The sequence below is a fragment of the Lycium barbarum genome, chromosome 11 (genome assembly GCF_019175385.1).
Source record: "Lycium barbarum isolate Lr01 chromosome 11, ASM1917538v2, whole genome shotgun sequence".
Taxonomy (NCBI): domain Eukaryota; kingdom Viridiplantae; phylum Streptophyta; class Magnoliopsida; order Solanales; family Solanaceae; genus Lycium; species Lycium barbarum.
The window spans coordinates 81,123,705-81,195,793 of record NC_083347.1 but is presented as its reverse complement, the minus strand read 5'-3'; positions in this window follow the sequence as shown (position 1 = coordinate 81,195,793).

Sequence of the window (72,089 nt, the reverse complement as noted above, 5' to 3'; positions counted from 1 at the left end):
ACAAATTCCGAACCAAAAGGAATCTTTGTCCATGTTGGTTAACAAATGGTATACCAAAACCAAAGGAGTAGTAGAATCTACTATTCCTCCATTGGATGAAATTTGTATACCAGTAAGTAAAGAAGTTATTACTTCTACTCCTTTCAGAAAGAACCAATCTTGATAGTGATCCTAAAGCAGAGGACATTAATAATTACACTAATCAACTGTTGCATGTAGTATCCAACCAGTTATCAAAAGATACTAACAAACAAGCATTTCCTTCAAAAAATATGACAAGCTGTAAAATAGAGAAACATCCGATATTTAAACTACCTGAATTTTCAAAATAAAAATTCCTAGAAATACCAGATAATTTCAACCTCGAAGATGGTTTTACAAAGCTAAAAATGTCTGAACCAAAACCCTCAAACAAGGCAAAAACTAGTGTTATTAAGACACCAAGTTTTGAGGAAAGAGTTGAATTAGAATTAGCTAAATTAAATAGCTTGGAAAAACTAAAAGTAAAATAGTCTGGAATGGTTAAAGCTATATCAAAGGATTCTGAAAAGGAAATTCAAAAGTTAACTATTAACCCAAGGTATTCTACAAAAAAGAATTATTATAGAAGGCCTTCCTTCCCAGATGTTCAATTTGAGGAAGATCAGTTCCGCTCTACTGCATCCCGTAGTGGAAAATATATAGTTGAATGGAATATAGCTGGGCTAGCAGAAAGCCAAATCTATAAAATATTACATGAAATGGGTATTTCCATCACAGCTTATAAAATTAAAAATGCTGAAGATAGATACGCAGCAACTTTAATTATTTCTGGATTCACAGGAATATCAAACAAATTGGTGGGACAATTATCTCTCTGAAGATGATAGAACCCAGATACTAAGTGCTATGTCAATAAATACCGTATAAATAATGGAGGGAAATAATCAAGTTGCGGAAGAACAAGCAGTAGAAGATGCTTCAGCATTTACTTCTCACTGACTGTCCTGGGCCCATATACAATGAGGGATACATAGCATGAATAATAACATAAAGGAAATATAGAGCATATCGTAAGATAAAAGAGTAACCTGTACATATGAGTGCTCCTTAGGGCGGATGCCATGCATGCTTAATTTTCTTTGAAAACATTTCTTGTTCATGTATACATAAAATAGCTCATATCATGTTGCCGAGGCGTAGGCTCCGATCCATTTAGCCACATATGTCCCGCGTTGGGGCATCCCGCATCCGGGATGATATCATATCATATAGTACCAACTGATGAGGTGGTTACGCGTCTATAACACTCTGGCCCTCTTTTCCATATACATATACATGTATCATGTTCATGTATCACGTACATATATCATGTTCATGTATCATATATCATATAAGCAGCATGTAGGAGAGCCCAAGGAAAGTTATGCCTCTATCAGAGTGATGTAAGGTCAGTAACCTCCAATTATTTTATGTAATAATCATCATTGCTTTGTCTCACCTTGAAGGAGAAATTATTATAAGGTGAGACTATCAATGAAGAATAGCATTAAGAGAACACAGAATAAGATCATAAATCTCATGAGGCGTCAATTCATATACTACTTTGAAGTCTTTTGAAAGCAGAGTCATTATCAAAGAATAAGGCTGAGGATCAGGAAATAGCTCAATATTCTCATATCGTCATTGAAATCATAAATTGGAATCCTTTAGACGTGAAATCGTTCTCATCATAGTCATCATAGAAATATTCTCCTCTTTGGCATCATTGTCATCATGGGAAAACATGCTCATCGTTGTTATCATAAGAGTTCACATAATCATAAACCTTTTGTTTGGAAAATACGGGCATTTAGAAAACATGTTTGGATTATTAGAAAAAGGAGCCATGCCTTTGAGTCAAGGACTTCCAACTTTGACACTAGGGATATTATGGAAACATTTATGGTATCACAATATAGGAGTCATGCCTTTGAAAGAAAGGGGGCGAGTCTTAAAATACCTGTTCCACCTCTTATTAGCTACGCTTATTCGTCCGAGCTCGCAAATCTACATTTAAGAGGATTTACACTAACGTTAGCCTCTTTATCGCACACTTATTCCAAGTTTCAAATCAAACTATTCTATATTTTGCCGAAAATCGGGCAGCATCTCCCTTGTTTCTATGCCTAACCCGAATTCTCAATTCAACAACCAACAACAACAATAATAATACCAACATCAATAGCATCATTTCCAACTCCAATGTATTCCATAGAACAACCCACACGCTGTTTTCCAACATCCATAACTAATCAACTCAGTATACAATTATTTAACCACGCTTTCTTCCTAAATAAACCTGTATTAACACAAATAGAAAGATATTCATACCTTTCTCTCGATAATAATGCTATATCTTCACTCCTCAACCTTGAACTTAAGCAACAACGCCTCAATACCCAATTTTGTAGTCGCAACTGTACGTTGTCTGGACCAGAATTCAGGAATTATACCTGATTTGGGCTCAAAATTTGGTCTTGGGAATTGGGGGGAATTCTCCAGAAATTTGGAGAAGGTTTTAGGATGTTAGATGAGGAAATAAGGGGATAAGCCCCACTTAGCTTGCAGCAACGAGGGCTTTTCATCAAGTGCCATATGAACCAATTCACCCCATATGGTCTCCAAATGTCATATATATGTTATTATTACATTCTTATAATGTAACCTTCATTCCGAACCGGGGCCTCAAAATTGCTCAGCGCGTTCGTGCCGTGTTGGCCCTTGGCCTTTTGCGCGTTCGCGCCACTCCCTGGCGCGTTCGCGCACACCGTTTTCCTGGTCTGCCAGCCCGACTTGTGACGTCCATATATCCTTACCCCAATATCCTATTGAGGAGCGGTTTGTTGCGTTGGAAACAAGACTTCCCGAACTTAACTTTACACTTGTGTTTTACTTCAAAACTCTTAATATACAAAAACATATTCTTTCTTCCAGTTAGACCAAAATTTTCGTACCAAAACTTGCCCAATTTTCCTTCAAGCCTCGGAAGCTTAATCTCCTTAGTTCACTGGTTTCCGAATCCTCCTATAACCTGTTACGCGAACTCGGACTCTTATAATCGTGACACGAGCACCTATGATCTTGCATCTTCTCGACAATAACTCTGAGGTCTGCAATTGATTAGCTAATGCCTAACGAATCTCAACGTACAGAAACTACGGGGTGTAACATCCTTCCCCCCTTAGAAGCAGTCGTCCTCGAATGTTGTAGTATTGCCAACCCACAACACCATCTTTGATTCTTTAGAACCGTTATTCTTCCCTTAGGGTCCGATTACTGTTTGCTTAGACTATAACTTGGTTCAGTCTCTTCTCATCTTCCCTTAACTCTTTCATTGCCTTCAGTCAGCTTCTTTCACTTCTTTGTCTTCATGTACATGGTTGGAACTTAACTAGCATCTCGCTCTCATTTTGTCTCCATTATTGTAGTCTTGACTTATCGTGCCATAACTATTCATCGGCCCGTAAGTATTTCTCTTTTTCTCATTCCCTGTTTCCTTGTTAGTGACCCACTAACTTTCTCATATACGATGCCCTTTCTGCGTTTATCCCTTTGGTACCATCTCGGGCTACTCTTTTTGATATCTGTTGGTCTTGGATATACACTATACTGACTTCTTGTAGTTCATTGGTCAGCTTCATTAGTCTGTACATCCTTGTCACCGTCTCTCTTACCCTTACATTCCGAGTTTTTATCCAACATGACCTTGTCGCTAGTGGGAATAATGGTTGTGTTTCTTAAACTATTCCTCCCAGTTCCTTTCCAAGACCACTTCCATCGATCCAAAGTACGTATATACATAATGGTTCTTCACCCTTTACTATCCTTCGCAGTACCATTATACTTATGGCAAACTTATAATCCGAGTTCAAGCTAAATCCCTGGGGCTCCTGCCACAACTTTTTCGTTAGTTTCCTGCTCCCAAATCTCGCGATACAAACCCAGAAGCATAGGATTACGACAATTCTCACTCCATTACAACTCTCTTACAACACACACACACACACACACACACACACACACACACACACACACACACACACATATATATATATATATATATATATATATATAAATATATATATATATATATATCTAGCTTCGATTTCTTTGTACCGGCGATCACTTCATCTGTCGTTATTCCTTATTGGCTTTCTGATATATGACCTTTTTGCAATGATAGTTGGGCATAGCTTCACGTTGGCGGTTCATATAATTCCATAGCATATACTTTCATGTTCAGTATAATTAGCGATCCATGAATTGTTTTCTAATATCCGGTGAACTCTTTTATTTCCATCCACAAGATCAGCGTTCTTACTTTCCTCAGAAAATTACCAAACTACCAATCTTTGTTGCTTTTGTTACAATTGTTATCCCTTCCGGTGTAAAATCCCCTTTTGTTGTCATCCTTGGATCCGTCATCCTCTCTGTCATCCTTGTGAATTTGACTTGGAACCCATTCTTGCTCTTTTTACTACCCTTTTAGGCATATCACTACATACTTAGGTACCGCACAATTTTACCTGATGCGAGGGATTCAAATCATGGTCTAGAAATATCGTAGTTCATATTGGCGTGAAGCATTCTCTTACGGTGTCTTCCATACTTTCTTCCTATGTCTGCCTCATGGTACACTTATTGTCAATTCGTTTCTGCTTCTTTGTGATACCTTCCTGATATGCCGATATGTTTCGAACTCTGGTCCCGAGCTAATAAATTTCTCCTTCTGGAGTTTAAGAATGTCATAGTTCCTTTCAAGTCCAAGATGTTCTTCCCCCCTTATTAAGGAGTTCCTAATACACCAATAGCTTTCGAATATCCATCGTCTTCGCCAATTATCTGCCGCCCTTACGACCTTCTCAAGACCGAGGTTCTGTCATCGCATGGTCTGCCTTATTTATCCTTTTTGCTAGTTACACTCTTGTGTTCAATTGGAATACTCATAAGGGTATCCAATTCCGATGCCTTCTTTTTCGTCTTTTCATACCTCTGTCTTTTATGACTAACAGTGTCCTGGACCCACAAGTTAATGGGGACATCGAGATTCACCACGTCCTTTTATGAAGTCTTCAATTATACCTTACTCCTCGTCTTTCTTCCTGACTTTGCTCATAATATATCTAAAACTTCTTACCCTGAGTTCTTCTTCCATTTATGTCTATATCGTCATTCTTGTCAATATTTCCCTACCCTTCCATCCACTACTATTCCTTTCGCCCATTTAGCTCACTTACTCATAATTCTTCTTAACTACGCATTTGTGTTGCAGCTGCGCATCCAAGTTTTCCGAGTGTCCTGCTACTTCTTGCTCTTAGCACAGAATTCTTACAATGTACACTCTCTCCATCCTCGTTCATCGAGCCTTCATCCGTCTTTCTGATGTCACGGCTAGGTCGTCTTCTCTTCCATGCACGTTCCTTACATTTCATTTTATTTCCTTTATAATCGAGCCCCTCGGTCATTACGGAAGTTCTTGCCTCATATCATTAATTTTCTAATCACATGGGTCACCCCATCATCCTCGTTCTTATCTCGGTGATTGATCGGTTTCCTACAACCAAATCATTAAAGTATCCTTCTTACTCTCATCGTTAAAGATTTCCAGTTACTTTGCTGCTAATTGCTCTCCCTTTTTTTTTTCGATCAACCCATTAGTATACCTTCCCTATTTTCATCCTTAACCTTCCTTAGGTTCCTTCCTTCCCGAGCGCCCTTCTCCTCTTGTTATTTACAGTATCGACCTTGAAGTTCGTGAGACATTCCTTTAAATGTTCAAATCCGTTCTATTCTTAAGTCATCTTTTTAGGAAAGCTTCTCCATGTCTGAGGCAACCATATCAATATGGCTACACATTTATCCCTTTATATACCTTTCAAGGGCTGAAAACCTCTTAACATCGTCGGAAGGCCTAACCTTTCTTTCTCTTACTTCATATTCCTCGTCGTTGTCACTATCCTTTTAGCTCCACTTATCGAAATCTGTTCTCTAACCCCCACACATTCCTCTTTTGTTCCATACTACCACACTTTATCCTTGTCACATACCTACCTTCGAATATTTTTACCCAAATAGTCTCGTGCTTCACCCGTCGTCTCTCTTGGAGGCCTCACCCACTCATGTTTCTTACTTCTTACTTTTTCAACATTTTGATCTCCTTACCTTCCATATACTCACTTTCTTTCCTTTCCAGATGTCATTACATTAGAACTCTCCAAACCTAACCCGTAGTGAAAGTAACATCAGCTTACCTTGTAACATTCTTCTGTCACTTGAACTTTATTACCCTGTTCGATCAATGCCTTCAATATACCACAACGTCGATTGCTGGGATACACCTACCCATTGATACAGCCGCATACGGGATATCATATGCATTCATATATATATATATATATATATATATATATATATATATATATATATATATATATATATATATATATATTCTAATGCCTTGCTTACAAGGTATTCCCAAACGCTACTTAACCTCATCCTAGTTCTAGAGCTGTGATGCACCTTCTTTCTCTTCACCGGTCTAGTCTGCCTCGTCCTACGCGACCTCTTAAGGTTTCTGCCCACTCCGCATACTCTAATTTCCCTTAGGCTACTCTAGCTTCTCATTTGTTTCTTATGTCTGACTTTATAGGACTTTTTAGTACACTTCCCAGGGGGTCACCCATCCTAATATTTCTCACTCTAGCACGCTTAACCTCAAAACTCTGATGAAATCATGTGCGTTAATACTGGTATAATCGCATCCACCTCACCGCATGACCCTCATCATATAATCTAGAGCAAGTTGAAGTCTTAACAGATTTCAAAACATTCTAGCAACGTGTCTCCCTCCGAATAAGAAAGGGTCTCTAACTCTTCCGATTACACAATTACTATTTTGGCTTTTTCAATCCTCAATATTTACCTCTCATCTATGTGTACCACTACCTTTCATCCTAGATTTCCAAATTCACAATGGTGGAGAAAACACCTTAGTCGCCGTTACATGTAAATACTGAGTTATCGGCCCCTTTTGGATTTCCGCTTGCCGCTGTTAAGTGCTAGTCTACAGCAATTACACATACATAGAAAATTCCAATAAAGGCTCATATACTTGTAGTCGATCGGTCTCTAGTCTGATCTGGTGGACTATAAGGTAAAGTGTGCTCCTTGTCATCGTCTACCCACCATCTGCTCGTCTGGCCTTCATCATCTCTCTCATCTGAGTCCTAAGGATATAGATAACCGAGCAATTCCTGGTTTACCGACGGCCAGGATAGAGGGCTAGAGTAATCCGTAACACTCACCGGGGAAGCTGGTCTAACATAGTGCTCTATCATAGGAGCAGCTGGTAAAGCCTCGGGAATCTCCTCCTTCGGTGTCCCAGACGAATACTCAGATGGATCCGTGTCATAACTGTCCTTTGGGGGTCCTTCTCTTTAGGAGTTAAAAACTCTGGAGGAATCGTCGCTGGGTCCTCCGATGGATCAATCTCAATGGAATAACTGAGGCTCATTCTGATGGGTCCTGGAGCCTGGGGTCCTAGATCTGATCTGGGGGCCTTATTAACACCCCCACTACTCGAAGTTGATCTCTTTATCTTTTCGTCAATCTGCGCCTACCTACAAGAAAAGAGGTCAGAAGCAATGTTCCCTAGACTCTGGCTCTATCGCACGATCTATGATAGAAGGAAAGGTCAATGATTCCTAAATGCCCCGCAGCCTCACATTTTTAAGTGTGGCCGACTTCACAACCATAAACAGGACTCTACCGGACACGATCTGTAGACAATCCCTAGGATGAACTGCTCTGATACCACTTTTGTTACGACCCAATCCGATGGGCCGTAACAAGTACCCGACCACTACTGGCCAAGCACTCCTGTGCTTGCATTTACTTCTCACTGACTGTCCTAGGCCCATATACAATATATAAGTGTGCTATACTGTCTCCCGAACAACCAACATAAAATTCACCGTACCGGGAACTCACGGCCAACGCATACATATTAACATAAGTACTGAGAGTAACAGCGCAAACCGATTTGGCCGCTACATATATACTGTACAACAAAAATGAGCGCCGACGAGGATGCATAACATCATGGCTACATATCACTATCTACAGACATCTATAAAATACAAACTGTAGAAAGGACAGGACAAGGCCCTGCCGTACCCATATATGTACGTAACAAGATGGCATACCAAACAGACTGAAGCTCCGGATCAATGGAGCGTACCGACTGCCGCTCAGGGGAGGTCCTACTGCTGTGAATCGTCCAATTGGCTACCTGATCCTGCGGGCATGATCATAGCGTCCACAAGAAGGGACGTCAGTACGAGTAAAGTACCGAGTATGTAAGGAATGAATAATAGCATATGAGGGATACATAGCATGAATTAAAACATAAAGGAAATATAGAGCATATCGTAAGATAAAAGAGTAACCTGTACATATGAGTGCCCCTTAGGGCGGATGCCATGCATGCTTAATTTTCTTTGAAAAACATTTCTTGTTCATGTATACATAAAATAGAACATATCATGTTGCCTAGGCGTCGTCTCCGATCCATTTAGCCACATATGTCTCGCGTCCGGGCATCCCGCGCCCGGGATAATATCATGTCATATAGTACCAACTGATCAGGTGGTTACGCGTCTATAGCGCTCTGGCCCACTTTCCCATATACATATACATGTATCATGTTCATGTATCACCTACATATATCATGTTCATGTATCATATGCATATATCATATAAGCAGCATGCAGAAGAGCCCAAGGAAAGTTATGTCTCTATCGGAGTGATGTAAGGTCGGTAACCTCCGATTATTTTATGGAATAATCATAATCGCTTTGTCTCACCTTGAAGGAACAATTATTGTAAGGTGAGACTATCCATGAAGAATAGCATTAAGAGAACATAGAATAGGATCAGAAATCTCATGAGGCGTCAATTCATATACTACTTTGAAGTCTTTTGAAAGCAGAGTCATTATCAAAGAATAAGGTTGAGGATCAGGAAATAGATCAATATTCTCATATCGTCATTAAAATCATAAATTCTAATCCTTTTGACATGAAATCGTTCTCATCATAGTCATCGAAGAAATATTCTCCTCTTTGGCATCATTGTCATCATGGGAAAACATGTTCATCGTTGTTATCATAAGAGTTCACATAATCATAAACCTTTGGTTTGGAAAATACGGGCATTTAGAAAACATGTATGGATTATTAGAAAAAGGATCCATGCCTTTGAGTCAAGGACTTCCAACTTTGACACTAGGGATATTATGGAAACATTTATGGTATCACAATATATGAGTCATGCCTTTGAAAGAAGGGGGGTGAGCCTTAACATAAGAAATGGGGCGAGCCTTAACATACCTGTTCCACCTCTTATTAGCTACGCTTATTCGTCTGAGCTCGCAATCTATATTTAAGAAGATTCAAACTAACGTTAGCCTCTTTATCGCACACTTATTCCAAGTTTCAAATCAAACTATTCTATATTTTGCCGAAAATCGAGCAGCATCTCCCTTGTTTATTTGCCAAACCCGAATTCTCAATTCAACAACCAACAACAATAATAACAATACCAACATCAATAGCATCATTTCCAACTCCAAAGTATTCCATAGGATAGCCCACACGCTGTTTTCCAACTTCCATGACTAATCAACTCAGTATACAATTATTTAACCACGCTTTCTTCTTAAATAAACCGGTATTAACACAAATAGAAAGAGATTCATACCTTTCCCTCGATAATAATGCTATATCTTCACTCCTCCACCTTGAACTTAAGCCACAACGCGTCAATCCACAATTTTGTAGGCGCAACTATACGCTGTCTGGACCGGAATTCGGGAATTATACCTGATTTGGGCACAAAATTTGGTTTTGGGAATTGGGGGGAATTTTCCAGAATTTTGGAGAAGGTTTTAGGATGTTAGATAAGGAAATAAGGGGATAAGCCCCTTTTTATAAGGTGCTGGGGTCTGCCCAGACCGACATAATAATTGCCCAGCGCGTTCGCGTGGGTCTTGGGCGCGTTCGCGCAGGCTTATTTCGCTGCCTGCCCGTTCCTTCAGTAAAAAGATCATAACTCTTTATCCCGACATCATATTAGGGCCCACGACCTATGGTTGGAAAGCTCTTTCAATTATCTATAACTTTCATTCTTTGTGTTGTTCCAAATTCGAAATTTATAATATCGTTTTGGCCTCTCCAAGTTAGATCATCCGAAAATGTTTCTTTAAATCGGCCATTTGGAGGGCTTATGCCCATATTTGGCTTAAGGGTCCTTCTTAGGACTTGCTCAACTTTCCATGTACTACTCACATATTTCTTCATATGTCCTTTATAAAACTTCGATGTGTGGGCCCCACTTAGCTTGCAGCAATGAGGGCTTTTCATCAAGTGCCATATGAACCAATTCACCCCATATGGTATCCAAATATCATATATAGGTTATTATTACATTCTTATAATATAACCTTCATCCCGAACTCGGGCCTAAAAATTGCTCAGCACGTTCGCGCCTCTTAGTGGTGCGTTCGCGCTGTGTTGGCCCTTGGCCTTCTGCGCGTTCGCGCCACTCCTTGGCGCGTTCGCGCAGACCATTTTCCTGGTCTGCTAGCCCAACTTGTAATGTCCATATCTCCTTACCCCGATGTCCTATTGAGGAGCGGTTTGTTGCGTTGGAAACTACATTTCCCGAACTTCACATTAGACATTTGTTTCACTTCAAAACTCTTAATATACTAAAAAATATTCTTTCTTCCAATTAGACTAAAATGTCCGTACCAAACCTTGCCCAATTTTCCTTCAAGCCTCAGAAGCTTAATCTCCTTAGTTCACTGATTTTCCAATCCTCCGATAACCTGTTACGCAAACTCGGACTCTTATAATTGTAACACGAGCACCTACGATCTTGCATCTTCTCTACAATAACTTCGATGTCTGCAATTGAATATCTAATACCTAACAAATCTCAACATACAGAAATTACGGGGTGTACCAATTTCTTATTGTTTTCCTTCCTTCTATGAGGTAGTGTTGGGATTAACCGCCTGTGCAAAAGAATCTGGGGTCTTCATTTCATAACAATCACTGGTTTGGATTTTAGCCTTACCTGTTGTGGAGCTTGTAGAGGGTCTTTGTATCCTCTAAAATGGTGATGATGGTTCTGTTTGGGGAATAGAATCGAGAATGGTTAATTTTTGATTTGTTACTGGGAATGTAGGCCTCATGGGCCTGGTTAATTTTGGGAATTCAGTTAGGGCTAAATATCTATTATCATTGGGTTTTTTGTTGGGTTTTTTCTGGAAAGGGGATATTGGGGCTCCTGGCCTCATGGTTTCCCGGTAAAAATTCCCTTGTAAGAAAATCTAGTAAAGAGTTTAAATCGCCTTTTATAAATTAAATTTCAAAATCGAAACTTGATCGTAAAGCTTGCCATCTGGCAAAAATTTGTTTTGAAACAAGATTTTTAACATCTTTTTGTAAAATCTCTTTAGCTGATTTGCAATCAACTCTTAGTAAAAAATTCTTATTTATTAAATCATCTTGAAACTTTGTAATACATAGTGCTATAGATAAAATTTCTTTTTTAACAGTACTATAATTCTTTTGTGCAGGATTCCAAATCCCTGAGGTAAAATGAACTAATTGTTCCGGAGACTCTAGAGAGACTCTTTGTTTGAGAATTCCACCATATCCTTCATTTGAACCATCGCTTTCTATGATAATAAAAGCATCTGGTTTGGGATACCAAGACATGGAAGTTTTTTGACAACAACCTTGATTTTCCTAACCATTTCTGTCTGCTCTAGACTCCATCGAACTGGGTTCTTCTGAAGACGCTTGTAAAGAGGTTCAGAGATTTTCCTAATGTTAGGAATGAAGTTTGCAACATAATTAAGGCTTCCTAAAAACCTTTGTAACTCAGTTTTCTCAGGAATTTCATCTGGAAATTTAGAAGAGAACTCTATGGCTCTACAAATGGGCTTATAAGTACCTTGGTATAAATCCTGTCCTAAAAATCTAATTGTTGTCTGAAACAATTTAATCTTTTTAGCACTGAACACTAACCCATTATGTTTAACAATTTTAAAGAAAGTATTTAAATGTTTAAAATGAGAATCTATGACCTCAGAAAATATTAATACATCATCTATATAGACAATAGACATATTGCTATAAGGATTAAAAATATCATTCATAATATTCTGGAATTCAGACGGGGCATTTTTTTAACCCAAAAGGCACAACATTCCATTCATATTGTCCAAAACGGATATTGAAGGCCGTTTTGTATTTATCTTTTTCAGCAACTTGTATTTTCCAAAATCTTGACTTCATATCAAACTTACTATAGATGTTTGCATTGTAAGTTCTTTTTAATAAATCTCTTTTATTAGGTATCGGGTACCTAATCCATTGTAATACCTTATTTAAAGGTTTATAATTAATAACTAACCTGGGAGATCCTCTTTCGTTTTCTACATTTTTGTTTACATAAAATGTTGAACAACTCCACGGGGATCTAGAAGGTGTTGTTATCCTTTTTTGTAAAAGATCATTGATTTCATTTTTACAAGTTTCCATTTACTCATGGTTCATTTGAATTGGCCTAGCCTTTGTAGGAATAACATGTTCATTAAAACTATCGATGTGTGGTAACTCAGCAATGTGTCGCTTTCTTTCCCAAAAAGTGTTTGGTAATTCTGAACAAACTTCATGTTCAAGTTTTTCTTGAAAACTTGCTATTTTCCCTTCTATCACCGGGGTTTTTAAAGTTTGTTCAATTTTTTTTAAGCTTAATTTCATCTTTTAAGTATGAAACCTGGTTTGATAATAAATTTATACGGAAAATGGTTTTTGATTTAACAAAATCACTTTCATGTTGAGAAATTGTAGATAAATAAGGAAATTTAATTTCCTTTCCTAATATAGTGGTATAGATTGCATCTAATCCAGCATAATAGGGTTTTATTTGAGTTAAAAATGGGGTTCCTAGGATGATATCTTCATTAATATCTCTTGCGATCATGAAATCATTTATAAAACAAAATCCATCTTTGCAAAGTATGCTCTGGGTAATCCCTAGATGGTTTTGCATATTGTCCAAAAGGGACATTGAATGCAATTTTGTATTTATCTTTTTCAGCAACTTGTATTTGCCAAAATCCTGACTTCATATCAAACTTACTATAGATGTTTGCCTTTTAAGTTCTTTCTAATAAATCTCTTTTATTAGGTATCGGGTACCTAATCCACTGTAATACCTTATTTTAAGGTTTATAATTAATAACTAACCTGGGAGATCCTCTTTCTTTTTTTGCATTTTTATTTACATAAAATGCTGAACAGCTCCAAGGGGATCTAGAAGGTCTTATTATCCTTTTTTGTAAAAGATCATTGATTTGATTTTTACAAGTTTCCATTAACTCGTGGGATACTATCCTATGTGGGTACGTCTACTATCTCTGTTATATTTATCCTACTTGTTCTTCTACTGTAATAAATTAGAGCTTACTGTGTATCTTTCTTAGTTCTTATTAACTTGTTTCTCTAGTGTCTTAACGTGTCTACCCTTTCTATCTATGTGATCTTGGGGACGGGAGCACCCAACCTTTTGCTCCTATGGCACTCCTAGCCTTTGAGCGACAACAGTCTATACAGGCTTGCCAACGTCTTAGTTGGAGATTAATCGACGACCACACACTAAGACTCAAAAGGGTTTAACAGTACTGGACTAGAGAATAAAGTTATTAAGCTCTAGGGAAGATGAACAGTAAACCTAAATACTTAACAGTATAAGAACATGACTGGATTATAACAGGATTTCGATTGAACCCTAGGATAGTATGAGAACTTAGCCACTCATACTTGGCTCTTTTCCTGAAAAGAAAATATTTATGAAAACCCATCCTTCTTTTAAAAGAATAAATTTTTATAATAATTGCACATTTCAATTCTATTTTCATAAGCAAGAATTATTAGATCATTTAGAAACATTGGAAACAGAATCACTGTTTCGAATTTCTTTAAAAAATCGAAGAGTTCTTAATAAGTATAATAAAGGAGAAGATAGAAATATTACTTTAAAAGTAGTTTTAATTTCTATAGAAAGAATTGAATGGTTATTAGAATTCAACAGACAAAATCTGACTGCTACAAAAAAACAGTATTAGGTGGTGACCAACTTGATAAAATATCTGCTCAGTATTAATTATGAATTTTGATAAACAAAATATTTTAAACAATGTTAACATGTCAATAGAAGCTACAAAGATAGCTAAAGTTGGAACCATTCCGAGAAATTTATAATACAGGAAAGTTTGATTTTGTAAAAAACTACAATATCAAAACTTGTGAATCAACAGTGGCCATTAATAGTTCAGCAGAAACTATTAAGTTATTTTCTATTCAAGATATAAACAGATACAAGAAAAATTATAATTTTCTTCACATAGGACTTGTCCAAGTTGCTGTCAAACCACTCTACAGATTAGGTTTAGATACGCCTTTATGTCTCTTATTAAGAGATGATGGATTATTAAACTTTGATAATTCTTTATTAAGGGTTTTACAAAGTAACCTAGCTCATGGCCCGATTTACTTTAAATGTTATCCAAATTATTCCGTTCACATCAATGACCAGAATATATTGAATACATTAACTCTCAATATTAAAACAAGAAACATGAATAGAAAAGTTAATGCAAAATAAATAGCTGTAATATATAGAGTATATTACGGACTAATGAAAACGATTTTAGCTGCAAAAGCTAAAATAATGAGTCCAAACGGAGACACTATGCTCATGGAATCAAACCAAGAACATAGTAGCACTTTTGTACCAAGAATGATAAAATGGAATGAAATTTTATCTAAAGATGAATGGCACTTTGATGCCATAACCCAACCAAAAATTGAACCTGAAAGTTCTGCTATTGAACAAGTTATTCAATATCCAGATGGATCTATTGACCAAAAGTTCCTTAGATCTACATCGGTTAATGAATCATCTTTAGGTAGCCGAATGTCGTATACAAGACCTTCGTCAAGCCAAAGAATGTCTTTTTCAAGACCTTCTTCTTCTAAACCCCCAGAGGAAGTAGGTGAAAGCCAAGATAATTTTGTGGATGAAGTTAAAAGAAACCTTAAAGGAGTTGATTGTACAAAAACTATCCCTAAAGTTTATTATCATTCACAACAATCTGAAGTAAATTCAGGAAGCCCAACTGCTAGTGATATGAACCTAGAAAAAGAAGGAGATTCATTAGCAATGCTTAGGACAAATGATTTTAAACCAGATTATTTAGCCTTAGAAAAAGAGCTAAAAAGTTCAGAAAACAAAAAGAAGTTAGATTGGTACATGGATACCTATTGCTGCGAAAGGAGGTTAGATTTTAAAGCTAAATGGTTTAGCGATTTAATAAGGTTTAAAAGTAATATAAAATTATTCAGTTTGTTTGAATTAACAGGACAAATTCCGAACCAAAAGGAATCTTTGTCCATGTTGGTTAACAAATGGTATACCAAAACCAAAGGAGTAGTAGAATCTACTATTCCTCCATTGGAAGAAATTTATATACCAGTAAGTAAAGAAGTTATTACTTCTACTCCTTTCAGAAGGAACCAATCTTGATAGTGACCCTAAAGCAAAGGACACTAACAAGATAATCCAACAAAATAATTACACTAATCAACTGTTGCATGTAGTATCAAACCAGTTATCAAAAGATACTAACAAACAAGCATTTCGTTCAAAAAATATGACAAGCTCTAAAATAGAGAAACATCCGATATTTAAACTACCTGAATTTTCAAAAGAAAAATTCCCAGAACTACCAGATAATTTCAACCTCAAAGATGGTTTTACAAAGCTAAAAATGTCTAAAACAAAACCCTCAAAAAAGGCAAAATGTAGTGTTATTAAGACACCAAGTTTTGAGGAAAGAATTGAATTAGAATTAGCTAAATTAAATAGCATGGAAAAACTAAAAGTAAAATCGTCTGGAATGGTTAAAACTATATCACAGGATTCTGAAAAGGAAATTCAAAAGTTAACTATTAACCCAAGGTATTCTACAAAAAAGAATTATTATAGAAGGCCTTCCTTCCCAGATGTTCAATTTGAGGAAGATCAGTTCCGCTCTACTGCATCCCGTAGTGGAAAATATATAGTTGAATGGAATATAGCTGGGCTAGCAGAAAGCCAAATCTATAAAATATTACATGAAATGGGTATTTCCATCACAGCTTATCAAATTAAAAATGCTGAAGATAGATACGCAGCAACTTTAATTATTTCTGGATTCACAGGAATGTTAAAAAATTGGTGGGACAATTATCTCTCTGAAGATGATAGAACCTAGATACTAGGTGATATATCAATAAATACCTTATTAAAAATGGAGGGAAATAATCAAGTTGCGGAAGAACAAGCGGTAGAAGTTGCTTCAGCAACATTGATATATAGTATTGCTAAACACTTCATCGTAGAACCAAAACTTTTCCAAGATAGAAGTTTAGACTTACTAAACAATCTTAACTGCCCAAAATTAGATGATTTTAGTGTGGTATAAAGATACGTTTTTAGAAAAATTCATGATAAGAGAAGACTGTGGTAATGATTTCTGGAAAGAAAGATTTATTAGTGGTCTACCTTCATTATTTGCCGAAAACGTTAGAACTAAAATCAAAGATAGGTTCAATGGAAGAATTCCATATGAGAACCTTACCGATGGAGATTTGATTAGTTTTATTAATGTGACAGGACTAGATCTATGCACAGATTTAAAACTAAAAAATTTCTTGAAAAAATATCAAAATCAATAAAGGATTTAGGAAATTTTTATCAAAACTTTGGTTTTGAAAAAATCTCTGCCCCATCGAAAAAATCGAGTAAAATGGCCAAGAAAGCCACCACATCAAAATCTAATTATAGGAAAAAGAAAAATCCAGATAAATCTTATAAAAAGAAAAGTTTTAAAAGATCACCAAAAAAGAATTTTGGAGATACATGCTGGACATGTGGCAAATCAGGTCACAGATCAAGTGAATGCCGAGTCACTAATAAAAAGAAAAAGAAGATAAATCTTTTTGAAGTTGATGATAAGATAAAAAGTGAGCTTTATACAATCCTTGAAGAAAATAATAACACCTCATCTTCTTCTGGTGAAATTAATGATATTGAAATCGACACGGAGTATAGTTCTAATAACAGTTCTTCTGAATCTGAAGATTGTAATTGCACAGGGACTATATGTACTTGTCGTCAAAACTCGATAAGAGTTATTACTACCAAATCAAAAGAATTTCTTCTTGACTTAGCCAGTCATATTGATGACGAAGAAGTTAAGAAACAATATTTAGAAGAATTCAAAAATATTATTATTAATCAATCCAAGGACAAACCTCAGATTGAACCTTTTAATGTGAAAAATGTTATGGGTAGATTCTGTTCTAAAGAAAAGAAACCTACAATACAAGATATATAATATGAATTAGTCTCTGTCAAGAACGAGATAAAAGAAGTCAAAACAAGGCTTATCAAAGTTGAAATGAATTATATTACAGATCAATCATTATCTCAAACAAGAAATGAAATTCTTGCGGAAGATAATGAAGAAAATCATTCCAATAATGAAGATTCATTACAACTTCCTGATAATGAAGAAGGCATTGAAACTTCTACCAACACTTATTAAAACCTAGAATTGGCACGTTCCTATTACTTTAAGAGTAGGAAACGTTGTAATCAATAGGTTAGCATTAATCGATTCAGGAGCAGATAGAAACCGCTAAATGGAAGGATTAATACCGACTAAGTATTTAGAAAAAAGTACTACTAAATTATACTCCGCCACAGGAGAGAAAATAAAAATAAATTATAAATTATCCCAAGCCCACATTTTCAATGATGGAATTTGTTTTATAAATGATTTCTTGATCGCAAGAGATATTAATGAAGATATCATCCTAGGAACCCCATTTATAACTCAGATAAAACCCTATAATGCTGGATAAGATGCAATCTATACAATATATTAGGAAAGGAAATTAAATTTCCTTATTTATCTACAATTTCTCAAGATGAAAGTGATTTTGTTAAATCAAAAACCATTTTCCGTATAAATTTATTATCAAATCAGGTTTCACACTTAAACGATGAAATTAAGCTTAAAAAATTTGAAAAAACTTTAAAAACCCCCGTGATAGAAGGGAAAATAGCAAGTTTTCAAGAAAACCTTGAACATGAAGTTTGTTCAGAATTACCAAACGCTTTTTGGGAAAGAAAGAGACACATTGTTGAGTTACCACACATCGATAGTTTTAATGAACATGTTATTCCTACAAAGGCTAGGCCAATTCAAATGAACCATGAGTAAATGGAAACTTGTAAAAATGAAATCAATGATCTTTTACAAAAAAGGATAACAACACCTTCTAGATCCCCATGGAGTTGTTCAACATTTTATGTAAATAAAAATGTAGAAAAAGAAAGAGGATCTCCCAGGTTAGTTATTAATTATAAACCATTAAATAAGGTATTACAATGGATTAGGTACCCGATACCTAATAAAAGAGATTTATTAAAAAGAACTTACAATGCAAACATCTATAGTAAGTTTGATATGAAGTCAAGATTTTGAAAAATACAAGTTGCTGAAAAAGATAAATACAAAACGGCCTTCAATATCCGTTTTGGACAATATGAATGGAATGTTGTGCCTTTTGGGTTAAAACAATGCGCAGTCTGAATTCCAGAATATTATGAATGATATTTTTAATCCTTATAGTAATATGTCTATATAGATGATGTATTAATATTTTCTGAGGTCATAGATTCTCATTTTAAACATTTAAATACTTTCTTTAAAATTGTTAAACATAATGGGTTAGTGTTCAGTGCTAAAAAGATTAAATTGTTTCAGACAACAATTAGATTTTTAGGAAATGATTTATACCAAGGTACTTATAAGCCCATTTGTAGAGCCATAGAGTTCTCTTCTAAATTTCCAGATGAAATTCCTGAGAAAACCGAGTTACAAAGGTTTTTAGGAAGCCTTAATTATGTTGCAAACTTCATTCCTAACATTAGGAAAATCTCTGAACCTCTTTACAAGCATCTTCAGAAGAACCCAGTTCGATGGAGTCTAGAGCAGACAGAAATGGTTAGGAAAATCAAGGTTGTTGTCAAAAAACTTCCATGTCTTGGTATCCCAAACCAGATGCTTTTATTATTGTAGAAAGCGATGGTTCAAATGAAGGATATGGTGGAATTCTCAAACAAAGAGTCTCTCTAGAGTCTCCAGAACAATTAGTTCATTTTACCTCAGGGATTTGGAATCCTGCACAAAAGAATTATAGTACTGTTAAAAAAGAAATTTTATCTATAGCACTATGTATTACAAAGTTTCAAGATGATTTAATAAATAAGACTTTTTTACTAAGAGTTGATTGCAAATCAGCTAAAGAGATTTTACAAAAAGATGTTAAAAATCTTGTTTCAAAACAAATTTTTGCCAGATGGCAAGCTTTACGATCAAGTTTCGATTTTGAAATTTAATTTATAAAAGGCGATTTAAACTCTTTAATAGATTATCTTAAAAGGGAATTTTTTTCCGGGAAACCATGAGGCCAGGAGCCCCAATATCCCCTTTCCGGAAAAACCCAACAAATAACCCAATGATAATAGATATTTAGCCCTAACTGAATTCCCAAAATTAACCAGGCCCATGAGGCCTACATTCCCAGTCACAAATCAAAAATTAACCATTCTCGGTTCTATTCCCCAAACAGAACAATCATAATAATTTCAGAGGATGCAAAGACCCTCTAAAAGCTCCATATCAGGTAAGGCTAAAATCCGAACCAGTGATTGTTATGAAATGAAGACCCCAGAGTCTTTTGCACAGGCGGTTAATCCCAATACTCCCTCAAAGAAGGAAGGAAAATGGCAAGCAATTCCAGAAGAATTTGCCATTGTTAAAAAGGGAATGTTTTCCGTTATAGCACTTGACAAGCATTACTCAGACCGGAAGGTTGAGGACCTACTCAAACCTTGTTATACCAATTTTGACTACATTGAAACCAATGATCCTATCAAGACTAGGATATATTATGAATTCATCCTGACAAATACAGGATCTATAACAATTGAACATACTTTGAGGAATGAATATGACCCAGAAAACATTTCATATTCAAAGTTCACCATAAACAAGATCATCAGCCCTTTTGATTGGAAAGTGGATCACCTACATACTGCAATCGTATTATCAAACCAGCATAGGCCTCAGACCTATAATTACTATGATTATGAATGGTCATGGTACAACTTTTTGTATGTACGACCCATTTCCCATACATGGTTCGTAAAATATAGCGAACAGATGTCCAATTCGGTAATCACTAGATGGTTTTACAACTGGTGGGTCAGGTTTGGAGGCAATGAGCTAACAATGCCTAAAAGTTTCCAAATTCATTACGAAAGATTCCAGATGGAACAAGAGATTTCCACCTTACCAGATCACATTAAATTATGTCAATATTACATAAGAAAAAGAATTTCTTATTTTAGCAGCTGGTCTTTTGACATAGCTGAAATAACAAGGATTAAATATTTAGTCAAAACCATTAAAATCAAAGGATGGACACTAGAATTGAATAATTTTAAAATTAAGAATCCAAAGCCATCCAGCAGCTGAATAGGATCAACCGAATCCAAGGCAGAATTAAAAAATAAGCTCCTAGAAGCTTTAAGTAACATTGATGATACCGACCCAGCAGAAGTCCAAGAACTACTGGATACGGCATCTTCATCAGCAGAAGATAATGGCAACATGGTGGACCCACAAGGAATGACCCAAGAATATCTCCATTATCAAGAAGATTAAAAGTTGTTTCCCTCTTCGAAAAATAAAGAGGTAAAAGACAGATGGCCGATAACTTTCCAAAAGTAGCCATCCAACTTTACAAAAGGAGAAGTGGCCGACAACTTTTACAAAAGCAGCCGTCCAACTTTTCCAAAATCAAAAGCAGAAGGCATCTTTAAAGATAGACGTCCACTTGTAATCACCCAGGAGATATCATCCAGGAGATGATAATTATTTTCGAGGTCTTCATAAGTCTCTCAAGTTGTAACTAGCAAGGCATTCGAAATCACCCCCACTTCGAAATAGCCTTCTCCCTTCCCTCTGTCCCTCTCTGTAAATTTTCCATGTATGCTTTCAATGTTTGAATAAAAAGTCTTCAACTTTTGTAAGTACTTTCCTTTAAATTTTGAAATTATTTTACTTACTGTTTTAGCCCTTAAAAGATCCAATAAATGGTATTAGAGCAAGGTTTGAGTGGCTAAGCTCTCATACTATCCTAGGGTTTAGTCGAAATCCTGTTATAATCCAGTCATGTTCTTATACTGTTAAGTATTTGGGGTTACTGTTCATCTTTCTTAGAGCTTAATAATTTTATTCTCTAGTCCAGTACTATTAAACCCTGATATTGGATCTTTTTACGGCTAAAATAGTAAGTAAAATAATTGTATAATTTAAAGGTAAGTACTTACAAAAGTTGAAGACTTTTTATTCAAACAGTGAAAGCATACATGGAAAATTTACACAGAGAGAGGGGGAAGGGAGAAGGCTATTTCGAAGTGGGGGTGATTTCGAATGCCTTGCTAGTTACAACTTGAGAGTCTTATATAGACCTCAAAAATAATTAACATCTCCTGGATGACTACAAGTGGACGACTATGTTTAAAGATGCCTTCTGCTTTTGCTTTTGGAAAAGTTAGATGGCTGCTTTTCTAAAAGTTGTCGGCCACTTCTCTTTTTGTAAAGTTGGACGGCTACTTTTGGAAAGTTATCGGCCATATATCTTTTACCTCTTTCTTTTTTGAAGGGGTAAATAACTTTTAATCTTCTTGATAATGGAGATATGCTTGGGCCATTCCTTGTGGGTCCACCATGTAGCCAATATCTTCTGCTGATGAAGATGCCGTATCCAGTAGTTCTTGGACTTCTGCTGGGTCAGTAACATCAATGTTACTTAAAGCTTAGAGGAGCTTCTTTTTTAATTCCGCCTTGGATCGGTTGATCTTGTTATGCTGCTGGATGGCTTTGGATTCTTAATTTTAAAATTCTTCGGTTCTGGTGTCCATCCTTTGATTTTAATGGTTTTGACTAAATATTTAATCCTTGTTATTTTAGCTATGTCAAAAGACCAGCTAATGATATAAGAAATTCTTTTTCTTATGTAATATTGACATAATTTAATATGATCTAGTAAGGTGGAAATCTCCTGTTCCTTCTGGAATCTTTCGTAATGAATTTGGAAACTTTTGGGAATTGTTAGCTCATTGCCTCCAAACCTTACCCACCAGTTATAGAACCATCTAGGGATTACTGACTTGGACATCTGTTCGCTATATTTTACGAACCATGTATGTTGAAATTTAATTTATAAAAGGTGATTTAAACTCTTTACCAGATTTTCTTGAAGGGAATTTTTATAGGGTCACCATGAGGCCAGGAGCCCCAATATCCCCTTTCCAGAAAAAACCCGACAAAAAACCCAATGATAATAGATATTCATCCCTAACTGAATTACCAAAATTAACCAGGCCCATGAGGCCTACATTCCCAGTCACAAATCAAAAATTAACCATTCTCGGTTCTATTCCCCAAACAGAACCATCATCACCATTTCAGAGGATGCAAAGATCCTCTACAAGCTCCACAACAGGTAAGGCTAAAATCCAAACCAGTGATTTTTATGAAATGAAGACCCAGAGGCTTTTGCACAGGCGGTTAATCCCAACACTCCCTCAAAGAAGGAAGGAAAACAGCCGGCATTTCCAGAAGAATTTGCCATTGTTAAAAAGGCAATGCTTCCCATTATAGCACTTGACAAGCATTACTCAGACTGGAAGGTTGGGGACCTACTCAAACCTTGTTACACAAATTTTGACTACATAGAAACCAATGATCCTATCAAGACTAGGAGATATTGTGAATTCATCCTGCAAGATACAGGATCTATAACAATTGAACATACTTTTAGTAATGAATATGACCCAGACAACATATCACTAAAAAATGAGAATGAACCAATCTTGATAGTGATCCTAAATCAAAGGACATTAACAAGATAATCAAACAAAATAATTATACTAATCAACTGTTGCATGTAGTATCCAACCAGTTATCAAAAGATACTAACAAACAAGCAGTTCTTTCAAAAAATATAACAAGCTCTAAAATAGAGAAACATCCGGTATTCAAACTACCTGAATTTTCAAAAGAAAAATTCCTAGAACTACCAGATAAATTCAACCTCAAAGATGGTTTTACAAAGCTAAAAATATCTGAACAAAAACCCTCAAACAAGGCAACAACTAGTGTTATTAAGACACTATGTTTTGAGGAAAGAATTGAATTAGAATTTGCTAAATGAAATAGCTTGGGAAAACTAAAAGTAAAATCGTCTGGAATGGTTAAAACTATATCAAAGGATTCGGAAAAGGAAATTTAGAAGTTAACTATTAACCCAAGGTATTCTACAAAAAAGAATTATTATAGAAGGCCTTCCTTCCCAGATGTTCAATTTGAGGAAGATCAATTCCGCTATACTGCATCCTGTAGTGGAAACGATATTGTTGAATGGAATATAGTTGGGCTAGCAGAACGCCAAATCTGTAAAATATTACTTGAAATGGGTATTGCCATCACATCTTATAAAATTAAAAATGTTGGAGACAGATACGGAGCAACTATAGTTATGTCTGGATTCACAAGAATGTTAAAATATTGGTATGACAATTATCTCTCTGAAGATGATAGAACTCAGATACTAGGTGCTATATCAATAAATACCGTATTAAAAATGGAGGGAAATAATCAAGTTGTGGAAGAACAAGCGGTAGAAGATGCTTCAGCAACATTGATATATAGTATTGGTAAACACTTCATTGGAGAACCAAAACTTTTCCAAGATAGAAGTTTAGAATTACTAAACAATCTTAGCTGCCCAAAATTAGATTATTTTTTGTGGTATAAAGATATGTTTTTAGAAAAAGTCATGATAAGAGAAGACTGTGGCAATGATTTCTGGAAAGAAAGATTTATTAGTGGTCTACCTTCATTATTTGCCGAAAAGGTTAGTACTAAAATCAAAGATAGGTTCAATGGAAGAATTCCATATGAAAACCTTACCTATTGCAATTTGATTAGTTTTATTAATTTTATAGGACTAGATCTATGCACAGATTTAAAACTAAAACATTTCTTGAAAAACGATAAAACAAAAAAAATATCAAAATCAATCTCGAAAAAATCTCTGCCCCATCCGAAAAAATCGATTAAAATGGCCAAGAAAGCCAAAACATTAAAATCTTATTATAGGAAAAATAAAAATCCAGATGGTAAAGTTCCTAAACGATAATAAATAGCGCTTCAGGCTAGCAGGTTCCCACTTTTAGGCTAGTGTCTGTCAGCAAGCCTATACTAATCCGTTTTGTGGTAAGTATGGTAAGAGACACCCAGGCGAGTGTCTAGTGGGTAAGGATGTATGTTATGGTTGTGGCCAGAGGGGCCATATTCAGAAAAATTGTTCGTCAGTTAAGCAAGGGCGTAGTCCATAAATTCAGCACCTCCTTGTAATTCTCAAGCCCAACAGGGGCATGAAGCAGCGAAGTCTGGTAATGTCACGACCCAACTAGGGGCCGGGACGAGCACCAGGTGCTAGCCCACCCAGGAACCCCTTGACTTATACTTACACTTACATCTAGGTGAGCCACATCATTAAACATGTAATTCTATTCATCCATCAAGCTAGTCCCATTGCACAACAACATCTTTATATCATCATTTGTGACTATGCCATGTCAATATACATAAGCCTGCACGGCTGACAAAATGATATACAAAATATAGGTCGCCAAGGCCAGACATACCCAACCATATACACATGCCTACGAGCCTCTAAGAAGAGTATAGCATATAACATAAGCGGGACATGACCCCACTATGCCCATAATTATGTACACAAGAGAATAGGTACCCAAAAGTTATCGCTCCGAATGAAAAGGAGCTCTGCTATGTAGTCTCTGAGAAAGCAGCTATGGATCAAATCTATCTTCCTGTGCACCTGCGGGCATGACGCAGCGTCCACAAACAAAAGGACGTCAGTACGAAGAATGTACTGAGTATGTAAAGCATGATCAACATCAGTATAGAAGCAATATAAGCAACATATGAGAGAGCATAGGATGGGAGATAGGAACATCACCGTCATAAGCACTTACTTTCCTTACATAGGAATCTTTCACTTCTAATGAGTATTCGTGTACATACATCCATATCCGTACCCATAATCATATCCATATCCGTTTACGTATCTTCATTCACATTCGTGTCATGTACATATTCTTATTCGTGATCGTACCGTATTCGTATTTATTGTCATATCTATATCATACACATCATTATATCATATACATAACATTTACATAGCAAACCCGACTATACAAGATCGGTGTTTCATACATACTAGGCCAACCAAGGCTCAAGGTTGCACATACCTGGCCCTACCAAGGCCTCAGGGTTACATCTACCTGGCCCTACCAAGGCGTTAGGGTTATCCGTACCATCTGCAGAGGTGTGCGCGCATTACATAATCATATACATAGATACTTACATATCTTACCCGGCCTCATAAGCTCGGGGTTCTATAATAGTCATACATCGATATATATGCATAATAGCTCATAAGCATCTTTACTGTTATCATCTCTATCATCATCGTCATCGTTATCGTTATCGCTATTACCATTATTATCATCATCTATATCATTAATACTATTATCGTCATTCATCACATCTATCTTTATAGACTTACTTGTCATACGAGGAATGTAGTACAATCGTAGCGTATCAAGCACCGTGAGCTTACTAGCTCGGAATATCATATCATCAGAAGGAATCATAGTCTTATAGAAGATTTAGACGTTTGGCCAAAGAACCATGCCTTATGATAAAAGGGTTAGGCTTACATACCTTTCGTTCGACTATTTATCGCTTGTACGTTCCCCTTCAACGATCGCGTTTCTACCTTTATTAAAGTCATACTATCATTAGAATCGATATCTAGCATATATGACTAAAACTAGAGAAAATTGGACAGCATCTCCTTTACTTATACGACATCCCCCCAATAACGTATATCAACTCTCAAACGTCATTAATGTATTCACAATATCGCAACAATAGCCTTTAATCGTCTACATTGTCCATATTCTCAATTCACATAATATCTTTCGTTCATATACAAGGTCTATTCCATGCTCTCAATGTCATTTATAATATGATTATAATCATAATGTATCAAGAATCATACATCAATCCAAACATCTTCTCAAAGGTGACGCTACTTCCTCATTCATGACTCATTTCCTATTTCCTAATATAATCCAAGTGTTTTAGCTTTCAAGTACCTTAAACAACAAGGAAATGTAATAAAACTTACCTCAGTTGGTGTAGGAATGAACCTTGGGTGCAAACACTTCACTTGAGAAAAACCCTAGTTTCACCTTCACTTGGATTTCTTGCTATAGATGAACTTTAATGGGTTCCTTACGCTTGATTCACTTAACTTGATGTAGTTGATCATTAATATCTCTTGAATTCTTGTGTAATAAATGTAGAGAGATGTTTTTAGAGAGAAGGGGTGAAATGTGGAAATGAACTAATGAACTTGGTCCCCTTATTTAATGACTTAAAATCTGATTTGGGATGAACAACAACAGTGGTCGTAAACTCAGTTTACGGTCCGTATTCTAGTTTACGGGCCGTATTTCGTGGATGTATTTAAGCATAACAGAACCAGAAAGTCAGGCTGAGACCTGGTGATTTACGAACACAGTTTATGGGTCGTATTTCAGTTTACAGTCCGTATTTCAAGTCGTCTTTAACCATTCAAGCATTTGGCAGAAAGTTGAAGTTTTGGAAGTTGAAATACGACATGGCAGTTTATGGGCCGTATACCACTTTACGGTTCGTATTTCATTTTACGATCAACTGGCCAAAGTGCAAATCTGCAACTTTCCATATTTTCAGAATCTATAGTTAGTCATTATGGAGCATGACCTATCTCTTATTGCAATTGCCTTTGGAATCTTGCTTAAGGCCATAAAATGTTATTTCTTACTCGTAGAAATATCAGATACTCGTACTCCTCGCTAGTCCATTCACTTGTGCAACGACGGAGGATTTTCCGAGGTGTAACATTCTCCCCCCCCTTAAGAATATTCGTCCTCGAATGTTAAAGTCTTCGGGGATTCTATAAAAATTTCACCAGAGTTTCCCCTATAATATGGAACTACCATCCTGTAACAAAAACCCATAATAATAATGCCTCACAGGGCCGCAACATAATAGCAACAAAATTTGGCCACACACGACCAAAAGCATAAAAGGAAGACATACATACCTAATGATCTTGATATCTCATCTTGGATCTCTTCCAAGGGCTGAAATAACTGCGGGTATCTGGATCACATACTTTCTTCCGCTTCCCATGTCATTTCTTGTGGTTTATTACTTCTCCATAAAACCTTAACAGAGGCCACTTCTTTGTTTCTAAGCCTCCGTACTTGCCTATCTAGTATGGCAATGGGTACCTCTTTCATAACTCAACTTCTCTGTCACTTGCACATCACTTATTGGTACAATCCTAGTAGGACCTCCAATACATTTTCGAAGCATCGAGACGTGGAAAACTGGATGGACTGACTCCGAATCCGGAGGTAAATCTAGCTCATAGGCCACTTTGGCTATCTTTCGTACAATTTAATAAGGCCCAACGTACCGGGGACTAAGCTTCCCCTTTTTTCCAAATCTCATCACACCCTTCATCGGTGACACTTTCAAGAATACCCAATCTTTCAATTGGAATTCTAAGTCTCTTCGACGATTATCCGCATAGGACTTTTGACGACTTTGGGCTGCTAACAACTGATCTTGTATGAGCTTAACCTTCTCTATGGCTTGCCGGACCAAGTATGGCCCTATCAATTTAGCCTCTCCTGTTTCAAACCACCCAATTGGGGATCTACACTTTCGTCCATATAACGCTTGATACGGTGCCATTTGAATGCTAGAATGATAACTATTATTGTAAGCAAACTCAATGAGTGGCAAATGATTATCCCAATTACCTCCAAAATCTATCATACATGCCTGTAACATATCCTCAAGAGTCTGAATGGTACGCTCAGCTTGTCCATCAGTCTGCGGGTGAAATGCCGTGCTAAGGCTCACTTGGGTCCCTAGACCCTCTTGGAAAGACTTCCAAAAATTTACTGTAAATTGTCCCTCTATCAGAGATAATAGATGCTGGAACACCATGGAGTCTCACTATCTCTTTGACATAAAGCCTTGCATAATCTTCTACCACGTAGGTCGTTCTGACCGGTAAGAAATGAGCTGACTTAGTGAGTCTATCCACAATCACCCATATAGAGTCATTCTTACGTCGAGAACCGGGTAAGCCTGAAATGAAATCCATGTTAATCACCTCCCACTTCCAAGTTGGGATTTCTATAGCTTGTAACAATCCACCCGGCTTTTGGTGTTCTATTTTTACTTGTTGACAGTTGGGACATTGAGCTACGAATTCCGCTATATCTTTCTTCATTCCATTCCACCAATATATAGACTAAAGATCATGATACATTTTCGTCGCACCGGGGTGAACAGAATAACGGGAACAATGAGCTTCTCTCAAAATTTGGTGGCGTAGACCTGCCACATCGGGAACACATAATCTGCCTCGGTAGCGGAGAACTCCGTCTCCTGAAATATCAAATGATGACTCCTCTTTCTGAGGGAGTGTATCTCTGTACTGCGTTAGCATGGAATCTTCGTATTGCCGCTCTTTCACTTCCGCTACTAGTGACGAAACTGCTGAATTCTGAATAGTAGTTCCCTGCTACCCGAGTCAACTACTCGAACTCCTAGGCTAGCTAGCTGCTGGAGCTTACGAGCCATTTCCCTCTTCTCTGGTCATACATCACATAGAATTCCTATAGATCTGTGGCTAAGAGCATCAGCTACGACATTTGCCCTTCCGGGGTGATATAAGATATCAACATCATAATCTTTTAGCAACTCTAACCATCGTCGTTGTCGCAAATTTAACTCTTTCTGCTTGAAGATATATTGAAGGCTCTTATGATCTGTATAAATATCCACATGGACACCATATAAATAATGTATCCATATCTTTAATGCATGAACCACTGCGGCCAATTCTAGGTCATGGGTTGGGTAATTCTCCTCATGTTTTCGTAACTGCTTTGAAGCATACGCGATCACCTTACCATGTTGCATCAACACACAACCTAGCCCAATGCCTGAAGCATCACAATAAACAACATATCCCTCCAATACCTCTGGAAGTGTCAAGACTGGGGCAGAAGTCAATCTGCATTTCAACTCTTGGAAGCTACATTCACAAGCATCTGTCCATTGAAACTTTGCTGATTTCTGGGTCAACTTTGTGAGTGGTGCAGAAATGGAAGAAAAACCTTTAACAAATCTCCTGTAATAACCTGCTAAGCCCATAAAGCTACGAACCTCCATAGGAGTTGTGGGCCTTGGCCAAGTCTTCATGGCCTCAATCTTTTGACTATCTACCCGAATACCATCGGCTGCAACAAGATGTCCCAGAAATGTCACTGAATTCAACCAAAACACGCATTTGGAAAACTTTGCAAACAACTCTCGAATTCGAAGAACTCCAAGGACAGTACACAAATGATCCGCATGTTCTGCCTCGGCTCTAGAATATACCAAGATATCGTCGATGAATACAATTACAAATAAATCCAGGAAGGGCCTGAACACGTTGTTCATCAAATCCATAAACACCGCCGGTGCATTAGTTAGCCCAAATGACATTACCCGGAACTCAAAATGACCATATCTCGTTCTGAAGGCTGTCTTAGGGATATCTTTCTCCCTAACTCTCACTTGATGATACCCGGACCTCAGATCGATCTTTGAAAACCACTTGGCACCTTGTAATTGATCAAATAAGTCATCTATCCTCGGAAGAGGATATTTGTTCTTAATCGTTACTGTCACGACCCAGCCCCGTGAGCCGTGACTGGCACCCTATCTGGGTACCCAGACCAAACCGCATATTCATTTCCCAAATCCGAGCATGTTCCAAAAATTCATAACAGTCATATCAAACTGAATCTTTATCAAATATGTCTTAAGCGGTCGCACAAATCAAAATGCCATATCAAATACAAACTGAGCGGCGGAATAGACATCGCCGGTCGAAGGTGCAAACATAAGCATAAGGGCCATTTAGGGCCATCAAAACAAACGGACCGCTTTAAGACCAGAAAACAAAATCAAACAAACATATATAGGACCCTCGCCCCACATATATGACTACAGGCCTCTACGAACTCAAAACAAAGACATATGGCGAGACAGGGCCCCGTCGTACCCAAATCGTCAAATATACAGAGCATATACATAGCAAAAGGAGTCTGTACCAAAAGTGGACTCCGGATCAGAAGGAGTACTCCAAAATAACAGAAAGTGAAGCGTACTGTGGAGGATCACCAATGTCTGTACCTGCGGGCATGAAACGCAGCCCCCGAAGAAAGGGGGTCAGTACGAAATATGTACTGAGTGTGTAAAGCACGGAGTACAGAAATATGGATCAAAACTAAAAGCAAATCAGATAACAAAGTGGAGTACAAATCAGTATGTCAAAATCCGTATCAAAGTCATATACGTATACATAATGCAAATGAAATCATGCAAACGCTTAAGAACGTGGTCGCCACTCCGACGCTGGCGCCACACACAGCATAACACCAGAAAGTTTCAAATCTCCGTATCTCCGAACACAAACACAAACATAGGTGAGCGTATCGCATCACGAGCCATATCACAGCATAACTCCAAACGGAACCCGGCCCTATGGCGAAACCTCGGGAACCGTAACACAGCATACGGCCGAATTATTGTAAGGCGCACGAATCATAACCGGCCCGGGAACCGGTGAACGAAGTCATAATAAGGCACGAGCGGAGTCGTGAGCAAACAAATGCAATTCATATTTCAAAATAGCCTTTCAAAACTTAGTAGTCTCATAAGTCATTTCATAGTACAAAATAATCGAATACTTAGTCGATACAAAGTTTCATTTCACAAAGCGTTTCCAAAATATTACGTATGGCTCAAAACGTAACTTAGCATATCATAATATTCAAAACATAACTCATAGGAGGAAGTTCCAAAACCGAAAGTATCATATCAAACTTTATTCAAAAGGACAGCCCAATAAGACAAATAGGGCGTCTCGGGGTTAGCGGGCCCACCTCGAGTCGAATTGAGGTGGCGAACATAATTTACGAACATTTAGGGGCCAAAAGTTCATACGTAATCATTTCTAAGTTACCCGACCACGTTTCGATAGGTTTCGAACGATTGGTGGCATTCTAGCCAAAATAGAGCCCTTAGGCTTCAATTGAATTGAATGAATAGTAACTTTTCTGTGGATCGGGTTTCGAGGAGCAGAGATGCTCCGGAGGTTCCAATATTCACCTAACATACTAAGACATACCAAACGAAGAAGTGGGAAGCTTTACATACCTTACAGACGTCGTATGCTCTCACAAAAGTCAAGTCCCGCTTCGTCTGAAATCTGCAAATGGTCAAAGTTACCAATTGAGATTCTTAGGCTTAAAAATGCCATTAACTTCATTTTTGCCTACCGAAATTTCGGCAGCATTTCCCCTATAAATCTATCACCCCCGAGACTTAGCTCGGCTCAAAATACATCAACAACCACAACCCACACATCAACAACAACACAAATCATAATCAAACCACTCTAACATCAAAGGTCCACCTTACTACACAAGTTGGAGATCTTTCATTCAAACTTCAAAATCCCAATTCTATATCCATATTATTGTATTCATTCTCTCATTCAAGATTATGCCAACACATTCCAAATACATTCCGTGCCATACACGAAATTGCCCAAAATCCATAATTCTTTCAAAACATCAAAACTTACAACGAACATTCTAACTTGCGTCGTTTAATTCCGAATTCATTAATATCAACAATAAATCATATTTAAAGTCCTTAGTACCACAGATATACAATGATATACGTAAATATACAAAAGGCATACACTTTCCGATGATGTCCGAAATCATTTTTCAACGCCAATTTAATTCATCAATCGATCATTTACGTCTTAAAGGTTATAACGACGCAACTAACGAACTAAATAGGATTCAATTCACCTCCCCTTCTAACTCTCATGGCTCACAGCCACACACCAACACACACACACACACGGTTGCACACACATACACTACTACCACAAAATTCTCATTTCATTTCATTCATCATAACATTTATACCAATTCCATAACACAAAAGTGGAAGAATTCTTACCTTTTCTTGAAAACCCGACTTGTCGCAAACGAGGTTCTTGTGCCAAACTAATTATACCCCGTTGAAGAGGGCCTTGAGTACTTCACAACTATGTGGAAACTAAGATTTTTGGATTGAACAAGGGCTAGCAATTTTTTTTCTTTCTCTCCTCCTCACTCTCGGCCGAGAGCCTTTCTTATGGACTAGCTCACTTTTTTTTTTTTGTTGTGTGGTTATTGTTCTTGATAATTAGCAAGACATCTTGATATATATCCATTAGTAATGGTCATGTGCATAGCACATGACACAAAAATATGGGTTTGGGCCTTGGCCTTTGGCCGGCCACCCTACAATTTTGGGCTTCAATTTTTTTGTTGTCCAATTCTTGGCCCAATTCATTAAAAGTCCCGTTTTGTAATTCCCGAAACTAATTTCCGAAATTCCAAATTTACCCTCGGCCTTTCCCGAGGTCTTGACATTAATGATTCCATAACCAACATGGTCCTATGCACAAAAAATCAAAATATTTCCTTATAACATACAAGTCGTAATTATTTCTCGATTTCCAATTATACGAAAACACGGGACATAACATTCTCCCCCCCTTAAGAACATTCGTCCCCGAATGTTAAATAAATCTTATGAAGACTCACAAACATAACGGGAAAACCATTTTATATAAGAATAGCACACATGGTTCATCCGTTCTTTGGTACAACAAATACAAAAGTCTAGATTACAAGAGGCGTAGGGAATAAATGGGGTATCTCTTCTTCATCTCATCCTCCGCCTCCCAAGTCATCTCTTCCCGGTTATTATTGCGCCACAAGACTTTGACAGAAGGCACCTCCTTAGTGCGCAACCTCCTCACCTGACTATCCAGAATAGATACAGGCTGCTCGTCATAAGACAACTGCTCCGTCTCCTGAAGATCATCTACTGGGAATATCCTGGAAAGATCACCAATACACTTCCGCCACATAGATACATGAAACACCGGGGGTACGGCCTCCAAATCGGATGGCAAGTGTAGCTCGTAGGCGACTGCGCCTATCCTCCGAACAATCTGGTATGGCCCGATGTACCGCGGGCTCAACTTACCCTTCTTGCCAAATCTCATAACGCCCTTCATGGGCGACACCTTCAGGAATACCCAGTCGCCAATCTGGAACTCCAACGGTCGACGTCGTCTATCAGCATAAGCTTTCTGGATCACGTCTGGCGCAATCAACTTAGTCTCGCCGACGCCAAACCAGCCAATAGGAGATCTGCGTCTCCCGCCATAAAGGGCCTCGTACGGGGCCATCTGAATGCTGGAGTGATAACTGTTATTGTAAGCAAAATCTATACGCGGCAAATGATCATCCCAGCTGCCCCTGAAATCAATAACGCAGGTCCGCAACATATCTTCGAGCGTTTGAATAGTGCACTCGGCCTGCCCGTCGGTCTGAGGATGAAAAGCTGCACTGAGGCTCACCTGAGTCCCTAGTCCGTCCTAAAATGACCTCCAGAAATTAGCTGTAAACCGGGCACCTCGGTCAGTAATCCACCGGGCTTCTGATGCTCGATCTTAACTTGCTGGCAGTTCGGGCACTGATTAACAAACTCGGCAATATCTTTCTTCATGCCGTCCCACCAATACAAACACCTGGGATCACGATACATCTGAGTGGAACCAGGGTGAACAGAGTACCGTGCATCAGGTGCCTCGCCCATAATCTGCTGTCGTAAGCCCGCAACGTCCGGTACACAGAATCTGCCGTCATATAATAATACTCCTTCAGGCGAGAGTTCAAACTGAGTCTTTGTTTTATTAAGGGCCACACGCTATATTCTGTAACGGACAAACGCTTTCCAGACGTCATAGCCAATATCATTCCTTATCACACCACTGATTTCCCTACAACATTATCGAAATCCCACTTCATACCGGATACCTCACACCAACGGATTCAAAATCACTTCATACCAGACAGTTCACAGCAACGAATTCAAAATCATACCAAACACTTCACATCAACGGATTCAAAACTAGGACCGGACGCCTAGCAGCATATCGAACGAACTCGTAATCGGAGGCAGACATACTAGACTATGGCAGACGGCTCATAGTCAAAATCAGAGGTACAGAAGTATGTCAGAGAAATTTGAGGTCGGAGTCAGACGTACAAAAGCGTATCAGGCGAATTCGTAATCAGAATCAAACACACGGAAATATTCTGTCACTCCAAACGAACTCACAACCAGATCATCGTACTCAGGCTCATTCAGACTCAACATACGTTGTTTGAGCTGAAAATTAACAACAGACGTCACACAAGCACTTATCGAACACTTTTCCTAAGCGGTCGCCCGTGCAGAACAGTCATATCAAAATCATAAAGGTGGCGGAATATATATCGCCCAAATGCATACACACGTACAACCTCATGGGCCATCTTGGCCATAGTAGCATACGGGCCGCTTAAGAAGGCAAAACAGATCCACATACGAACATACCGGAGATTTAGCAGACAGATTCACAATCGGGGTCAGACGTACGGAATCAGATCGGACAGATTCGAAACCGGAATCAGACGTACAGAACTATATCACACAGAATCGTGACCAAAGTCAGACAGGCAGAAATGTATCGGACAGAGTCGTAATCAGAATCAGACATACCGAGATGTATCAGACAAACGCGTGATCAAAATCAGACGTACAGAGGCATATCAGACAGGTTCGCATCCAGAGTCAGACAAACAGAGATGTGTCAGACGGATTCGCGATCAGAGCTAATCATGCAGAGGTATTACAACCAAAATCAGATTCAGAACCAGATGTACCAAGGTTTATCAAATGGGAAAACAATCGAGGCCGGAAGCATAGAGGCGTAATAGACAGAGCCTTATCATCATCGGGAGTGCAGAAGTATAGCAGATAAAATCCGAATTAGGATCAGATCACTCTTATTAAGGCTCCAATGATTCATGAAAAATTTCCCTTTATTTGTAAACTTGTTCGCCAAGCTGTCACACAAATTGTCTTGCGTCTCGCGTATCAACTCTTTCAAAGATCCCACTTATTCCCACTGATTATCCTTCATCTTTCCTACCCTCCATACTCATTTTCTCTTTCAGACATCGTCCTTCCAAACTAAGTTATAATGTAGTTGGGGATTTTCTATCCCTTGACAATATTCGGATCGTCGCCCCCGCTTCACTTCAAGTATTCGGTTTAGTAAAACCTTTCGTCTATCACAACTTTGGTTGCCGGGACTCGGCTCTTATCCCACATGGGCACCAAACGAAAATCATACACCCACACCCACACACATACACATACACATACACACATACGGATATATTTACTCATCCTTTACTGACGAACGTCTCTGACTGTTATTCAAATTCGCTCAATTTCCCAAGCGGAGTTGTACCCTTTTCTTTTTGCCCATTTAGTCCGCCTCGTTCTGCGCGACTCCTGTAAGGGCACTAATTACTCCACACATTCTCTTTTCCTTTAGATTACCCCAAATTTTTATGTATATCTAGCATACTCACTTATGAAAAACTTTACATTACTTCCCAGGGGTCACCCATCCCAAAATTGCTCTGGCTTGAGCACGCTTAACCCCGAAACTTTCATGTATTTTGACGCGTTAGGGCTAATATAATTCCGTCGATTACCCCACAGGGCCTTTGTCACATAATTTTAGGGCAGATCGGGGTCTTAGCAAATTTTCGGAAAAATTTTGTAGCGGGTCCCACCCCCGGCTAAGTCGTACCATTACCATGTCGCCTTTCTGAATCTTAAACATTCACCTTCATACCCATATGCATGTGATTACGGATAACCCATGGATTTAAGTCTTCGTCCCACGAATTCCGCCTCCAAATAATCAGTGGAATCTGATAAAATATCACCGTAAGGTGTCCTCCGGCCACTGGCAGAAGAAAACTAAAGTCCGACAAGCATTGCGGGACCTCTTTGTACTTAGTCTACATATTTACTTCCATATTTCTGGAAAACTTTGGGCGGAGGTTCCTCTGTTTTTCTTACTGTCCGAAACCTGTACACCAAAAATACCAATTATGCCTCACAGGGCCAACACATATACACACACATACATATCATATCAGGTCGTATCGCAGCCACACGGGGCTGATAACCTCAAGTAAGAATTATAACGTCGTCGACACCTACCACACGTGCCCAACTCAACAGCATCGGAGGCACTTTCCTGTTTACTTTCATCCGGGATTTCTAGACTCACATTGCCGGTGGGGACATCTCAGTCGCCCTTGCCTTTGGTCACTAGGTCTCTAATCCTTTTAAATTTCCGTCGTCTTCATAGAACAGCGTTTTACAGATATCATACACATATCGAAAATTCTAGGAAACTTACGTACTCATAACTGATCAACTCGGGTCTAACCTGGGGAGCTGCCGTGGGAACTGTGTCCCTCATCATCGTCGTCGGTCTGGCCCCCACTGTTACCTGCATCTGAATCGGAGGAGTGTAGGTAGCCTGGCAATTCCTGGTTCACCGACGGCCAGGACAAAGGGCTGGAATAGGGCGTAACACTCTCTGGGGAAGCCTGTCTAACATACTGCTCACTACCGGAGCTGCTGGCACATCCTCGGGGATCTCCTCCTCCGGCGTCCCAGAGGAGTGCTCTAGAGGCTCAGCCTCGGGGCTATCCTCCTCCCTGGGAGTAAGAAACTCTGGAGGTATCGTCGCTGGGTCCTCCGAAGGGTCGGTATCATAACTGTCTTCCCTGGGAGCCTCTGCTCTGGGGATCAAAAACTCTGGAGGAATTGTCTCTAGATCCTCCGAAGGATCTGTCTCAATCGAGTAGCTGGGGATCTGCCTACTCGGTCCTGGTGATGTCCTAGGGGCCTTATTAGCACCCCCATCCCCATCATCCGAAGCGCTCCTCTTCATTATTTATCAACCTACGATCACCTGCAGGAAGAGGGTCAGAAACATTTTCCCCAAATACCGACACTTCGGCTCTTCTGGAGCCTCGCTGTAGATACAACAATTCGTAGGGGAGAATCATCCTAATCATATAGCTTTACCGCACGATCTAAGAATCCAAAGAAGGGTAACATCCTAAATGCCCTGTAGCTTACTGTTTATAGATGTGGTGCACAACACATCGATAAACAAGGCTCTACGAGACACGGCCTGTAGACATTCCAAGGACAACCTGGCTCTGATACCACTTTTGTCACGACCCAGCCCCGTGGGCCGCGACTGGCACCCTATCTAGGTACCCAGACAAAACCGCATATTCATTTCCCAAATCCGAGCATGTTCCAAAAATTCATAAAAGTCATATCAAACTGAATCTTTATCAAATATGTCTTAAGCGGTCGCACAAATCAAAATGCCATATCAAATACAAACTGAGCGGCGGAATAGACATCGCCGGTCGAAGGTGCAAACATAAGCATAAGGGCCATTTAGGGCCATCAAAACAAACGGACCGTTTTAAGACCAGAAAACAAAATCAAACAAACATATATAGGACCCTCGCCCCACATATATGACTATAGGCCTCTACGAACTCAAAACAAAGACATATGGCGAGACAGGGCCCCGCCGTACCCAAATCGTCAAATATACAGAGCATATACATAGCAAAAGGAGTCTGTACCAAAAGTGGACTCCGGATCAGAAGGAGTACTCCAAAATAACAGAAAGTGAAGCCTACAGTGGAGGATCACCAATGTCTGTACCTGCGGGCATGAAACGCAGCCCCCGAAGAAAGGGGGTCAGTACGAAATATGTACTGAGTGTGTAAAGCACGGAGTACAAAAATATGGATCAAAACTGAAAGCAAATCAGATAACAAAGTGGAGTACAAATCAGTATGTCAAAATCCGTATCAAAGTCATATACGTATACATAATGCAAATGAAATCATGCAAACGCTTAAGAACGTGGTCGCCACTCCGACGCTGGCGCCACACACAGCATAACACCAGAAAGTTTCAAATCTCCGTATCTCCGAACACAAACACAAACATAGGTGAGCGTATCGCATCACGAGCCATATCACAGCATAACTCCAAACGGAACCCGACCCTATGGCGAAGCCTCGGGAACCGTAACACAGCATACGGCCAAATTATTGTAAGGCGCACGAATCATAACCGGCCCGGGAACCGGTGAACGAAGTCATAATAAGGCACGAGCGGAGTCGTGAGCAAACAAATGCAATTAATATTTCAAAATAGCCTTTCAAAACTTAGTAGTCTCATAAGTCATTTCATAGTACAAAATAATCGAATACTTAGTCGATACAAAGTTTCATTTCACAAAGCGTTTCCAAAATATTACGTATGGCTCAAAACGTAACTTAGCATATCATAATATTCAAAACATAACTCGTAGGAGGAAGTTCCAAAACCGAAAGTATCATATCAAACTTTATTCAAAAGGACAGCCCAATAAGACAAATAGGGCGTCTCGGGGTTAGCGGGCCCACCTCGAGTCGAATTGAGGTGGCGAACATAATTTACGAACATTTAGGGGCCAAAATTTCATACGTAATCATTTCTAAGTTACCCGACCACGTTTCGATAGGTTTCGAACGATTGGTGGCATTCTAGCCAAAATAGAGCCCTTGGGCTTCAATTGAATTGAATGAATAGTAAGTTTTCTGTGGATCGGGTTTCTAGGAGCAGAGATGCTCCGGAGGTTCCAATATTCACCTAACATACTAAGACATGCCAAACAAAGAAGTGGGAAGCTTTACATACCTTACAGACGTCGTATGCTCTCCCAAAAGTCAAGTCCCGCTTCGTCTGAAATCTGCAAATGGTCAAAGTTACCAATTGAGATTCTTAGGCTTAAAAATGCCATTAACTTCATTTTTGCCTACCAAAATTTCAGCAGCATTTCCCCTATAAATCTAACACCCCCGAGACTTAGCTCGGCTCAAAATACATCAACAACCACAGCCCACACATCAACAACAACACAAATCATAATCAAACCACTCTAACTTCAAAGGTCCACCTTACTACACAAGTTGGAGATCTTCCATTCAAACATCAAAATCCCAATTCTATATCCATATTATTGTATTCATTCTCTCATTCAAGATTATGCCAACACATTCCAAATACATTCCGTGCCATACACGAAATTGCCCAAAATCCATAATTCTTTCAAAACATCAAAACTTACAACGAACATTCTAACTTGCGTCGTTTCATTCCGAATTCATTAATATCAACAATAAATCATATTTAAAGTCCTTAGTACCACATATATACAATGATATATGTAAATATACAAAAGGCATACACTTTCCGATGATGTCCGAAATCATTTTTCAACGCCAATTTAATTCAGCAATCGATCATTTACGTCTTAAAGGTTATAACGACGCAACTAACGAACTAAATAGGATTCAATTCACCTCCCCTTCTAACTCTCATGGCTCACAGCCACACACCAACACACACACACACACGGCTGCACACACATACACTACTACCACAAAATTCTCATTTCATTTCATTCATCATAACATTCATACCAATTCCATAACACAAAAGTGGAAGAATTCTTACCTTTTCTTGAAAACCCGACTTGTCGCAAACGAGGTTCTTGTGCCAAACTAATTATACCCTGTTGAAGAGGGCCTTGAGTACTTCACAACTATGTGGAAACTAAGCTTTTTGGATTGAACAAGGGCTAGCAATTTTTTTTCTTTCTCTCCTCCTCACTCTCGGCCGAGAGCCTTTTTTATGGACTAGCTCCCTTTTTTTTTTTTGTTGTGTGGTTATTTTTCTTGATAATTAGCAAGACATCTTGATATATATCCATTACTAATGGTCATGTGCATAGCACATGACACAAAAAAATGGGTTTGGGCCTTGGCCTTTGGCCGGCCACCCTACAATTTTGGGCTTCAATTTTTTTGTTGTCCAATTCTTGGCCCAATTCATTAAAAGTCCCGTTTTGTAATTCCCGAAACTAATTTCTGAAATTCCAAATTTACCCTCGGCCTTTCCCGAGGTCTTGACATTAATGATTCCATAACCAACATGGTCCTATGCACAAAAAATCAAAATATTTCCTTATAACATACAAGTCGTAATTATTTCTCGATTTCCAATTATACGAAAACACGGGACATAACAGTTACCTTATTCAATTGCTGATAATCAATGCACATTCTCAAGGAGCCATCTTTCTTTCGGACAAATAATACAGGGGCTCCCCACGGGGATGAACTAGGCCTAATAAAGCCTTTATCAAGCAAGTGTTTCAACTGCTCCTTCAACTCTTTCAATTCTGCGGGTGCCATTCTATAGGGAGGAATCGATATGGGCTTAGTGCCTGGCAACACATCAATAGCAAAATAAATCTCCCGCTCGGGAGGAAGGATAGGAAGTTCTTCCGGGAACACATCTGGAAATTCATTTACTACGGGAACTGACTGAAGAGTCGGTGATTCAGCTTCTACATCTCGAACCCAAACTAGATGGTAAATGCAACCTTTCGTGATCATTTTCCTTGCCTTTAGATAGGAAATAAACCTACCTTTTGGTGACGCCGTATTTCCTTCCACTCTAATACTGGTTCTCCCGGGAACTGGAAACGAACCACTTTTGTTCTACAATCAACATTGGCGTAGCAAGAAGCCAGCCAATCCATGCCCATAATAACATCAAAATCCACCATTTCTAACCCATGCAAGTCAATCATGGTACGGCGATCACAAATCACAACTACACAATTTCTATATACTCGGCTAGCTATTACCGATTCACCCACGGGTGTAGACACCTCAAAGGGCTTGATCGACTCCGGTTCGACTCTAAATCGACCCGCAACATACGGAGTAACATATGAAAATGTGGAGCCCGGATCAATCAAAGCATATACATCATGAGAGAATACCGATAATATACTTGTGACCACGTCAGGAGAAGTCTCAAGATCTTGGCGTCCAGCCAAAGCATAAACACGGTGCTGAGGACCCCTAGAACTGGGGACTCTCCCTCTGCCTCTACTATGGCCAACTGGCGCATGTGACCCTGGCCCTATAGGGCGCATAGATGATGAAGATCCGGCTACCGACCCTGAAGGCTGGGTCCTACCTCTACCATGAACTGAGGGGCAATCACGCATAATAAGGCCTGGCCGACCACATGAATAGCAAACGTCTGAACCCAATCGGCATCGGCCCCAATGCGACTTCCCATACTGGGAACATCGTGGTATGGGTGGCCTTGCTGGACCCGAATCGTCTCTAAACTGAGACCCCGAGAAACTCTGACTCGGCCTGGAATGAGTAGATCTATCGAATCTTTGGCCTGAAAATCGTGGAGGTGCACTAGTCATAGAATAGCCCAAGTGCCTAGAAATCTGCTGTCTGTGCCCACCTCTGAACTCACTCATCGGACCTGAAAATCTTGCCCTCTTGCTATGACCCCTATCCTGCTCGCGTTCACTTCTCTGTTGTTGTAGACTTTCTTCCAAATTCTGAGCACGGGCCTGGATGCGTGCAATATCCATACCGTCCTGAAGGGACGCAGTCAAACACCTATCCATAAAATGTGGCCCTAGGCCCTTCACAAAACGGTGCACTCGATCACCCATATCCGCTACCATAGCTGAAGCATACCTAGAAAAAGAATTGAAGCGGAGACTATCCTCTAGAGCACTCATGCTACCTTGCCTCAAATTCAAGAATTTATCAGCTCTAGCTCGCCGAACTTCCGGAGGCATATAGTGTCGGAGGAAAGCATCAACAAACTCTTGCCATACCAAGGGAGGTGCGTTGGCCCCACGTGAAGCCATCCAAACCGTGTACCATTGGATCGAGACATCCCTCAGCCTATATGACGCTAGCTCCACCGATTCGGAGTCCGAAGCATGTATCAATCGAAGCGTCCTCAAAATACCATCAATGAAGTCTCGGGGGGGCCTCCTCCGGCTTTGACCCAAAGAATTCCGGAGGGTTCAAAGTAATGAAGTCACGGGCCCTTGCACTAATAGCCTGGTCACCTTGCCCTGCACTTTGCCGCTGAGCCTGAGCAGCAACCAATTGTGTAAGCAAATGTATGGCCCCTTTTAAATCTTGGCCTGAAGCATCCGATGGAGGAGCCGGAGGTGCTGGAGCTGGGGCTGAGGCTCCCTCACGCTCCTCTAATATAGGTACTGAACGGGAGGACTGAGATTGAGCCGCACTCTGGGACTCACTTTCCTCTACTACCGGTGGCGGTGCTCTTTCAGCCTGCTTTTCTGCCACCGTCTTGCCCTTTTGGGTTGTTATAGCCTTTCTCTTTACAGGCATTTCTGAAATACACAACACACGATTAAGGAACAAGAATTTTTTATATCATAGCTCTATCGCACGATTCTTTTGAAGAAAGAAGGTCATTTATCCCTAAAACGTCCGCAGCTTCTTGTTTATAAGTGTGGCGCACAACACACCCATAACCAAGACTCTACTAGACACGGCTCGTAGACACCCCCTAGGACTGAACTGCTCTGATACCACTTTTGTCACGACCCAACTAGGGGCCGCGACGAGCACCCGGCCCTAGCCCACCTGGGCACCCCTTGACTTATACTTACACTTACATCTAGGTGAGCCATATCATTAAACATGTAATTCTATTCATCCATCAAGCTAGTCCCATTGGACAACAACATCTTTATATCATCATTCGCGACTATGCCATGTCAATATACATAAGCCTGCACGGCTGACAAAATGATATACAAAATATAGGCCGACAAGGCCAGACATACCCAACCATATACACATGCCTACGAGCCTCTAAGAAGAGTATAACATATAACATAAGCGGGACAGGACCGCGCTATGCCCATAATTATGTACACAAAAGAATAGGTACCCAAAAGCTGTGGCTCCGAATGAAAGGGAGCTCTGCTATGTAGTCTCTGAGAAAGCAGCTATGGATCAAGTCTGTCTTCCTGTACACCTGCGGGCATGACACAGCGTCCACAAACAAAAGGACATCAGTACGAAGAATGTACTCAGTATGTAAAGCATGATCAACATTAGTATAGAAGCAATATAAGAACCATATGAGATAGCATAGGATGGGAGATAGGAACATCACTGTCATAAGCACTTACTTGCCTTACATAGGAACCTTTCACTTCTAATGAGTATTCGTGTACATACATCCATATCCGTAACCATAATCATATCTGTATCCATTTACGTATCTTCATTCACATTCGTGTCATGTACATATTCTTATTCGTGATCGTACCGTATTCGTATTTATTCTCATATCTATATCATACACATCATTATATCATATACATAGCATTTACATAGCATACCCGATTTTACAGGATCGGTGTTTCATATATACTTGGCCAACCAAGGCTCAAGGTTGCACATACCTAGCCCTACCAAGGCCTCAGGGTTACATCTACCTGGCCCTACCAAGGCGTCAGGGTTATCCGTACGATCTGCAGAGGTGTGTGCACATTACATAATCATATACATACATACTTACATATCTTACCCGGCCTCATTGCAGCTATGGATCATGTCTGTCTTCCTGTGCACCTGCGGGCATGACACAGCGTCCACAAACAAAAGGACGTTAGTACGAAGAATGTACTGAGTATGTAAAGCATGATCAACATCAGTATAGAAGCAATATAAGCAACATATGAGATAGCATAGGATGGGAGATAGGAACATCACCGTCATAAGAACTTACTTGCCTTACATAGGAACCTTTCACTTCTAATGAGTATTCGTGTACATACATCCATATCCGTACCCATAATCATATTTGTATCCATTTACATATATTCATTCACATTCGTGTCATGTACATATTCTTATTCGTGATCGTACCGTATTCGTATTTATTCTCATATCTATATCATACACATCATTATATCATATACATAGCATTTACATAGCATACCCGACTATACAGGATCGGTGTTTCATACATACTTGGCCAACCAAGGCTCAAGGTTGCACATACCTAGCCCTACCATGGCCTCAGGGTTACATCTGCCTGGCCATACCAAGGCGTCAGGGTTATCCGTACCATCTGCAGAGGTGTGCGCACATTACATAATCATATACATACATACTTACATATCTTACCCGGCCTCATAAGCTCGGAGTTCTATAATAGTCATACATCAATACATATGCATAATAGCTCATAAGAATCTTTACTGTTATCATCTCTATCACCATCGTCATCGTTATCGTTATCGCTATTACCATTATTATTGTCATCTATATCATTAATACTATTATCGTCATTCATCACATCTACCTTTATAGACTTACTTGTCATACGAGGAATTTAGTACAATCGTAGCGTATCAAGCATCGTGAGCTTACTAGCTCGGAAGATCAAATCATCTGAAGGACTCATAATCTTATAGAAGATTTAGATGTTTGGCCAAAGAACCATGCCTTATGAAAGAAGGGTTAGCCTTACATACCTTTCCGTTCGACTATTTATCGCTTGTACGTTCCCCTTCAACGATCGCATTTCTACCTTCATTAAAGTCATACTATCATTAGAATCGATAGCTAGCATATATGACTAAAACTAGAGAAAATCGGACAGTATCTCCTTTACTTATACGACATCCCCCCCCCCCCCCATAACGTATATCAACACTCAAACGTCATTAATGTATTCACAATATCGCAACAATAGCCTTTAATCGTCTACATTGTCCATATTCTAAATTCACATAATTTTGTTCGTTCATATACAAGTTCTATTCCATGCTCTCAATGTCATTTATAACATGATTATAATCATAATGTATAAAGAATCATACATCAATCCAAACATCTTCTCAAAGGTGACGCTACTCTCTCTTTCATGACCCATTTCCTATTTCCTCATATAATCCAAGTGTTTTAGCTTTCAAGTACCTTAAACAACAAGTAAATGTCATAAAACTTACCTTAGTTGGTGTAGGAATGAACCTTGGGTGCAAACACTTTACTTGAGAAAAACCCTAGTTTCACCTTCACTTGGATTTCTTGCTTTAGATGAACTTTAATGGGTTCCTTACGCTTGATTCACTTAACTTGATGTAGTTGATCATTAATATCTCTTGAATTCTTGTGGAATAAATGTAGAGAGATGTTTTTAGAGAGAAGGGGTGAAATGTGGAAATGAACTAATGAACTTGGTCCCCTTATTTAATGACTTAAAATCTGATTTGGGATGAACAACAACAGTGGTCGTAAGCTCAGTTTACGGTCCGTATTCTAGTTTACGGGCCGTATTTCGTGGACGTAGTTAAGCATAACAGAATCAAAAAGTCAGGCTGAGACCTGGTGATTTATGAACACAGTTTACGGGCCGTATTTCAGTTTACGGTCCGTATTTCAAGTCGTCTTTAACCATTCAAGCATTTGGAGAGAAAGTTGAAGTTTTGGAAGTTGAAATACGACATGGCAGTTTACGGGCCGTATACCACTTTACGGTCCGTATTTCATTTTACGATCAACTGGCCAGAGTGCAAATCTGCAACTTTCCACATTTTCAGAATCTATAATTAGTCATTATGGAGCATGACCTATCTCTTATTGCAGTTGCCTTTGGAATATTGCTTAAGGCCATCAAATGTTATTTATTACTCTTTGAAATATCAGATACTCGTACTCCTCGCTAGTCCATTCACTTGTGCAACGACGGAGGATTTTTCGAGGTGTAACAGGTAATATGGGTGATGGACAGAACCGTTTGTATGCACTAACAGGTCGTCAGGATACAAAGACTTGTGGAGATGTTGTCACACGTATGCTAACCGGCTTCACTTATGATATTTATGCTCTCATGGACCCCGGATCCACTCTATCCTATATAACCCCCGTTATTGCTAAGAAGTTTGGGATAGAGCTTGAAAAGCTGCGTGAACCCTTTGAAGTATCCACCCTAGTTAGAGAATCAATCATAGCTAGACGCATCTACAGGGTTGTCCAGGTATGGTCAATCAACGCAGAACCATAGTAGACTTAGCAGAGTTAGAGATGGTAGACTTTGATGTGATCATGGGCATGAATTGGTTGTAGTCATGTTATGCCACGGTATGTTGTAAAACCAAAATAGTGCAATTTGAGTTTCCTAACGAACCAGTTATAGAATGGAATGGTAATTCAGTAGTACCTAGGGGTAGATTTATTTCTTATTTACAAGCCAGAAAAATAATTTCTAAGGGTTATATATATATATCACTTCATGCTAGTTAGGGATTCAAATGCCTAGGCTCTATCCCACCGGTCAGTTCCAGTCGTTAATGAATTCCCAGAGGTCTTCCCAGAAGATTTTCCCTAAGTCCCTCCTGATAGGGAGATTGACATTAGAATTGATCTACTTCCCGACACTCAGCCGATATTTATTCCGCCATACAGAATGGCTCCAGTAGAGTTGAAAGAATTAAAAGCCCAGTTGAAAGACCTTCTTGACAAAGAATTTATTAGACCAAGCATCTCACCTTAGGGGGCGCCGGTCTTGTTTTTCCAAAAGAAAGTGTTACACCCCGTATTTTTGGACTAGGAAATTGGATCGTCCAACATGAGTAAATTTAATCAAGCCCGGAGAATTTGATCATATTCAAGCATGAAACGAATAACTTGGTGTGTACAAGGAATGAAGTCCCACAATTATTTAAGATGAAAAAGTGTGACGATGGTGATTGGGAATGATAATTTATGTGTGGAAAATGAAGTTATGGACTAGTGCTATATTACATGAGAATGTTAGACCCCGTATTGTTATACGTCGAGTTATTTGCGAAAGAATCGACGTGAGATAGAAACCTCGGATTTTAATTTCTAAACTAGAACTAATCGGTTATAAATTTACTTAGTATAAGAATGTTGTTGGAAATTAGGAACTATTTAATTATGGTGTTAAGTAAAAATTAGTGGCAACAATGAGTCAATATGAACATTAACATGCCATGTCCAAAAGATGACTCAAAGTCATCTAAAATAAGGCTATTATGGAAGACATACAAATATGCATTAATTGTTGATTCATCCACTACACTTTCATTATATTGTGGAAAATTAAATTGGAAGAAATATACATGTATATTCGGCCAAGGAGCTGAAATTTGGAGGAGGAAAAGGTTAGTTATGCAATTGAATATTGAAGCATGCATTACTTTATAAAAGTATACATTATTTTAGGAAGACATAACATGGTGGAGGGATCATTTCACATTAAATATGGATCATTCATCTTGGAATGATTACAATGGAAAAAGGGTGGTGTGTTAATCATTCACCACACATGAGATTGTCTTGTAAACAATTGAAAAAAAAGAAGAAAGGAAACAAAGATGAAAAATCAGCCAACACACTTAGCCGAAAGTTGAAGAAAAAAAAATTAGAAACTTTTAAGTGTAAAGTTAATGGAATGAATCATGCCATAAGTGGAGCATGTGACCAACTTGTAGGCATCAAAGTTGAACCAAATAATGACCCAGAAATCATCCATCACAATTCATTTCAACTACACAACACAAAGAAAGAAAACCTAAGCCTAGAGAGAGAGAGCATTCGGCCAAGGGGCTGATTTTTGAGCTCTTTGAGTCTTGATCCAAAAATTACTTTCCAAGGTCTTTCAACCCTTTAGAAGGTCCCTAAAACGTGAAGATAGTCTTTGGAGCAACAAGAACCATTTTCATCTCAAGTCACCAACTCTAGCCAAGTAGAGAAGTCAAGTTGTCAAGGTAAGATCTAACTTTCTTTTCCATGCATTAAGGGTGATGTAGATGAGTAGATATATGTTGTATGTATGAAATAAGGTGTGATGATGTTGGAACATGATAGTAACCATGAGGTTATATGTGTTGATGTTGAAGTATGGTTGTAACTTGAAGAACATGAATCGCATGCATAAAATCATGAATGTTGGTGTTGGAATGTTGTTGTGACCGAGGGGACTGTTTTGGTGGAATTAATGAACTAATTTTCTTTAATAAATATGGATGTTACTATCATAGATCTCATGGTAAAAAGAATGAAAAGAATTGGAAGGTTAAAGGTGAAGTTGTGTTAGTATGAAAATAAAGTGAATCTATGATTTTATGTGAAGTGATGTTGAAGCATGTTGAAACCGTGTGTGGACTGTTTTGTGAGGAAGTTAGTGAACTGTTTTTACTTGATATTTTGATTGTTATTATCATGAAATTTATGATGGAAATGAAGGTTTTTAATGATTGGAGTTGAAACTAAAGTTGTTTGAGAATTGTTGTAAGGATTATAGAAATGACGATATAGCGTAGTTGCGTATGAATTGATGTCATACTTGTCGTGTGGATAGCTGGTCATAACTTACTGAAATTATATGAAAAGAAGACATGAAATGATGTGTAAAAATCGTATGTGGTTGGCTTAGTATGTTCGTAAACGTTAGCAAGAATTCCGAACATTGTTATGTTGTCGGTTAGAGACTGTTTTGGATGTGTTGTTGGTTAGGGACTGTTTTGGACTTGTGTTTTCATTAAGTTGGAAAGACTAATTATAAGTTAAGAGTATACATCATATTGTATGTTGGATGGGCTGTTATAAGTTGTTACATGCAAACGTTAAGGCTACAAACTATTAGAAGTAACTTGAGAATGTCGTAGCCGTATGTGAATTGTTATTGCATGTTATGAATGTGGGCTGGTTAGAATATTGTGTGGGCTGTACGTATTGGTGTTGAATGTATACTTATTGATGTGGGATTGGTTGTATGTAGTTGGTTTGACTACAAGAGAAAACGTCGTCTAAACATCTAGAAAGGAGTTACTAATGTTAGAATACGTTTTGAATCTCCCCGTAGCTTAACCATAGTTATTGGCGTCTTAATATAGGTTGAAGTATTATTGGGCAGCGTATACATATTGTGTGACAAATAAGCGCTAAAGGTATGTAAGGCAAACCTTTCTTTCTTTGGCATGATTCTTGTGCTATTCGTTCTATATGTACTCCATATGACTCCATTCTTAGACGAGTAAGGTCTATATGTTCCTCGTGATGGTTTATTGATATTGTACCCCTATTCTGTTCCGAAGGGAACATCCATAAGGTGCCAGTTGAGTTGTGTATATGGTTTTACAAATGATTTCGAGGAAATTAGTTTTTATACTAAAGGGAACATAAAGTTCGATTTTCGAAACCACTCCGAAGGGGGTGCGAGATTTTACTATTTCATTTCATTTACGATTTATGTTTACATTGCATAGCATCATTTCTTGTATTGATATTTGTGGATTAAATTTGTGTTGACATAATTGTGATATTAAGCCGGAAGCGGCTGCCCGAAGGGGCCATCATTATTAAGCCGGAAGCGGCTGCCCGAAGGGGCCATCATTATTAAGCCGGAAGCGGCTGCCCGAATGGGCCATCATTATTAAGCCGGAAGCGGCTGCCCAAATGGGCCATCATTACTAAGCCGGAAGCGGCTGCCCGAAGGGGCCAGTATTATTACGCCGGAAGCGGCCGTCCGAAGGGACTATTGTGATACTAGCCGAAAGCGGCTGTCCGAAGGGACCATTTTGTTAACATGTCGGAAGCGGCATGTGTGTTGGATTGCATTATTTACTTAAATGTTGTTTGAGACTTCGTGTATACATTTATGTTTCTTCCAGCGAAGGCTGCAGGTATTGAGTTAGATTGTTATTTTTTCTATCCTAAATCAAATAATGATTATGATTTGTTACCACCTTACATACTCAGTACATTGTCCGTACTGACGTCCTTTTGCCTGGGGACACTGCGTTCATGCCCGCAGCCCCAGATTGCTTGGCAGGTTAAGTATATAGCTAGGATGCTCTGACGTCTGCTGGGATTGGCAAGTTCCACCTCATTCTGGAGCTATGCTGAGTCATGTATAGATATGTATGATTATGGGTATGTCAGGGCCATGTCCTGACTCATAATGTTCAGTTCACTTCTTAGAGACTTCTGCAGACAGTGTCCTGTGGTATGTTTGACGAGATGTCGACAAAGTGATATCAGTTGAGTCATTTAGAGATAATGATTTTCAAATGGGAAAAATTTTATGTTCTTAAAAGTTTTTGAAATGACAGGTTTTAATAGAGCGAATGTCTAAGGGTTCGCTCGACTCTGATGAGAGTCGGGTGCCCGTCATGCCCTATCATCGTTAGGGTGTGACAGGAAGATGGATCCTTGCGTATGTGTATAGACTACCATCAGTTGAACAAGGTCACCATTAAGAACAAGTATCCCCTTCTCCGAATTGATGACTTATTTGACCAACTTCAGAGTGCCCAGTGTTATTCTAAGATTAACCTCAGATCAGGCTACCATCAGTTAAAGGTTAAGGAAGTTGATATTCCTAAGACCGCTTTCAGGACCTGCTATGGGCATTTCGATGTTCTTGTCATGTCGTTTGGGTTGACAAATGCACCAGCAGCTTTCATGGACATTATGAATAGGGTCTTCATGCCTTGTCTTAATTTATTCGTCATTGTGTTTATTGATGACATATTGGTGTATTCCCGTAGTAAGGCTGAACATGAAGAACATCTTAGAATAGTGTTGCAGACACTTAAGGATCGTGAGCTTTATGCAAAATTCTTAAAGTGTGAGTTTTGGCTTAAGTCAGTGGCGTTCTTAGGCCATGTAATTTCAGGCGAAGGAGTTAAAGTTGATTTTCAGAAAATTGAGTAGTTAAGAATCGGCCCAGACCCACCTCAGCGTCAGATATCGAAAGTTTCTTGGGTCTAGCAGGCTATTACAAGCGTTTTGTCGAGGGATTTTCCTCTATCTCGGCTCAGCTAACTAAGTTGACTCAGAAGAAAGTCAAATTTCAATGGTCAGATATATGTGAGCAGAGTTTCGAAAAGTTGAAGAAGAGATTGACTTCTGCTCTAGTTTTGACGCTACCAGAAGGAACCGAAAGGTTTGTGGTTTACTGTAATGCTTCGGGAGTTAGTCTCAGATGTGCCTTAATGCAATTGTGTCTTAATGCATCTAGACAGCTTAAGACTTATGAAAAGAATTATTCGACTCATGACTTAGAGTTAGCAGCTGTGGTTTTTGCACTTAAGATATGGCGTCATTATTTGTACGGAGTGCATGTTGATATTTTCACGGATCATAAAAGGCCGCAGTATAAATTCAAGCAAAGGGAGCAAAATATTGGGCAGAGAAGGTGGCTCGAGTTGCTCAAGGACTATGATGTGGATATTCTCTATCATCCGGGGAAAGCAAATATTGTAGTCGATGCTCTTAGTTGGCGTTCTATGAGAAGTTTTACCCACGTTGATTCAGATAAGAGATTTATGACAAAGGAAGTTCACCATTTGGCCAATCCTGGAGTTCGCCTTTTGGACTCCAAGTGTCACGACCCAACCCCGTAGGCCATGACTAGTGTCCGTGCTGGACACCCAAACGTACCCAATAACCCGAACCAGCATATTAGCGGAGTATATCAAAATAAAAGTAAATTGGAGGTACCAGATGAACAAGTATAACACGTGGAAGCCGATAAGGCCATCACAGAACATAACAACCCAAAACATATAAAGAACCCACATGTATGTCTACAGACCACTACAGGACAAAACAGAATCATAAGACGGGACAGGGCCCCGTCGTACCCCTGAATGGCATACATATATACAATGGTAGAAGACTGTACCAAAAGATAGGCTCCGGACAAAAGAGCGCCTCAAAATAGCAGAATAAAGTCCTATGCGGGCGGATCAGCAAACCTGTCGTCTGTACCTGCGTGGCATGAAAACGCAGCCCCTGAAGAATGGGGGTCAGTACGGAATAGGTACTGAATATGTAAAGCCTGGAGTACAGAAACAAAATCATAACAGGAAACAGAACGAACAGAAAAGGGATGCAAAAATCCAGAATGTCAAATGCATATTTTTTTTAAAACATAAAAAGTATGGACAGAACACATATGGTACAGAACGTGGCACAACACATAAGGATCAGAATAGGGGATAACCCCATAACATAGCATATCATATCAGATGGCCATATCAGATCATATCATATCATATCAAAATAGTGTACATGGCACAGCATACTCCACAACCCATGTACATATATACCTGCCCCCTCGCATCGAGGCACGGCGAACAATGCAGTGGAAGTCGCTTGAGAACATATCCTGGCCCGGGCTCAGTGTGGGAAACATTGAGGCATCCACGAGTGGAGTAGTGGGAAACTAAATGCAATAAAATACCATATTTATTTCCAGAGACTCAATGAGGCATATCGAATGACAAATCAAATCAATGAAATCGGACGAAATCATAGTAAGTGAATTTCGGATGTCATAATGGGTTACGGAGGCATAATCTTTCCGAGATCGTTTCCAAGATCCAAAACGATTTATAAGACGTAATGGAGTATTAAAAATGACTTTTATTTAGTAGTTAAAACCTTTCCTTTAAAGTCGCTCAAAGACAAGTCATAAACACAAAAGGGTAAAATCGGAAATAGTGGGCCCACCTCGGGACAACCGAAGCAGTGGGCTCAAATTACATATTTTAAGCTTATGGGGTCACCTATAGAGGTACTAGGGACATTTAATAACATTCTAAACAATTTGTGAAAGTTTGCCTAATTCTTCCAACAAAGCATTCCTAAAGGGTTCAATTCTATTGAATGAAAAAGTGACAATTTCAAACGCGGATTCCGATGGACAGAATATATTCCGAGGCTCAAATCCGATCCTAGTACACCTACGACATGCCAAAAGAAGAATCGGGATAGCTTTACATACCTTATATGCGTATCACGCTCGTCCAATCTCCAATCCCGTTTCACCCAGAATCTACAAATGGTCACATCTACCAACTGTGAGTTATAGATTTTACGAATTCAACTTAAATTCATATTTGTCTACCGAAATTTCGGCAACACCTCCCCTGTACATATAGCACCCCCGAGAATTCAACTCGGCCACAACAATCAACAACAACCCAACAACAACACCAACACCAACAACAATCAAGAATCACTATAAAGCACAATATAACATAACTAGTCATCTTTCCAACATAATGTCATAACCTTCATTCCGACTTCGTATTTTCAAATCAACATTGACATTCTCGTATTCATTACTAATCAAGATCATTACAACACAATTCATAAGCATTTCATATTATTTCCACAAAATATTTATAAGATATACCAAATATACAAACTTTCCTCCAAGCCATATTTCATCCGAAGCTTCTAATCTTTAGCATATTTATTCATAACATGTTTCCATCTTCCAAGTTCATCAACAATCATCATAATTAGTACCTTAGCAACTTAATTTCCATAGTGACATAAAATCATACTAAGACGACATAAGCTCCTATATTCCATTTCAATGCAAACTTACCTCATTTTACCTTCATTTACATTGCAAGGATCACAACAACACAACTAACATATTAAACAACATTAATCCATTTCCATTCCAACTTCAATGTACCACACGGCCATACCCTATATTTCCAACTTCAACCAAATTCTTTCAACTTTCATTTCCAATATAATTTCCATCATAACCACAACTAGAATACAACATAAAATTCAACACACTATAGGTACACACATATATACACACGGCTACATGCATATATATATACCCACTTTGTAAACCTCCATATTTCCATAGTTTCTACTCATTTCCATATACTACAACACAAATAAACCTTCATAACATAATAAAAAGAAATGAATTCTTACCTTCCTCTCCAATCTTCTTCACTTGAACACATGATCAACTTGAGGTACCAAGTGTTCCTTCTTCCAAAACAACTACACCAAGTTGTAGAGGACACTTAATTTAGTAGGAAAATCACAAGATAACAATTTTTGGGACAAGATTTTTGAAGGTGATTTTTGAGGGACTAGGGCCGAATGCCCTTCAATTTTCTTGCTCTTCTTTGTGTTTGTTTTCTTGACTCTTCTAAAGGATAATGATGCCTATATAATATGGTCCCTTATTAATTTAACACATGGGAAATTTGTTAAGTTTGGTGGGTTTGGGCCTCACTTGGCCGGACACCCCCCTTCATTATTGGGCCTCATTTTTCATTCAATTATTTGGCCCAATAACTTATAGACCACATTGTATAATTCCCGAAACTAATTTCCAAAATTCCAATCTCGCCCTTAACCTTCCCCGATGTCTCCACGTCAATATTTTTTACCACGAACAACATAACACATTAACAAGAATCAAACTACTGACTTATGACCTACAAGTCACAATTATTTCAAAATTTCCGAATATGCGGAAACACGGGATATAACATCCTCCCCCCCCCCCCCCCCCCTTTAGAACATTCGTCCTCGAATGTTAAATTAGTCTTATAGGATCTGTAAGTACTTCGAGGGAGTTTTTTTTTATGATCAGCACAATTGATACACATTCATTATTGAATATAACTAAGCAAGGATTTTAGATTACCTGTGGGCATAGGGAAAAATGAGGATATTTCTTCTTCATTTCCTCTTCAGCTTCCCAGGTCATCTCCTCCCTGTTATTGTTCCGCCACAGCACCTTAACGGAAGCTACATCTTTATTCCGTAATCTCCTTACCTGGCGATCCAGAATGGCTACAGGCTGCACTTCGTATGATAGTTTCTTCGTTACTTGAATATCATCTGCTGGAAATATTCTGGAAGGGTCACCAACACACTTACGAAGCATAGATACATGAAATACCGGATGTACCGCTTCCAAATCAGATGGCAGGTCTAGTTCATAGGCAACATTCGTAATTTTCCGAATAATCTGATACGGCCCAATGTAACGCGGACTAAGCTTACCCTTTCTGCCGAATCGCATTACGCCTTTCATAGGTGATACCTTCAGAAATACCCAATCACCAACCTGGAATTCCAAAGGTCGACGCCGTTTATCAGCATATGACTTCTGTCGACTCTGGGTTGCCAATAGTCGCTCTCGGATAAGTTTCACCTTATCCACCGCCTACTGGATCATATCTGGGCCAATCAATTCTGTCTCACCAATATCAAACCAGCCGATCAATGACCTGCATTTCCTGCCATACAAAGCCTCGTACGGAGCCATCTGAATGCTGAAATGGTAGGTGTTATTATAAGAAAATTCAATCAATGGCAAGTGATCATCCCAGCTACCTCTGAAATCAATAACACAGGCTCGCAACATATCTTCAAGCGTCTGTATAGTGTGCTTGGCCTGCCCGTCGCTCTGAGGATGAAAAGCTGTGCTCAGGCTTACCTGAGTCCCTAATCCTTCCTGAAAGGATCTCCAGAAGTTTGCCGTAAACTGGGCACCTCTGTCAGTGATAATAGATATAGGAACTCCATGCAGCTTCACTATTTCTTTAATATAAAGCCTGGCATAATCCTCGGCGGAATAAGTAGTTCTGACGGGGAGAAAATGGGTTGATTTTGTCAGCCTATCAACGATAACCCAGATGGAGTCGTACTTCCGTGGAGTGCGAGGCAAACCTGTAATGAAGTCCATATTAAATATCTCCCACTTCCATGTCGGAATTTCCATTTTTTGCAACAGTCCACCCGGCTTCTGATGTTCAATTTTTACCTGCTGACAGTTTGGGCACTGGGCGACGAATTCTGCAATATCCCGTTTCATACCATCCCACTAGTATAGGCATCTGAGATCATGGTACATCTTCGTAGACCCAGGATGAACAGAATAGCGAGCATAGTATGCCTCGCTCATAACCTGCTGCCTTAGCCCTGCAATATCAGGTACACACAACCTGCCTCTGTACAGTAATGTTCCGTCCGGTGTAAACTCGAACGGAGTCTTCTCCTTCTCATGAGCCGTGTCTCCGTACCGAGCTAAAACAGGATCTTCATATTGGTGCCGCTTAATATCTTCCTTAATAGATGACTCAGAAACCCCTCGGACAGAAATCTGCGTACCTCCAGAATCGGCCAGACGAACCCCAAGATTAGCCAATTGATGAATATCACGTACTAGCTCTTTCCTGTCTGGCTGTAGATCTGCCAGGCTGCCCCATAGACTTGCGGCTGAGTGCATCCGCAACAACATTAGCTTTGCCCGGATGATACAAAATATCCACACCATAATCTTTCAGTAGCTCCAGCCACCGCCGCTTCCGCAAATTAAGCTCTTTCTGCATAAAAATATACTCGAGACTCTTATGATCTGTATAGATATCAACATGAACGCCATATAAATAGTGTCTCCATATCTTCAGAGCATGGATTACTGCTGCTAACTCCAGATCGTGGGTAGGATAATTCTTTTCATGCTTTTTGAGCTACCGGGAAGCATAAGCTATAACTCTGCCGTGCTGCATCAATACACAACCTAACCCCACACCAAAAGCATCACAATAAATAACATACCCGTTTGGTCCCTCTGAAGAATCAGAACAAGAGCTGTGGTCAATTTCTCTTTCAGCAATTAGAAGCTTCGTTCACAAGCATCAGTCCACTGGAACTTGGCTCCCTTCTGAGTTAGCCTTGTCAAAGGTGCTGAAATCGAAGCAAACGTTTTCACAAATCTTCTGTAATAGCCTACTAATCCCAGAAAACTACGTACTTCCGTGGGCGTCGTGGGTCTAGGCCAATTCTTTACGGCATCATTCCTCTGTGTATCCACCCGGACACCATTAGCTGAAATAATGTGACGACCCAACCCCGTAGGCCATGACTAGTGCCCGATCTGGCCACTCAAACGCATTCTAGTATATGGCAGAAGCCGACAAGGCTTTATTTCAATTTGGCTAATTTTTAGAAAAATTTCGGCAGAGTTTCCTTTGTTTTACGGACTATCCCATATATCCTGCACGCAGAAAATACCAACAAAGGCCACACAGGGCCAACAACGCAACATTTAAATATATGCGGACCGGCCGCCGCGGCGCATGGGATCGCCCAAACACAACATAAGCACCCAACTGTACAGAAATATCCCAACCCACAACATGTCCACAGACCTCTAACAAACCGACAGAATCCTATGACGGGACAGGGCCCCGCCGTACCCATGAACGAGAATATACATATATAGAAGTGACAGACTGTACCAAAAGATGGCTCTGAATAAAAGAGCGCTCCAAGAATAGCAGAATGAGATCCTAAGCAGACGGATCAGCAAACCTGTCGTCGGTACCTGCGCGGCATGAAAACGCAGCCCCCGAATAAAGGGGGTCAGTACGAAATATGTACTGAATATGTAAAGCCTGAGTTGCAGAAACAACATCATAACTGGTGCAGAACATACAGAAAGTAAACGGAAAATCCAAAGTATCAGATACATATTTCCAAAACATGCAGAGTGTGTACAGAACATATGTCATATCAAATCCGGCCCCTGCCAAGGGACTCGGCAGACAGAACGTGGCCACCCTCCCGACGCTGGTGCCACAACACAGAAGAATCAGAATAGGGGCATAACCCCGTAACATAATATGTCATATCAGATGGCCATAGTAAATCATATCAGAACAAACGTACATGGCACAGCATACTCCACAAACCCATGTACGCATATACTGCCCCCTCACATCGAGGCGCGGCGAACAATGCAGGGGGATTACGCTTGACAACATATCCTGGCCCGGGCTCAGTGTGGGAAACATTGGGGCATCCACGAATAGAGTCGTGAGAAACTAATGCAAGTAAAATATCATAAATGTTTCCATAGACTCAATGAGGCATATCAAAGACAAACCGATCCGATGAAGTCGGAAGGAATCATAGTAAATGAGTTTCGAGTATCAAAACAATTTATCAGACTTAATGGAATATTTAAAACCATATTAGTTAGGTAATTAAAAGGGTAGTCGAAACATTTCTTTCAAAAATCGTTCAAAAAAGGGACTTTAGTACATTAAGGGCAAAACCGGGAATAGCGGGCCCACCTCGGAACAAGCAAGGAGGTGGGCTCAAATTACGCCCTTTAAGCTTATGGGGTCGCCTATAAAGGTTCTACGGACATTCTATAGCTTTCCAAGGAGTTTAGAGAAAGTTTGCATAATTTCAGGAAAAGCATATCAAAATGGTTCAATTCTACTGAAGGAAAAACTGAGATTTTCTCTTGCGGATTCCGATGGCCAAGAAGGTCTTTTGAGGCCCGAATCCGATCATAAAAAACTTAGACATGCCAAAAGAAGGATCGGGGTATCTTTACATACCTTTCACGCTCCTTAAGCCTTTCCAAACTCACTTCCCGTTTCGTCGAAAAACTGCAATTGGTCAAGTTTACCAATCGTGAGTTATGAATACCATTATTCCAACTTAAAGCATATTTGTCTACCGAAATTTCGGCAGCACTTCCCCTATACATATAGCACCCCGAGAATTCAACTCGGCTAGAAATCATCAACAACAACCCAAACGACAACATTAACATCAACAAGGAACATCAAAAACACAAATATCCTTCAACTAGTCATTTTTCTCACAAGTTGGCATAACCTTCATTCTAGTCCAAACCTTCACTAATATCAATGATTTCACATCCATTATCACTCAAGATCATCATAATATAGATTTTGAGACATTTCATATCATTTTCCTTAAGTTATACACTTGATATACATAATATACAACTTTCCGCCAAAGTCATAATTTATGGTAAACATCAAATCTTTGGCATAAAATTTCATAACAAGTTTCCAACTTCCAATTTCATCAATGATCATCATAATTCACAACCAAACAACTTCATTTCCTTAATGTCGGAAAATCATACTAAAACGACATAAGTTTCTACATTCCAATTCAATACAAACTTATATCATTCTAACTTCATTTACATCACAAGAGGTCATCACAACACAACTAACATATTAAACAAAATTTAATTCATTGCCATTCTTATCTCCATACCACACGGCCAAATGCACCCATATATACCCACTTTGCAAACTTTCATATTTTTCATAATTTCTACTTATTCCTACATGTTACAACACACACACACACACACACACACACACACACACACACACACATATATATATATATTCCAAAGTAAAAGGAGCAAGATCTTACCTTTGTTCTTCCAAGCTTTTCACTAAACCCACTTGTTAATTTGAGGAAACAAGCTCCCTACCTTCCAAATTAGTTACACCAAGTTGTAAAGGGTACTAGAATTAGTGAAAATATCACAAAACAATAACTTTTGGATCAAAGGTTGATGGCAAGAAAATTTTCTTTCTTTTCTTTCTTGTAGCCGAAAATGGGGTGGTCTTTAGCTTCTTGATTTTTTTTTTCTCTACAAGTTGAAGATGACTTAGTCATCTCTTTTTTTAAGCCTTTCAATTAAAAACCCACTCATGGGCCTTGACCCATAAAGGGGGCTGGCCACCCCCTCCAATTGGGCCTTAATTTTCTTTTTTGTTTTTTGCTCTTTCTAGCCCAATTAATTATGGCCCTATTTGTAATTCCCGAAACGAATTTCCGAAATTCCAATTTTTCCGTTAGCCTTATTCCACACTTCCACAAAAATATTCTTTCATGCACAACTCTTGTGTTAAATGTAACCAATGATGACTTTATTTCATACAAGTCAAGATTATTTCTAATTTTTCCAAATGCGCGAAAATCCTGGACATAACATCCTCCCCCCCTTTAGAACATTCGTCCTCGAATGTTAGATTGATCTTATAGGGTTTGAAATGGTTTTGGGGGAGTTTCTGTTTATAGACAGCACAATTAGTACACATTCATTATCGAAATGGAATTAAGCAAAGGTTCGGAATTACCTGAGGGTTCTGGGAACAAATGAGGATATTTCTTCTTCATCTCCTCTTCGGCTTCCCAGGTCATTTCCTCCCTATTATTATTCCGCCACAGCACCTTAACAGAGGCTACATCCTTGTTCCGGAGCTTTCTTACCTGGCGGTCCAAAATAGCTACGGGCTGCTCCTCATAAGATAACTGCTCCGTCACCTGAATATCATCCGCAGGAAATATTCTGGAGGGATCACCAATGCATTTGCGGAGCATAGACACATGGAATACCGGATGTACTGCTTCCAAATCAGATGGCAGGTCTAACTCATAGGCGACATTCCCAATTTTCCGCACGATCAGATAAGGCCCAATATAACGCGGACTAAGCTTACCCTTTCTGCCGAACCGCATTACGCCTTTCATAGGCGATACCTTCAGAAATACCCAATCACCAACCTGGAATTCCAAAGGACGACGCCGTTTGTCAGCGTATGATTTCTGTCGACTCTGGGCTGCCAATAGTCGTTCCCGAATAAGTTTCACCTTATCAACGGCCTGCTGGATCATATCCGGGCCGATTAATTCTGTCTCGCCAATATCAAACCAGCCGATAGGTGACCTGCATTTCCTACCATATAAAGCCTCGTACGGAGCCATCTGGATGCTGGAATGGAAGCTGTTATTATAAGAAAATTCAATCAATGGCAAGTGATCCTCCCAGCTACCTCTGAAATCAATAACACAGGCTCGCAACATATCTTCAAGCGTCTGGATAGTGCGCTCGGCCTGTCCGTCACTTTGAGGATGGAAAGCTGTGCTCAGGCTCAGTTGAGTCCCTAATCCTTCCTGAAAAGATCTCCAGAAGTTCGCCGTGAACTGAGCACCTCTGTCAGTGATAATAGATATAGGAACTCCATGAAGCTTCACTATTTCTTTAATATAAAGCCTGGCATAATCCTCGGCGGAATAAGTAGTCCTGACGGGGAGAAAATGGGTTGATTTTGTCAGCCTATCAACAATAACCCAGATGGAATCATACTTCCGTGGAGTGCGAGGCAACCTTGTAATGAAGTCCATATTAATGATCTCCCACTTCCACGTCGGAATTTCCATTTCCTGCAACAGTCCACCCGGTTTCTGGTGTTCAATCTTGACCTGCTGACAATTGGGACACTGGGCGACGAACTCTGCGATGTCCCGTTTCCTGCCATCCCACCAGTATAAGCATCGGAGATCATGGTACATCTTCGTAGACCCAGGATGGACCGAATAGCGAGCATAATGTGCCTCGCTCATAACCTGCTGCCGAAGGCCTGCAATATCAGGTACACACAACCTGCCCCTAAATAATAAAGTCCCGTCCGGAGTGAACTCGAACGGAGTCTTCTCCTTATCATAGGCTGTGTCTCTGTACTGTGCCAAAACAGGATCTTCATATTGATGCCGTTTGATATCTTCCTTAATGGATGATTCAGAAACCCCTCGGACAGAAATCCGTGTACCTCTAGAATCGACCAGACGAACCCCAAGGTTAGCCAACTGATGAATGTCACGTACTATCTCTCTCTTGTCTGGGTGTAAATCGACCAAGCTGCCCATAGATTTCCGGCTAAGCGCATCTGCAACAACATTAGCCTTGCCCGAATGATACAGAATATCCACATCATAGTCTTTCAGGAGCTCCAGCCACCTCCGTTGCCGCAAATTAAGCTCTTTCTGTCTGAAAATATACTTGAGACTCTTATGATCTGTATAGATATCAACATGAACGCCATATAAATAATGTCTCCATATCTTCAGGGCATGGATCACCGCTGCAAGCTCCAGATCGTGAGTAGGATAATTCTTTTCATGCTTTTTCAATTGCCGAGAAGCATAAGCTATAACTCTACCGTGCTGCATCAATACACAGCCCAATCCCACGCCAGAAGCGTCACAATAAATAACATATCCATCGGGTCCCTCTGGAAGAGTCAGAACTGGGGCTGTAGTCAGCTTCTCTTTCAGCAACTGGAAGTTTCGTTCACAAGCATCAGTCCACTGGAACTTGGCTCCCTTCTGAGTTAGCCTTGTCAAAGGCGCTGAAATCGAAGCAAACTTTTCCACAAATCTTCTGTAATAGCCTGCTAACCCCAGGAAACTACGTACCTCGGTGGGCATCGTGGGTCTGGGCCAATTTTTCACGGCCTCAATCTTCTGTGTATCCACCCGGACACCATCAGCTGCAATAATATGCCCCAGAAATGCCACTGAAGCCAGCCAGAATTCACATTTAGAAAATTTTGCATATAATTTCTGACGCCGAAGTACCCCCAATACCGCTCTCAGATGATCTGCGTGCTCTGCCTCGGATCGAGAATAAACCAGAATATCATCGATAAATACAATTACGAACATATCCAAGAATGGCCTGAATACCCGATTCATTAAATCCATGAATACCGCAGGAGCATTAGTCAACCCAAAAGACATAACTCTGAATTCATAATGCCCATATCTGGTCCGGAATGCTGTCTTAGGAATATCGGCTTCCCGTACCCGTACCTGATGATAGCCAGACCGAAGATCTATCTTCGAAAAATACTTGGCGCCCTGCAACTGATCAAACAAATCGTCAATTCTGGGGAGGGGGTATTTATTCTTTATGGTTACCTTATTCAGCTGTCGATTATCAATACACATACGCAACGACCCGTCTTTCTTACGCACAAATAATACCGGCGCTCCCCAAGGCGAAGTGCTGGGTCTAATGAAGCCATTTTCTAACAGATCCTTCAACTGCTCTTTCAGTTCTTTCAATTCTGCTGGTGCCATTCTGTACGGGGGAATAGATATCGGCTGAGTATATGGAAGCAAATCAATAGTAAAATCTATCTCCCGCTCTGGAGGAAGGCCTGGAAGCTCTTCTGGGAACACATTTGGAAATTCATTAACCACGGGAACTGACTGAAGAGTCGGCGTTTCTGCTGTCAAGTCTTGTACCCGAACCAGATGATAAAAATAACCCTTTCTGATCATTTTCTTTGCCTTAAGGTATGAAATAAACTTACCTTTCGGTGATGTTGTATTACCGGCCCATTCTATAACTGGCTCCCCTGGAAACTGGAAACGAACTACCTTATTTTGGCAATCAACATTAGCATAACAGGAGGCTAGCCAGTCCATTCCCATAATAACATCGAACTCGACCATATCTAACTCCACCAGATCTGCCTTAGTGTCACGGCCACATACAATTACAGAACAGTTCTTATATACCTGTTTTGCTACAATAAAGTCCCCAATCGGTGTGGCTACCTCAAACGACTCTATAGGTTCAGATGTTATACCAATTTTACAAGCAACCAGAGGCGAAATATATGACAAAGTCGAACCTGGATCAATCAATGCATACACAGACCGAGAGAAAACCAATAATGTACCTGTAACGACATTAGGCGATGCCTCCTGATCCTGGCGGCTGGACAGAGCATAGATGCGGTTTGAAGTACCGCTAGTACCAGAAGCTCCACCACAGCCTCTGCCGCGACCCGCTGGTGCTGAAGTACCTGGCCCCGTAGGGCGCATAGCCACTGATGAAGATGAAGACCTGGCGGCTGATCCGGTAGGCTGCGCTGCACCACCCGAACTACCCTTATACGGGCAATCTGTCAGAGAATGGCCCTGGCGGCCACAAGAGAAACATGCACCGGTGGCTCTGTAGCACTCCCCAGGATGGTATCTGCCACAGTAAGAACACTGAGGCCTAGGTGGCCTCGTCTGACCAGAACCCCTGTCTCTCCGCGAACCTGAAGCCTTGGAGCTCTGACCTGCTCCTGAATAACCTGGGCTATCAAATCTGCGACCTGTAGGCTGTGGAGGTGCGCTCTTTGCCGGCTGGGATGGATGTCTGCTAGGCTGCTGCGGCGGCTGAGGCTGCTGAGGCTGCCTGCCCCAAAAATCTCCAGAATACCCAGATGATCTGGACCTCTTGGGCTGTCTCCGATCCTGGCCCTTATCAGGCTGACGCTCCCTATGCCGGTCCTCCATGCCCTGGGCGTGGGCCTGAATCCGGGCAATATCCATGCCGGGCTGAGCAGCCAATACCAAACAGCTGTCGACAAAATAACGGTCCAGCCCCATAATGTACCTGTGCATCCTGTCAGCCATAGTAGCTACCACAACAGGTGCGTATCGGGACAATGAGTCGAACTCCATACTATACTCTCGAACACTGCGACCCCTCTGCCTCAGCAATAAGAATCTGTCAGCCTTGGCCCGCCGTAACTCCGGAGGCAAAAAGTGGCTAAGCAAAGCCTGAGAAAAATCATCCCAAACTGCTGGGGGAGCGCCGTCGCCTCTGGATAACTCCCATGACTCGTACCAATTTGCCGCTACATCATACAACCGGTACGAAGCCAATGCAACTGACTCTGTCTCGGAAGCATTAATAAACTGTAAGGTGCGCCGCATCTTCCTGATGAACTCCTCGGGATCCTCCTCGGGCTTTGTCCCGAAGAACTCTGGAGGGCCACAAGTCAAGAACTCACGGGCTCTCGAACTGTCACGCCTGTAAGCCCGGTCACCTCCCAGTCCGTGCCCCTGAACCTGTCCTGCCACAAGTCTAGTCAATAGCTGGACTGCCTCTCTCATAGTCTGATCCTCAGTCCCTGGCCGTGGAGCTGGAGGCTCAGGTACTGGAATCTCGGGAGCTGGCGGTGGAGCCGCCCCTCGACCTGCAGCTGCTGCTGCTCCAATCTCCTCTATTTGTGGCGGTGTGGAAGAGCCCTCTGCCGGGGGCAAAATGTCAGGAGCAATATGAGCATGGGCCCTGGTAACCCTCTGGGCCCGACTAGTCTCTCCCACAGCTGCTGCCTTGGCATTTTGGGCCGCTGTCGCTTTTTTTGGAGGCATAACTGCAAATGTAACAATTCGTTAGGGAGGAATCGTCCTGATAACACAGCTCTATCGCACGATCTAAGACAGAAAGAAGGGTAGTATCCTAAATGCCCTGTAGCCTCCCGTTTATAGGTGTGGTGCACAACACACCGATAAACAAGACTCTACTAGACACGGTCTGTAGACATTCCGAGGACGAACCGCTCTGATACCACTTTTGTGACGACCCAACCCCGTAGGCCATGACTAGTGCCCGATCTGGGCACTCAAACGCATTCTAGTATATGGCAGAAACCGACAAGGCTTTATTTCAATTTGGCTAATTTTTAGAAAAATTTCGGCAGAGTTTCCTTTGTTTTACGGACTATCCCATATATCCTGCACGCAGAAAACACCAACAAAGGCCACACAGGGCCAACAACGCAACATTTAAATATATGCGGACCGGCCGCCGCGGCGAATGGGATCGCCCAAACACAACATAAGCACCCAACTGTACAGAAAGATCCCAACCCACAACATGTCCACAGACCTGTAACAAACCGACAGAATCCTATGACGGGACAGGGCCCCGCCGTACCCATGAACGAGAATATACATATATAGAAGTGACAGACAATACCAAAAGATGGCTCTGAATAAAAGAGCGCTCCAAGAATAGCAGAATGCGATCCTAAGCAGACGGATCAGCAAACCTGTCGTCGGTACCTGCGCGGCATGAAAACGCAGCCCCCGAAGAAAGGGGGTCAGTACGAAATATGTACTGAACATGTAAAGCCTGAGTTGCAGAAACAAAATCATAACTGGTGCAGAACATACAGAAAGTAAACGGAAAATCTAAAGTATCAGATACATATTTCCAAAACATGCAGAGTGTGTACAGAACATATGTCATATCAAATCCGGCCCCTGCCAAGGGACTCGGCAGACAGAACGTGGCCACCCTCCCGACGCTGGTGCCACAACACAGAAGAATCAGAATAGGGGCATAACCCCGTAACATAATATGTCATATCAGATGGCCATAGTAAATCATATCAGAACAAACGTACATGGCACAGCATACTCCACAAACCCATGTATGCATATACCTGCCCCCTCACATCGAGGCGCGGCGAACAATGCAGGGGGATTACGCTTGACAACATATCCTGGCCCGGGCTCAGTGTGGGAAACATTGGGGCATCCACGAATAAAGTCGTGAGAAACTAATGCAAGTAAAATATTATAAATGTTTCCATAGACTCAATGAGGCATATCAAAGACAAACTGATCCGATGAAGTCGGAAGGAATCATAGTAAATGAGTTTTGAGTATCAAAACAATTTATCAGACTTAATGGAATATTTAAAACCATATTAGTTAGGTAATTAAAAGGGTAGTCGAAACATTTCTTTCAAAAATCGTTCAAAAAGGGGACTTTAGTACATTAAGGGCAAAACCGGGAATAGCGGGCCCACCTCGGAACAAGCAAGGCGGTGGGCTCAAATTACGCCCTTTAAGCTTATGGGGTCACCTATAAAAGTTCTACGGACATTCTATAGCTTTCCAAGGAGTTTAGAGAAAGTTTGCATAATTTCAGGAAAAGCATATCAAAATGGTTCAATTCTACTGAAGGAAAAACTGAGATTTTCTCTTGCGGATTCCGATGGCCAAGAAGGTCTTTTGAGGCCCGAATCCGATCATAAAACACTTAGACATGCCAAAAGAAGGATCGGGGTAGCTTTACATACCTTTCACGATCCTTAAGCCTTTCCAAACTCACTTCCCGTTTCGTCGAAAAACTGCAATTGGTCAAGTTTACCAATCGTGAGTTATGAATACCATTATTCCAACTTAAAGCATATTTGTCTACCGAAATTTCGGCAGCACTTCCCCTATACATATAGCACCCCGAGAATTCAACTCGGCTAGAAATCATCAACAACAACCCAAACGACAACATTAACATCAACAAGGAACATCAAAAACACAAATATCCTTCAACTAGTCATTTTTCTCACAAGTTGGCATAACCTTCATTCTAATCCAAACCTTCACTAATATCAATGATTTCACATCCATTATCACTCAAGATCATCACATTATAGATTTTGAGACATTTCATATCATTTTCCTTAAGTTATACACTTGATATACATAATATACAACTTTCCGCCAAAGTCATAATTTATGGTAACATCAAATCTTTGGCATACAATTTCATAACAAGTTTCCAACTTCCAATTTCATCAATGATCATCATAATTCACAACCAAACAACTTCATTTCCTTAATGTCGGAAAATCATACTAAAACGACATAAGTTTCTACATTCCAATTCAATACAAACTTATATCATTCTAACTTCATTTACATCACAAGAGGTCATCACAACACAACTAACATATTAAACAAAATTTAATTCATTGCCATTCTTATCTCCATACCACACGGCCAAATGCACCCATATATACCCACTTTGCAAACTTTCATATTTTTCATAATTTCTACTTATTCCTACATGTTACAACACACACACACACACACATATATATATTCCAAAGTAAAAGGAGCAAGATCTTACCTTTGTTCTTCCAAGCTTTTCACTAAACCCACTTGTTAATTTGAGGAAACAAGCTCCCTACCTTCCAAATTAGTTACACCAAGTTGTAAAGGGTACTAGAATTAGTGAAAATATCACAAAACAATAACTTTTGGATCAAAGGTTGATGGCAAGAAAATTTTCTTTCTTTTCTTTCTTGTAGCCGAAAATGGGGTGGTCTTTAGCTTCTTGATTTTTTTTTCTCTACAAGTTGAAGATGACTTAGTCATCTTTTTTTTTAAGCCTTTCAATTAAAAACCCACTCATGGGCCTTGACCCATAAAGGGGGCCGGCCACCCCCTCCAATTGGGCCTTAATTTTTTTTTTTTTTTGCTCTTTCTAGCCCAATTAATTATGGCCCTATTTGTAATTCCCGAAACTAATTTCCGAAATTCCAATTTTTCCCTTAGCCTTATTCCACACTTCCACAAAAATATTCTTTCATGCACAACTCTTGTGTTAAATGTAACCAATGATGACTTTATTTCATACAAGTCAAGATTATTTCTAATTTTTCCAAATGCGCGAAAATACGGGACATAACAAATAATATGTCCCAAGAATGCCACTGAAGCCAACCAGAATTCACATTTAGAGAATTTTGCATATAATTTCTGTTGTCGAAGCACCCCAAGTACCGCCCTCAGATGATCTGCGTGTTGCTCCTCTGACGGAGAATAAACCAGAATATCGTCAATAAACACAATCACGAACATATCCAAGAACGGCCTGAATACCCGGTTCATCAAATACATGAATACCGCTGGAGCATTAGTCAGCCCAAAAGACATCACTCTGAATTCATAATGCCCATATCGAGTCCGGAATGCTGTCTTAGGAATGTCGGCCTCACGTACCCTTACCTGGTGATAGCCTGACCGCAGATCTATCTTCGAAAAGCACTTAGCGCCCTGCAACTGATCAAAAAAATCATCAATTCTGGGGAGGGGGTATTTATTCTTGATGGTTACCTTATTTAGCTGCCGATAATCAATACACATACGCAGCGACCCGTCTTTCTTCCGTACAAATAATACCGGAGCTCCCCAAAGCGAAATGCTGGGTCTGATAAGCCTTTTTCTAACAGATCCTTCAGCTGTTCTTTCAATTCTTTTAGTTCTGCAGGTGCCATTCTGTACGGGGGAATAGATATAGGCTGAGTATCTGGCAGCAAATCAATAGTAAAATCTATCTCCCGCTCCGGAGGAAGACCTGGAAGCTCATCCGGGAATACGTCTGGAAATTCATTAACAACTGGGACTGACTGAAGAGTCGGTGCTTCTGCTTTCAAGTCTTGTACACGAACCAGATGATAAATAGATCCCTTTCTGATCATCTTCCTCGCCTTAAGGTATAAAATAAACTTACCTTTTGGCGTTGTTGTATTACCTGCCCACTCTATAACTGGCTCCCCAGGAAATTGGAAACGAACCACCTTTTTCTGGCAATCATCATTAGCATAACAGGAAGCTAGCCAATCCATGCCCATAATAACATCAAATTCAATCATATCTAACTCCACCAGATCTGCCTTAGTATCTCGGCCACATATAATTACAGAACAGTCCTTATATACCTGTCTCGCTATAATAAAATCCCCAATCGGTGTAGTTACTTCAAATGGCTCTATAGGTTCAGGCATTATACCAATTTTACTAGCGACGAGAGGAGAAATATATGACAATGTAGAACCTGGATCAATCAACGCATACACAGACCAAGAGAAGACCAATAATGTACCTGTGACGACATTAGGCGATGCCTCCTAATCCTGGCGGCTGGCCAAAGCATAAATGCGGTTCGAAGGACCGCTAGTACTGGGAACTCCACTACGGCCTCTGCCGCGACCTGCTGGTGCTGATGTACTCGGCCTCGTAGGGCGCATGGCCACTGAAGAAGATGATGACCCGGCGGCTGATCCGGTAGGCTGCGCTGCACCACCCATATTACTCTTATACGGGCAATCTCTCACAGAATGGCCCTGGCGGCCACAAGAAAAACAGGCGCTGGTGGCCCGGTAACAGTCTCCATGATGGTGTCTGCCACAATAAGAACACTGAGGCCTGGGTGGCCTCATCTGGCCGGAACTCCTGTCTGCTCGCGAACCCGAAGCCCTGGAGCTCTGGCCTGCTCCTGAATACCCTGGGCTATCAAATATCCGGCCTGTAACTTGTGAAGGTGTACTCTGTGTCGGCTGGGAAGACTGTCTGCTGGTCTGCTGCTGCTGCTGGGGCTGCCTGCTCCGAAAATCCCCAGAATACCCAGCTGATCTGGCGCTCTTGGGCCGTCTCTGATCCTAACTCCGGTTGGGCTGATGTCCCCTGTGCCGGTCCTCCATGCCCTGGGCATGTGCCTGTATACGTGCAATATCCATACCGGGCTGAGCAGCCAACACCAAACAACTGTCGATCAAATAATCATCTAGCCCCATAATATAACGGTGCATCCTGTCGGCCATAGTAGCTACCACAGCAGGTGCATATCGAGCCAATGAGTCAAACTCCAGGCTGTAGTCTCGGACACTGCGGCCTCTCTGTCTCAGCAATAAAAACCTGTGAGCCCTGGCCCGCCGTAACTCCGGAGGTAGAAAATGGCCAAGAAAAGCCTCAGAAAACTCATCCCAAACTGCAGGGGTAGCACCGTCGCCTCTGGCTAACTCCCAGGACTCGTACCAATTAGCTGCTACATCATACAACCGGTATGAAGCAAACACAACTGACTCGGTCGCAGAAGCCTTAATCAAGTGTAGCGTGCACCGCATCTTTCTGATAAACTCCTCCGGATCCTCCTCAGGCTTTGTCACGAAGAACTCTGGTGGACTACAGGTCAGGAACTCACGAGCTCTCGAACTGTCACGCCTGTCTGCATGGTCACCTCCCAATCCGTGCCTCTGAACCTGCCCAGCTACCAGTCTGGTCAACAACTGGACCGCATCTCTCATAGCCCAATCCTCAGCTCCTGGCTGTGGAGCTGGAGGCTCAGGTACTGGAATCTCGGGAGCCGGCGGTGAGGCCACCCCCTGATCTGCAGCTGCTGCAATCCCCTCTGGGTGTGGCGGTGTAGAGGAGCCCTCTGCCTGGGGCAAAATCTCAGGAATAATATATGCACGGGCCCTGGTAGTCCTCTGGGCCTGGCTAGTCTCCCCCGCTACCACTGACTTGGCCTTCTGGGCCGCCGTCGCCTTTTGCGGAAGCATGACTGCAAATGTAACAATTCGTTAGGGAGGAATCATCCTGATAACACAGCTCTATCGCACGATCTAAGACAATAAAGAAGGGTAACATCCTAAATGCCCTTAGCCTCCTGTTTATAGGTATGGTGCACAACACACCGATAATAAAGACTCTACTAGACACGGTCTGTAGACACCCCGAGGACGGACCGCTCTGATACCACTTTTGTCACGACCCAACCCCGTAGGCCATGACTAGTGCCCGTGCTGGACACCCAAACGTACCCAATAACCCGAACCAGCTTATTAGCGGAGTATATCAAAATAAAAGTAAATTGGAGGTACTAGATATCACAGATGAACAGGTATAACACGTGGAAGCCGATATGGCCATCACAGAACATAACAACCCAAAACATATACAGAACCCACACGTATGTCTACAGACCTCTACAGGACAAAACAGAATCATAAGACGGGACAGGGCCCCGTCATACCCCTGAATGGCATACATATATACACTGGCAGAAGACTGTACCAAAAGATAGGCTCCGGACAAAAGAGCGCCTCAAAATAGCAGAATAAAGTCCTATGCGGGCGGATCAGCAAACCTGTCGTCTGTACCTGCGTGGCATGAAAACGCAGCCCTCGAAGAATGGGGGTCAGTACGGAATAGGTACTGAATATGTAAAGCCTGGAGTACAGAAACAAAATCATAACCGGAAACAGAACGAACAGAAAAGGGATGCAAAAATCCAGAATGTCAAATGCATATTTTTTTTAAAACATAAAAAGTATGGACAGAACACATATGCCATATCATATCTGACCCCTGCCAAGGGACTCGGTAGACAGAACGTGGTCACCCCCCCCCCCCCCCCCCCCCCCGACGCTGGTGCCACAACACAAAAGGATCAGAATAGGGGATAACCCCATAACATAGCATATCATATCAGATCATATCATATCATATCAAAATAGTGTACATGGCACAGCATACTCCACAACCCATGTACATATATACCTGCCCCCTCCCATCGAGGCACGGCGAACAATGCAGTGGAAGTCGCTTGAGAACATATCCTGGCCCGGGCTCAGTGTGGGAAACATTGAGGCATCCACGAGTGGAGTAGTGGGAAACTAAATGCAATAAAATACAATATATATTTCCAGAGACTCAATGAGGCATATCGAATGACAAATCAAATCAATGAAATCGGACGG